Here is a 72,089-nt window from a genome sequence, read left to right as displayed (position 1 = left end):
AAAAAAGTCTTAAATCCTCTAAAAAAACCTAATTTTTATTGAGTTTCACATTTCACAATTGCTTAGCGTCAGTTATGTTAAACTATATGTGCCAGTTTTGCTTATCACTAATTGCCAGTATACTTTCCTGGGCAGTGGGTGATTTCATGGCTCTCAATTTACTTAACATTTTAATCTATATGAATAAATGTTGTCGGATTATGATGATGATGTCAGAGGGTATCATAACAATCTGATGGCAGATTGAAGAGACCAGGCACCGGCATACCATCATTTGATTGATTATGTGTGATGTGAACAGAACATGAATTTGCATGTTTTGTTAGTCATTAGCAAAAGTGGTCAGTCTATTAGGTGACACAGACATTTACCTAGGGTGCCATCATCTGATGAGCACCATTTATGAAATAGACTACAGACACCATCCCAAGGTGTCAAACTCTGATGATACTGAGTGGGCTCTATTACCCACTGGGTGTCGTTTATGAAAGTACACCAAGAGGCATGTGCTACGTAAAGTCCACGGTAAATACACAAAGCGGCGCCATTTATGCTATTCAACTGCCGCAGGCTTCAGACACCAAGGCCCCCCCACCAGAGTTCATTGCGGCTTAATACAAATTTATCTACTATAGATAATAAGGGCTGATGTCCGTCCACCCCATCTAGGGCCTACAATGGGCTTTGCCTGGTGCTGGTCATTAGTAAAAGAGATAGAGATATTAGTTAGGTAAGTTAATGTTAACATTTCAAATATCTGCACACATTAAGGAAGATTTGTATGGACCCAAAAAGCAACTGAAAATAAAACTGAACAATGTATTTTGTAGTGAGTGGGCGGCATGGTGGTGCAGTGGAGACCTGGATTTGCTTCCCGGATCCTCCCTGCATGGAATTTGCATGTTCTCCCCCTGTCTACGTGAGTTTCCTCCCACAGTCCAAAGACATGCAGGTTAGGTGCAATGGAGATCCTAAATTGTCCCTAGTGTGTGTAGTGTGTGTGCCCTGCGGTGGGCTGGCACCCTGCCCAGAGTTTGTTCCTGCCTTGCTCCCTGTGTTGGCTGGGATTGGCTCCAGCAGACCCCCGTGACCCTGTAGTTAGGATATAACGGGTTGGGAAATGACTGACTGACTGACTGGAAATCTGCAGCCACTGTAGCACTCCAAGACCCTAACCCTAACCCTAATTGGAGACCCCTGCTCCACAATGAGGCTTTTTGACAAACCTTGGATTACTTTCAATCTAAGAGCAATAGTAGATGAGAGCGTCTTTCGAACTCAGCCTTCTCCAGCTCTGCTTCATGTCACACTTCAGCCCATCTGTCACTGTCACATTGCTATTTTTATTGGATGAGTGGTTCAAGGTTATCATCAAGCTTTGTAGTTTATCTCCAGACTGCTAGAGCCCAGTGCCACACACTTATCTAATCGTATACCTTGCATTAAGAAGACTTACATCCTGTTCCTATCTTTGAGTATGCTGCTCTCAGTCAGATCTAGCTGAGTGTTGATGCACCCTCCACATTGGTATGTCAATATGTAGTAGTGGAGCCTGAAACGAGGTTTTCACATTTCAAGCCATCCATGTTTAAAACTATTTCTCTCGTTTGGAATATAAATTAGTAATGCCACATTATAGTTGCTTCGTGTAACCAGTTGGCCTTGAAGTTGAAGTGATAAAATTGTGAGACTAATAATAATAATAATAATAATAATAATAGATTTTATTTATAATGTGCTTTTCATTGACAAAATCTCAAAGTGCTACAACAAGAGCAATAACCACAAAGTTGAAAAGTTTAAAAGACTAGATTCAATTTACAACCTCAGCAGTTATATGCTTTCCTAAATAAAAAAAGTCTTCAAATTTGCTTAAAAAATGTCCAGATTTTGTGTAGTTCTCAGTTCAACAGGGAGCTGATTCCAGAGCTGTGGGGCAGCAGAGCAAAAAGCTCGACCCCCCATAGTACGGAGCTTAGTAAGGGGAGTCTAAAGCTGCATGCTGCCAAATGATCTGAGGATCCGATTGGAAGTTTGTAAGTGAATCAGATCTTGAAGGTAAGAAGGTGCCTGGCCATAGATACATTTATGGGTTAATAGAAGAATTTTGTACTCAATCCGGGAGGAAACAGGGAGCCAATGAAGTGATTTGAGGATGGGAGTAATATGTTCGAATTTCCTTACTCTTAGTAGGATTCTTGCAGCACTGTTTTGGATATATTGAAGCTTTTGTAATTCCTTGGTATGAATACCCTCAAAAAGTCCATTGCAGTAGTCCAGCCTTGAAGAGATAAAGGAATGGACAAGTTTCTCTGCATCTGGGAGGGTTAAGAGATGGCGGAGTTTGGAGATTTTTCGTAGATGGTAAAACGATGCCTTACACACATGTTTTATGTGGTCACTGAAGGTCAACTGTGGATCAAACCGAACCCCCAGATTAGTGACTGAGGAAGAAAGAGTAATGACCTGGCTGTCAAAAGTGAACTGGAGTATTGGAAAAGAACAAATCTGGTGGGGGGTGCCAACAAGGAGTCCCTCAGTTTTATTGCTATTCAGCTGTAGAAAATTGCTGTTCATCCAAGCCTTTATCTCCTCCAGGCATGTAGTAAGGTGTAATGTGGCCTCTGAAGGATTTGGGGCAGTTTTAATGTAGAGCTGCGTGTCGTTGGCATAACAATGAAAAGATAGTCCGTGTCTGGCAATGACATGCCCAAGAGGTAACATATAGATAATGAAAAGGATAGGACCAAGAACTGACCCCTGCGGGACCCCACATAAGACGGTGGACAGTCTGGAGGAGCAATCACCCAACGAGACCTGTTCAGTCCTGCCAGACAGGTAGGACTGGAACCACCGTAATGCAGTTCCAGAGAGTCCAGCTGTGTGATGAAGACGATCCAGGAGGATGGAATGATCGACTGTATCGAAGGTCGCTGACAAGTCCAGAAGAATAAGCAGGGATGGTGAGACTGCATCAGCTGCCATCAGTAGATCGTTTGTCACCCTGAGCAGTGCTGTTTCCGTGCTGTGGGCTGAACGAAAAGCTGACTGGAACTTTTCAAACAGATTATTACATGTAAGATGACTCTGGAGTTGAAAGGCAACTGTCTTTTCTATAATCTTTGACAAAAACGTCAGGTTTGAGATGGGCCTGTAGTTTGCAAGAACCTCAGGATCTAATGAGGGCTTCTTCAGCAGTGGGCGAATGACAGCTGCTTTGAGAGATGGTGGCATATGGCCTGTTTGTAGCGAGAGATTGACTAACTTTGTAATAGTTGGACTGACAATGGGGATAAATGACTTACGCAGAACTGTCGGAATAGGATCCAATGTGCAGGATGATGGTTTCATACCTTGCGCAATTCCACCAATGTAGCTGCTGGAAACCTCCGTGAAATGTGTGAAAGATGGCATATTCCCAGTTGATGGATCTGAAGCAGGCATAGGCGAAGCATATGGTCCAGGCATTAAGGAGCGAATGTTATAGATTTTTGATCTAAAAAAGTCAATAAAGCTGTTACAATGCTCCTTAGTAACTGGCGTTGAGAAAGATGGTTGCTGTGGTTCCATAAGTTGATTTATTGTAGCAAACATCTGCTTTGAGTTTCCTATATTTTTATTTATCTGATTTGAATAAAATTGGCCTTGCGCATCTTTTAGGGACTTGGATTAGGCCTTTTGATGGTCACGAAATGCAAGCTTATGGACAGTGAGTCCAGTTTTCCTATATTTGCGCTCCAAAGCACGTTTTGCCATCTTGATTTGGCGTAGTCGCTAGTGGCAATATGTATATGTGAATTTAAAAACAAGGGCCAGGTGACCATTGGGTGAAGAGATCTCATCTATTTAAAAGACTCAACAGGCAAAATGTCTTGGCCAAACCAAACATATTAGAGACGCGTTGTTTGAGAAACTGAGATGGTGGTGTGGTTAGATATTCTACATTTTATTGTTTTCACGCATGAACACATAGGGGACAGGTTAAGGGCTGCAGTGATCGTAATTCCCCAACACTCCAGGGGTTGGCGCTGTCTCCTAATGCCTTTTCTCTTCCTCCCTTTGCAGGCTGGATGACTGATGACTGTAACGTCACTGACATCCATTCATCTGGACCCGTCTCTTCCTGCCAGAAGGACTTAAGACCAGAAGATCCACATTGGTGAGGCAGTTCTGTTCTGAACTCGTGTCTGTGAAGACATCGCCACAATTTTTGCAGGTTTTCTTTTGTTTACACCTAATTTATATATTACCAGGGTGGCACTCCAACTCTTTATTGTGGTCTTGTCTTGGAGCAGTTTAAAATGTGCAGTGTTATCCTACTGGTGCATTATCTCTCATGGGGGACAATGTAGAGTGAAAAGAAAGGTGGTCCACATTGATCTGAGCTCTGCCTTCGATACAAACTCTCATGATACTCTTCTTGAGAGATTAAAATCGGTTGGCATTATTGGCACTCCACATGCCTGGTTTAAATCTGATCTCTCTGGTCGTACACAGTTTGTACAATTCAAAAAATTTCAGATCACAAGTTTGCCCAGTTGTCAGTGGTTTTCCTCAGGGCTCTGTCTTGGGTCCCCTTCTATTTATTATTTACCTCCTGTCCCTTTGTGATATCTTTAGGAAATTTCATATTCATTTTCACTGTTATGCTGATGACACCCAGCTCTGTCTGTCTTGATTCCATTCTTCCACCTTCTCTGACTCTCTATAGGAAATTAAATCATGGCTGTCCGCTACCTTTCTCCAATTAAACAGTGATAAAACAGAGGTTCTACTGGTAGGAACTAAATCTGTTTTAGATAAATGTGATAATATTTCATTGACTGCTGCCCAATAATAAAATTGAAAGTTAGGTAAAGCCATGCCACCTTCTGCCTTAGGTCTTTGTAGGGTCGCTCTTTGGATACGTGGATGTTTTGAATTCCAAATAAATGAGGTTATGGTTGAATCTAATTTCTTAAAAAATAATTTATTGATGTACATTGGAATGCTTTGAAATAAAAAAAGAAGATTTGGAACCTAGCAGACTTCTGTTGGTCAGCCCACTGTGAAACACCTTCAGAAAGTTATAAAAGGAAGAAAACTAAATGACTGCTTTTTGTAAGCAATAATCATATTTAAAACAATTACATATGTAATGTGTAAAACTTCATATCTCAAAAGCTAAATGTGATAGAGCCATTCCGACTGGGATTCAGCACCTTCAGATCTACAAAGAACATTTAAGATTTTTGACTAACGGTGAAGGAAATGTGTTTTGCAGACCCTGACAGTAACCAGCAGTCACAATGCTGGTCATGGGAGGTGGGCTTAAATGGAAGAAGGAACAAAATTACAAAAAATATTTATATGTATATCTTTCTACATAATTGTGGCCATTAATATTGTGATTTCCGCACTAAAACAAGTTACTGACAATTAGCTACCTGCAGGTCATGCAGCAGGGAAACTAGGAAATGCATATGCTTCTGGAGTAAATATGCTCTGTGCAAGATGACTTTGATTAATTTGGACCTCTGTTCTGCTGGAACAGGACCAGAAGATGAAAGGCAGCCACACCAGAAATAGATTAAACCAGGAAGACCTTTTTGACCTTTTGCAACAAAGCCTAATCACTAATCACAAATCAAAATGTCAGAAGGAAAACTACAACTACATAAACCAGAAACTCAAGAGAGAAATTTGAACTGTGTTTGTTTGAGTTCATTATCCACATTACAGATATGAATGAATTATTGTGCCGGTATTTAAGGGTCACACAGATGACGTAAGACCCGATGTTGTCTGATACCTACCGGTAATGGGAATGGTAGCCTGGTGGCACATATATGCAAAAACATAAATAGAGTTGTGGCACTATAAACAGGAAACCTTATACTACAAAGGTATCTGCAGAGAAATGTACCCAACATAAAGAAACCCATATTCCCATGTATACACTTGCTTCTAAAAGAAATGTACTCTCCAGGTTAACACCTCGTGATCTCATAACCAGAAGCACTCAAATTGTTCCCTGCAGACAGACTGTAGTGTCTGTCCAACACAGGAATACCAGTTTTTGTCATTCTAATCCAATGAAGTTTGAAGTAGTGCAGATGCCTCATTTCAACTGTCAACTGTTAAAAATCATAGGGCTTTGTTAACTCGAGTGAAACTTCAGTGTGTTTAAAGACTGAATTAGACACAAGGGTCATTAAAGATGTCAAAACTCAAAGAAAGACTTTCAGTGTGGCTTAATTATTATGTCTTCCTCTGCAAACACATTTTACCAGCTCATCGTATTTTTAGAATAATATTATGATGATTTTGATAGCACTTGAAATAGTGAAAGGGACCCATGCAACAGGCCAGGGCTATTCTGAGCTTACCTAGAAAAGGCCTCACCTCAGGTAACCTGACCTCACAACTCCACAGGCAGGCTATGGGTCTGTTCAGGCCCCAAAAATGAGCAACCCGTTTTTCAATTTGAAATAACTGTGACTGTCCCATAATAATCAGTATTAAAATGCCTCTCAATAGAAATGAAAACCATAATAATCCTTTGTTTCGAGAAACAAGTCCACAAGCAATCTTTATAAAAGTTAAATTTATTTATATAAAGAAAAGAAAAACAAAGCAATCAAAAAAGGCAAAATAAGACAACAGGAATTGCTTTTTAAAGAACAACAACATTTATTTATATAGCACATTTTCATACAAATGATAAAGCTCAAAGTGTTTTACGAGATGAAGACAGAAAAAAGAAAATATAAAAATAAGATTAGGCAATACTAATTAACAAAGAAAAAAGTAAGGTCTGATGGCCAGGGGGACAGAAAAAACGAAAAAAGTCAAAATCTATAAAAGACGAAGTAAAAGCCATGAACTGAAGAAATAATTCAAGAAACCAGAAAAGTCAATACGGTCAGCAAAGCCCACTCCAAACATTAATGGACCACTCAAGGTCCTGCTCTCAACTTCACAATATAAAGGTTGAGGGCGGTCCTTCAGCAGTCACATCAGGTGACCCCACCTCTTGGGACTTCACCCAGAAAGTATTAGTAACACAGAAGCACAGAAGGACAACACACAGATAGATAGATAGATAGATAGATAGATAGATAGATAGATAGATAGATAGATAGATAGATAGATAGATGTGAAAGACACTATGTGATAGATAGATAGATAGATAGATAGATAGATAGATAGATAGATAGATAGATAGATAGATAGATAGACAGATAGATATGAAAGGCACTATAAGATAGATAGATAGATAGATAGATAGATAGATAGATAGATAGATAGATAGATAGATAGATAGATAGATAGATAGCGTAATAAATGAAAGCACTCTGAAAACTCCAAGAAGAGTTGGAGATTGACCCCGTATGACTTAGTCCATCAGACTAAATGAAAAAATGATGGCAAAATCAATCGAAAACCAAAGCATTTGACAGCATTGTAGTCGGTACATGCAAGAGCACCTGGCTGCAGCCACTGTGGAGCTCCACAGTAAGCGGAAGCACGTGACCTCCACAGTCGGAGCGGAAACACGTGACCTCCACAGTCGGCGGAGACCGCCTTCAAGCATTCACGCATGCGTTAAACAGATTGGGCTGCACCGTAAACTGTGTGATGACGTAGCCTTTCAATACGCACGCGCACGCAGATCGGGCAGGCAACGAGAGAGGTCTGGCTGCAGCCACTGTGGAGTATGGAGGAATATTTCGGACAAAATGAAATAAATAAATAAATGCGTGAATAAATAAAAGTACTGTGAAATGTGAGCATAAATAAATAAATGTGTCATGAAATGAGAGCATAAATAAATAAGTCACGAAATATGTTTTTCGTTGCTTATTTATTTATTTCATTTTGTCCGTAACATTCCTGCAAACCGTCATGAAATACGGCTTGAAATAAAACTGTCACTTTCACTCGTCAAAGTTGAGAGGGTGGGCTCTAACACGCCCTCTAGTTACTGATTGGTGAATCGATAGCACAAGAATGAATTAGAAAAATACTACTGCCGATGAAATGAATTCTGCCGAAGATATTACGTATTTCAGAGAGAGAGCTGAAGATTTATCAGAAGAAATTACAATGTTGGCGGCCCTTTTAGACTCCGATATAGATTAAACTATTTTTGAAATTATCAAAGAACAGGTGGAACGGACTCGACTACACTCCAGTTCAGGTGACTCAGTTCCCTGCTCTGGACGTCCATCCTTTGACATTCCAGCTGAGTCAATTGAACACCTTCTGTTATGCGGTTTAAAAGTACGACAGATTGCAGATCTATATGGTGTATCGGAGAAGACGATCACAAGGCGAATGAGCCAGTTTGATATACGGTAAGCTGCAACGGCTGTATTAGTTTAGGTACTTTGACATGGAATGCCCAAAGCAGCGTCAACTAATATTTTGAACTGAGTATTTGACCCTTGTTTTACGAGTATAAAGTCAGGTGCATATTCGCAGCTACTTTTTCAAACAACTCTACAGCTCTGATCAGTGGTAAAGTTGTTCAGTTCAAAATATTAGTTGGAGCTGCTTTGGGCATTCCATGTCAAAGTATGCTACCTAAACTAATACAGCCGTTGCAGCTTACCGTATATCAAACTGGCTCATTTGCCTTGTGATCGTCTTCTCCGATACACCATATAGATCTACAATCTGTCGTACTTTTAAACCGCATAACAGAAGGTGTTCTATTAACTCAGCTGGAATGTCAAAGGATGGACGTCCAGAGCAGGGAACTGCGTCACCTGAACTGGAGTGTAGTAGAGTCCGTTCCACCTGTTCTTTGATAATTTCAAAAATAGTTTCATCTATATCGGAGTCTAAAAGGGCCGCCAACATTGTAATTTCTTCCGATAAATCTTCAATTCTCTCTCTGAAATACGTAATATCTTCGGCAGAATCCATTTCATCGGCAGTAGTAAGCATTTTTCTAATTCATTCTTGTGCTATCGATTCACCAATCAGTAACTAGAGGGCGTGTTAGAGCCCACCCTCTCAACTTTGACGAGTGAAAGTGACAGTTTTATTTCAAGTCATATTTCATGACGGTTTGCAGGAATGTTACGGACAAAATGAAAGAAATAAATAAGCAACGAAAAACATATTTCGTGACACATTTATTTATTTATGCTCACATTTCACAGTACTTTTATTTATTCACGCATTTATTTATTTATTTAATTTTGTCCGAAATATTCCTCCATATCTCAGGGTGTTTTACAAAGATGCCTTGAAATAACATTAAAAACATCACTAAGAACAAATGTATTATAAATATGAACTATAGCAGCAAGCAACTTACTGTAAAAAAAAATTGATCAAATAGATTGGTTTAAGTGATAATAGCTCATTTCCTTAATTTAAGTCTGTGGATATAAGGTTAAACTTCTTTGTAAGATTAATAGCCATTGGAATAAATGAGTATTTGAACCAGTGGCTTTATGCTCTTCATTTCTTCGGCATCTGACCTGATTGCACAACTCAGAACGAATTAAAGAATTTTAACAAGTGGACAGTCACAGCACTAAGGACAGGGACAGTCAGCGACACAGTGTTCTTTTCTTTTTGAAAAAGGATCATACATTTCTTTAAAAACTGGTTGGATACGTTAGGTTTTATAAACCTGATGCCTTAAGACAAATGGCAGTTTTATTAATAATAACTGATGTCTAAAGATATCTTTAAACAAACACAATTTGCTCATAAGAGGGAAGTTGCAACAATAGATCAAAACGGAAAGGAAACTTTATATGATTTACGTGAGTGGGAAAATAAAAACACTACATACTTATATATATATATATAGTACAGTACCTGCCAAATAATACAAAGAGTACACCGCATGTGTTTCGCCCTAATTGGGGCTTATCAGGTGTGCACACCTAAGCTTCCTCTTACGGCGGTTGAACATTGGACATCAACGTTACGCCACAAAGGCTGCTTCGCTTATTTTGCAGGATTAATATTTTCATTTTGGTCAACTAATGTGGAACTAAAATGAAAAATATACTGTAATGTCAAATTGTACATCATGCACAGTTCCGATCGGGCCGTAAAGTGGATATTTTTGTTTTTAATATTTTTTTCATTAAGCGCATGCGGTGTGTGTCACTACGTGATTCCGCTGCCGCCCGATCTGCGTGCGCGCGTATTGAAAGGCTACGCCATCACACACTTAACGGTGCTGCCCAATCTGTTTAACGCATGCGTGAATGCTTGAAGGCGGTTTCCGCCGACTGTGGAGGTCACGAGTTTCCGCTTACTGTGGAGCTCCACAGTGGCTGCAGCCAGACCCCTCTCGGTACATGAGGTTTATATACACAAAATGGTGGCAGGAAATGATTTAACACAGGATATGACATCAAAGCAGACAGACGAAAGTGATGTCATCAGGGCAGAACCAGATTGAGGTCATCCATAGTAGCCAGAAGTGACATCATCTTTAGGGGTCGGAAGTGATGTCATCTTGTCGGAGCCAGAAGTGACGTCATCAACTGTATTTGGAGACAGGATTGTTGTGTACTAGCCATTTTGGGAAAACGGAAATATTGTAAGTATGTTATGATTATTTTTTTTCTTTGATTCTATTGAAGGAGAGAGAGAAGAATTAATACACACAATCAACCCTTTATCTTAGGGCTCGTTGGCTGCCTCTTATGTGGACGTGTTTGACAATAGATAGATAGATAGATAGATAGATAGATAGATAGATAGATAGATAGATAGATAGATAGATAGATAGATAGATATGTATATTATCATAGGTGTGGTGGACCCCAGTAGCGTTTCTTGACACACTTCATGTGGCCAGCAGAGGATGTACAGTATTTTTCCTGGTAATGTGTTCTTTTCAGAAATGCAGCTCCCTCTTGAAGCTGCATTTACTTTTCTTTTAGTAACCATAGTGGAAATATTGAGTTAAGAGAAATGTGGTACAAAGAAAGGATTTATTTGACTTGTTTTAAAATGCAGCTTTTGCTCCTTATATACATTGAAGGTTAATCATTTATAAATACAAATAAAGCCATAAGGGAGCCACTGGAACTGTGCAATCATCATTCAGTTCTTCAGTGAGGATTGTTGATGGCTGCAGTTCCGGTTTTGGTAAAGCGCGGAGGCACAGTTATTGGCACTAGTTGACGTCACATCTGCGGCAATGGGGCTTCTGGCTTCAAGTCACCTTGAGAAGCCTTAATTTTGCTGAATTTCCACTAACCAGCAGCATACAAGGTAACTGCCAAATTTGCAAATTACCCCTTTGAATGTGATATGTATGAGTTGGGCTCTCTAAGAACCCAGTATAGCACATCCTTTTACTATCTGCAAATTGTGCATCTGCTCTAATCAGTAAAGGTCCTTGTTTCAGTTAAAAAAAATAAAAAAAGTTGTCTGCTTGCTAAGCATAATTAGTTTTACAAATCAAAGTAACATATAGTTATTTTTCAATTCTGGTTACACTTCTGCTAAATGACTGGTTTGCTGGTTGCAAGTCCTCAGTGCTGGTGTGCCAGAGAAGCAGAACACAAAATTATACAAAGAATAAAATGACTTGATACTTTGACCTAATAGCCAAGTGATATCTTCTGGAAAGAATTCTTTGTTAGTACAAAAATAATCAGGCCTTGTGGTACTGTTGAATAATTGTGACAATACAATGGCAGGTAGGAGGCTCAGCTAAGTGCACAAGTGGATGAGAGACACAAAACAGAGAGACTGAAACCGGAAGAAAGAAACACAATACCTGATCTCATCCAAAACAGAATGACAGTCTGTTTCAGCACTCATTCATCTACAAAGACTCTCTGATATCAATCTACTGGGTTTGATTTACTGGTGCCAGCTTATTATGGCCTGAAGAAATGCCCAACATGCTCCATGTGGGAGAATATGAAGATGAACTCTGCATTGATGAAGTGCTATGTGTAGGCAGAACGAGGGCCAGGGGTGTCCAGCATCATTAGTCATAAAACAGACAAGCTCACCTCACCACCCTCCACAATGTGGTGTCCAAAGGACCCTCTTTGAGCAATCAATAGTTTATACACTGCACATAATAACACACACCATCTCAAGGCTCTTCAGAAACCAAACAATAATTCAGCAGATGGCAACAAATGATAAAGAGGCAGTGTGAAGCACAAGGCTGATAAGGCGAGAAAGCTGCACGCTAGGTTGAAGATATGATATACTGATTATTACTTGATTTTTATCCTCCTGACTTATAAATTTAGAATATCAGTTAATATTAACCTCTTTTTTATTTTTTCAATGTACTGTGTAATAAACAACACACAGATTCACAGTCATCAAGCTATCAAAAATGTCATTAAAATTTGTCTCTGACAGTGTAAGAAAGTCCTGTCTTTCAAATATCTATCTATCTATCTATCTATCTATCTATCTATCTATCTATCTATCTATCTATCTATCTATCTATCTATCTACTGTATCTATTGTAAGAAGAAGAGACATGAGGCATGGCAAGGTTTGGGGCAGCCACCCGTTTAATTCGGTTTCCTGGCTGCAAAAGTAATCGGTTCATAAGAGTCAAGTTTACTCAACAGAGTCCAATATAGAACTGCCTGCCAGAGCAAAGGCAGGAGGCTTTATAGGCCGGAGGGCGGAAGTGATGTCCTCCTCGGGGCGGGGACTGGAACTGATGTGTCATGCTTCGAGGTGTCAGCTCCTGGTGGGATTTCCCGGGAAAGACCTGTAGAGAACTCAGAAAGAGCGGGCAGATGTATAATCAGTCCTCTCTAAGCCCTTCAGCTGCCTCCCATGCACACGTGTGTGACACTATCTATCTATCATATAGTGCCATTCACATCTATCTATCTATCTATCTATCTATCTATCTATCTATCTATCTATCTATCTATCTATCTATCTATCTATCTATCTATCTATCTATCTATCTATCTATCATATAGTGCCATTCACATCTATCTATCTATGTGTTGCACTTCTGTGTTCTCCTTTGCTATTAATGCTTTTTGGGTGGGAGTCCCAAGAGCTGAGGTCACCCCTGATGAATATGTGAATGTATTGTGGCCTGTACGGGGTGCTCCAGTGAAAAACTACTACTAAAAACATGATAATTTTTCACATGTGTAATGCGAGAGAGATTATAAAATAGATGTTTACACATACTGCGGTGGGCTTGTGCCCTGCCCGGGGTGTGTTTCTTGCCTTGCTCCCTGTGTTTCCTGGGATTGACACCAGCAGACCCCCGTGACCCTGTAGTTAGGATATAGCGGGTTAGATAATGGATAGATGGATGTTTACACATATTATAAACATTACATAGTTTTGCATGTTTCAGTCAATCGTAAAGCTACCAACTTGCGTCTTTTGTATTGCCCCGCGTCTCAATACATGTACAAGTAGAACTGTATGTTCTTCTTTAAATGACTTAATGTCTTTTTTCCCAAAAATGTCTGCACATAAATCAAGAAGGAACACTAACTACTTCAGCATATAGCTCTGTTGTCAGAGCTGCTATTCATTTTGTATTATTATTTATTTGCATTTTTGGACTTGTGACAATCATTATGACTAGCAATTAGTATTTTTTTCTTATTCTCTTTTCTGGGTCTTCCAGTGGTTGTTGGAACAATTAATGTTTTGACAAAATTTCCCAGAGAAATCAAGATTGAGACCAAAGCACTAGGAATGGCAGAGCCAGGGTCAGTCCAGCAGGTAACTCTACTATGATAATGAAAACCAGTCAGTGCCATGTTAAAGGTGGGAGCAAAGTTGTCCATCTGCCCAAGGCTCTACACTTTGGGGGATTGGATGGTAGAACCACCTCCGCACTCTACAACCCAAAATGCCTCTTCACACGTGCATAGAAATATAATTTTTTAATTATGTGGTGATGTTATTTTTATTCACAATGAACTCAGTGTGAGAGCCCACAACCCCCCACTCATGCCGATCAGGGCCCCCTCACCCCTTGAGATGGTCCTGACACCTGATTGCACTTTAGCTCATTGAACGACACCCAGGGCAGAGCTGGAAGCCCCGCTGGCCAAGATCAGACACACTTTGCTTTTTCCATTGAATCTTGCATTCCTGCAATTTATTAATCACTCATACAGCCCTTTTATAATCAGTGGAGTTCTTATAAGTCTTCAAACACTTATTCATTTCTCTATGCACAGATGTGTGTATATAAATTTTATTTTGTATGTTAGATGGTGTTTTGTATTTGATTAAAAACCTTGTATTGGGATAAAAAGGTTTGAAGAACTGATCTGATTTTGCTTTTTTCCCATTTGCGTTTTGTGTAGCCCTAGTTTAAATATTTGAGTTCTTCTGTTTTCATCTGAATTTAAATGTTTAGCTTTTTGAAATGTAATTATTATTTATTGACAGTTGTCTTTTTATATAATAGTCTTTTACTGACTTGTGGTAATTATTGCTTACTGTGCCTGCCTTTTTGTCTTCTACTTGTATTTATGGATCCCCACCTGAGGGCCTCTTATTTAAAAAAAGCTTTGGTTGTTTCAGCAGTGAGGCTTTGAATTTCCTTCATTGTCCTTAATTAAATCAAGTTTCTGCGGTGGGCTGACGCCCTGCCTGGGATCTGTTCCCGCCTTGCGCCCTGTGCTGGCTGGGATTGGCTCCAGTAGACCCCCGTGACCCTGTGTTAGGATATAGCGGGTTGGATAATGACTGACTGACTAAATCAAGTCTCAAATGAGCTAAAGGAAGGCTAAAGGCTCTCTATGCGGTAGCCCATCATCTTCGTGGTGCATTGCATGTTCAGAGATGCCTTTCTGCATAATACTTTATTAAAGTGTATACTTTATACATGACTTTTTGTGGCCTCTCTGTTAGCTTCTGTTGGCCATTCTCTTCTCACCTGTCCCATTAATGGCTTGGCTTTGTCTACAGGACTGTGGCTCACAAGTGATTTTGTGTATCACACCAGCAACATCTGCTACAAAACATTCATACCATGGTCAAAGTCAGTTAGATCATGCGTCCCAGATTCTTTTTTAATTGTTTAATTGAAAAAGAATTTAATCTCTTCATCATGTCTGCAGCTGTATGATTGACTGTTTCATGGAAGACACTGCATGATGTTTTTTTTTACTTATTACTTTTTTGTGTGTGTGTGTTTTGAGCATTGCTCCAACATCAGACCGGTCCACTTGGAAACAATAAAATATTTTACATAAGAACCCATATAAATGGAAAATCAGTAAGTTAGAAAAAGTGCACATTGGCCTGACATTTAGGCGCAGTTAAGGACTGTGCAGGCACTGTAGCCTTCAATGGACTGAGGTCAGCAGGAAATTTCTAGAACCTTCTCAATCCATGTCATTGTTGCAGGGGGTGGGGGCTAAGCCACAAAAGGTTCAAAACAGGCCTGGACAAGACTCTAGTCCATCATAGGAACCGCTCTCACTCACACAAACACACCAAATTCACATATAATGTCAATTTGCAATTGCCAATAAACATAACCTAAATTTAAAAAAAAAGAAAAAACTTTTGTAATTAGTTCCTTCTTTGCTTGTGCATGTCTGGCTCTTGTAATTTTCATGAAATTGGACTTGCAAAGCTTTTCAATTATGGCATATATTAGGGAATAATATGAGTGAAAGGCAAACTTTATTACAGTGACTGACCATTACAAATATCAGGTGAATGTGTCACTCTAATGGTAAATAACAGCGCCTGTAAATAGTGAATTATTGTAATCTGAATATAATAGAGATGTGAGGTTGCTGATTTACTCTGTGTATAACGGTTTTGTTTCCCTTGCGTGTACTTTATATTTTAACAGCTAGGAAGATCAGTTAATTTACTGGTTGACTTAAAGCATTAAGACGAAATGAGATGCTGATGCATTTGGTTCTCTTTCATTTGCGCTCAAGCAGCTGGGAGGGTTTCATAAAGCAGAAACAATTTGCTGATGCAGAGGTTTCTGCACATGCCCAGCTGGACTTGCCGAGAGGGGATTGCCTGTCTGCCTTGTGACAGAGAGTTCCTAACCATGCATGCAGTTTGCCAGTGTTTCTTTAACTTATATTGGGGATCTGTTTGCCATCAATAGTGGCTATTGGAGGAGAGAAAGAGGAAAATATAGAAAACTAGGGGGCTTCGCTCGCCAACCCCCTATTTGCGGTTCTGCTGCTCGCATATGGGGATGCAGATGTACAAATTAAACAGATTTTTATTTTCATGGGAATTGTTACATATACATAATACGTAGAATGAACTATTTTACATTACAGTGAGAAATTTACCATAGTAAAACGTAATAATTTGAAAGTAAACTATGTTTCATGTTGTGTTAGAGTTATTCGTTGCGTAATACGATTTTGTTCTGTTTGACTTTGAAATTAACTGGCAAATTAGATAAAACAACTTTTTCGAATGTTTGGCTCTGATATTTTTTAATTGTCTTTGCAAAAGCTATTCTAACGGGAAACTGTTAATGTTTTAATATGAATGGCATGTCAAGATCTCCGTTGTTGTGTAATGTTATCCCCTGATGATGTACTACATTACCTTTCTTGGATAGATCTTTCTTTCTACAGTAATTTGGCCGGTAGAAGCGGTGTTAATGGCTGTAGATATTTTTGGGATATTGATCACCACCAACTGTTTCAGCATAGTCTATTGATATGCATTTAACCAATTTGCTGTGCAACCAATCAACATTTTTGGCATAAATTAGTTTTACATAATATGTCTTCTTTATTTGGGAACTTAAAGTGAGGAAAACATTAATATTTATAAGATCTGAGAGAACAGGGACTGTGTCTCTCAAAAGCATTCACACAAATGAAAGGTGAGAGTACCGTGTGTGTGTGGTTGAATATGGTTGAAAGGAGGGCGTAACTTGAAAAAATCTCAATCTCAAGTCTCGTCTCGTGGGACTTGAAAAAATGCCTTGAAAAAAGTCTTGTCTTGTCTCAGGATTTTTTATATAATAGATACAATACAATACAATACAGTTTATTTTTGTATAGCCCAAAATCACACAGGAAGTGCCGCAATGGGCTTTAACAGGCCCTGCCTTTTGACAGCCCACCAGCCTTGACTCTCTGAGAAGACAAGGAAAAACTCCCAATAAAACCTTATAGGGAAAAATGGAAGAAACCTCGGGAAAGGCAGTTCAAAGAGAGACCCCTTTCCAGGTAGGTTGGGCATGCAGTGGGTGTCAAAAGTAGGGGGTCAATACAATACAATATACAGAACAGAACAATTCCTTAAGACAGCATAATAATAAAAATTTTAGAAGTACGGTTTAACAGTAGATGATATGACATAATTAGGTTTGGATATTTTAGAGTCCTGGAGACCTCATCCATCTAGCTGCCTCCCCATTTGGCCATGCCACGGCTGAAACGTTGCTCCGATGAAAGGACCCTCTTTCCCATGATTCCTGTGATCCTCCATCAGGGATGACTTTACCATAGGCAGGCAAACAACTTGGCAGGTGGCCGTGGCACCAATTGCCACATTTGGATACCGAGAAAAGAAACAGAATAGGTGAGGGTTAGTATTCAAATATAATTATCATGTTACTTATGTTATAGTGCTAATGACTAACAACAGAGATGCAGTCTGTACAGTTAATCAGCAGCTCTAGTCAGGATATGCTAAACTGAAGTAGTGAGTCTTCAGCCGGGATTTAAAGGCTGAGACTGAAGGGCATCTCTTATAGAAGCAGGAAGACCATTCCACAGTTTAGGGGCCCTGTAACTAAAAGCTCGACCTCCCACTGTTATTTTATTAATCCTTGGAATCCTAAGCAGACCGGCATCTTGAGATCTTAATGTGCTCAGGTTTGTAAGTCATGATAAGTTCAGACAAGTAAGCGGACCTTGGCCATTTAATGCTTTATATGTTAAAAGGAGGATTTTGAAATCTGCCCTGAACTTAACTGGGAGCCAGTGTAAAGATTTAAGAACTGGGGTTATGTGTTCATATTTTCTTGTTCTTGTAATAATTCTTGCAGCGCATTTTGGATTAACTGGAGGCTGTATAGAGAACAGTTTGAACAGCCAGTGAACACCGCATTGCAGTAGTCAATCCTACTAGAGATAAATGCATGAATTAATTTCTCACAATCCTGTTTATTTAGAAAGCGCCTTAATTTCCTAACATTTTTAAGATGGAAAAAACATGTTTTGGACGACTTTGTAATATGCGCTTTAAATGACATGCTAGAGTCAAAGATAACTCCTAGATTGCGGGCTGATTCAGTAAAATTAATTGGGATTCCAACTGAGTTAAATGACGACAAAATATTGCTGTGATCAGCGTCATTCCCTCCAACAATTAACATCTCTGTTTTATCTGTATTTAAAGACAAGTAGTTCTCATTCATCCATTCCTTTAATTCACTAACACAACTAATTAAAGACAACATCGGAGAAACTTCATTTGATTTAAATGAAAGGTATAACTGGGTGTCATCTGCATACGAGTGAAAATTAACATTATGTTTCATAATGAGAGATCCCAGTGGAAGCATGTAAAGTGAAAACAGTAAAGGTCCAGTACTGAGCCCTGCGGACACCATATTGAACTTCTGTGTATAATGATGGAGTACTGTCTGCACATTTCTGTACATACTGGAATCGATTTGATAAATAAGAATTGAACCAAGCGAGCACGGCGCCTGTAAGCCCAACATCGTTTTCTAGCCTGTGCAGTAAAATAGAATGGTCAATGGTGTCAAACGCTGCACTTAAGTCCAACAACATAATTACAGTGGAATTTCCTTCATCAGAGGATATCAGAATGTCATTTACAACCCGTGTTAGTGCCGTTTCTGTACTATGACCAGTGCGAAAGCCAGACTGGAATTTCTCAAATAGATTGTATATAAGTTGTATATAATATATATATAAGTTGGTATATAAGTTAGTGTAACATTTATCAAGGTAAAATTTATACTTAGAGTCACTAGATTTGTCAATGCTTTTTAAGGTATCTTAATGGAAAGTGAACTGTCTCGACAAATCTTTTTAAAAAAGTGAGTGTTCCAAATTTCAACAAAATTGGTCCAAGGGGGTCTGAGTTGTTTTATGACAGACAGGCACATAAAAGGATGGACAGACAGACAGACATGGCTATTGCAGTAGGTGCTTCTTACATTGTATGCATACACATCTGGAAAGCAAGCAGAGAGTGTAAGCAAAAATCAATCCTATCTGGGAACATAATCTAAAAAACAGAAGTCAGGATCGAAAGCAAGAGAACTGAAAGCAGGATGACAAAAAAAGTTTTGTTTGTCAAAACCAACATAGCAATCCAAAATTCAAAGTTAAAAAGGCAATAGCAACAATTCGCTATATGGGAAGAGTCAAAAACAACAGTCTTTTAATCGAGTGACTCAATGCTTATCCATAAAACTCGGATAAATTATGGCCATTGTCACAGGAGGCTGGAGGTCAGACCTAGCTAGGACGCGTAGAAGAATTTGGAGGTGGTCTATACGTCCCCAGGGCCACAAGGGGGCATCTGCCCTGAATGTTGAGGGGACCCACGGGGAAGGAGCAAGGAGGCTCAAGCCCAATGGAGCTCGTGGCCACCGCCCGGGAGATCAACACTATCGCCACACCTAGGAAGGTGGAGGAAGATCCTTCCAGAGCAAGGGCAGCACTTCCGCCACACCAGGAAGTGCTGCCGGAAGCATGTCATCAGGCACATGGACCACATTTGGGTGGGAATAAAAGGGGCTGCCTCACTCTAATCATTGAGCTAGAGTCAAGAACGGGAGCAGGACGAAGCTCCCGTGAGTAGAGGAAAGGAGGCCCATGGACATTTGGATGAGAAACCCGTGAGGAGAGGGTGATTGGTGTTGGGGGCACTGTGTGCTGTGTGGGACTTATTTATACTTTAATAAACGTGTGTTTGGCTGGTGCTGGTGATAGCCTGATGGTGTTTGGACCCGGGCTCACACCAATCTAGTTAAACGTTAAACCTCTGAGCTAACGAGGTCCGGGTGATGACCACTGTGAACACAGCCCCAGTGACAGGAAGATGTATCATGGCAATGGAGTCCACAAAATGGTGACATCTGAAAGAAAAGAAAAAATGGTGTTACAGTAAACTGTAAATAAATTTTAAATTTTGTTAAGGTGCTACAAACACAAAAGCAACCTCTAAAACTAGAGTCACTGTGTGTCCAAACACTGGAATGAATATACGGTATCATTAACAGCGGACTGCATGATAATGTGCAGTGAATACACTTGACTTAAGCATTCCTAGTTTTCATCCTCTTTCTCTGTATGTTTATCATTCGTTTACTCTGAGGTTGATGCGCTTGTTGCTTCCTGAGCAGCTCATCTTTTCTCCAGCCTAGCGGCCCCCTGCTTCTCTTCTTTCGTCGGCATCTTGTCGCGTTAAAACTGATTAAGTCAGTGTTTGTGTTGCAGTTACTTAGTACGTTTTCTTTCATTTTTCACTTAAGCTGGCACCTAAGTCTTCAGTCTGCCTCAAGAATGATTCAAGATATGAAGAGGTAGGGGAAGTGATGGCGAAGGTGGTAGGGAATGAGAACGGCGCCTGTACGCATGTGCCACACTGCCTCCCTGTTGGCCCCTGCCGAGAGTTAATTCTACAATAAAATAGAATAAAAATATAAAGATGAATAACCTTGGAGGTCAATCATCACCCTGAAAGCATCTAGTAGACGTCACGTAGTATATGTGTATCAAATTTCAAGTCAATAGTTCATAGTTTGTGAGCTACAGATGATTTAAAATCCTAGACAGACAAACAGACAGCCATAGAAGCGTATTATATATAAAGATAAATAGCCAGTTAATCTGGTAGAATTTGTACGATACATTTTTTGAAGTGCAGGTATGTTTGGTGGTTCAAGATGTCAGCTGGATCTAAGGAAAGAACAACATTTTAGTTAATGACCCTGTACTTAGGTTATAGCGGGTTGGATAATGGAAGGATGGATGGGTATTTACAGTCACGTGTCCCAAGCCAACCTGGTCATCAGTAAAATGTAATTTACACAGAAAAGCTGAAGTCATTCTGGATGGTTCCTGTTATTAAAAAAATGTAATCTCTCACATCATACAAACATGATATAAAACACATTAGAAATATACTTGACCCACCATATCCGCAGGATCCACATCCACAGATTCAACCAACCACGGATTCAAAAATCCAGAAAGTTCCAAAGAGCAAAACTTGAGTTTGTCATGCATCAAGAACTTCTCTAAATCCACATGAATGAAGTGATGTATTGGCATACCCTGCTGTAGCCTTCCGCCATGTCATAGACCCTCAATCTCTCCAGCACTTGTCGTATGAGCATTGCATGCCTTACGTCTCATTTGTTCTCTTCTTGTGTTGTGTGTAAGTGAGACAGAGAGAGAGAATTAATTATTTCTGTTATTTATGTTTTCTGTATGTACGTGTATTTTAAATGTGATCCTGCCCATGTATGAATAGGCAAACAATAGGCAACAAAACAAAATTAGTAACTAAGTGTAAAAGATGACAAGACAAAAGACAAAGAGTTTGGGTGACACCAAGACCCTGTATATTATTAAGGCAAATATGTTAAGGCTTTTCAGCAAGAACAGAATGTCCCTAAGGACACAAGTCTCAGTTTAGACTGGCTAAGATGGCGACACTTCCTGTTAAGTACAGACCAGACTGGAATTGCCTGGAGTTTGCCAAAAGGCACCTGAAGGACTCTCAGACCATGAAAAACAAAATTCTCTGGTCTGATGAGACAAAGATTGAACTCTTTGGTGTAAATGCCAGGCGTCACGTTTGGAGGAAACCAGGCACCGCTCATCACCAGGCCAATACCATCCCTACAGTGAAGCATGGTGGTGGTAGCATCATGCTGGGGGGATGTTTTTCAGTGGCAGGAACTGGGAGACTAGTCGGGATAAAGGGAAAGATAACAGCAGCAATGTACAGAGACATCCTGGATGAAAACCTGCTCCAGAGCGCTCTTAACCTCAGACTGGAGCGACGGTTCATCTTTCAGCAGGACAACGACCCTAAGCACACAGCCAAGATATTAAAGGAGTGGCTTCAGGACAACTCTGTGAATGTCCTTGAGTGGCCCAGACTTGAATCCGATTGAAAATCTCTGGAGAGATCTTAAAATGGCTGTGCACCGACGCTTTCTATCCAACCTGATGGAGCCTGAGAGGTGCTGCAAAGAGGAATGGGCGAAACTGGCCAAGGATAGGTGTGCCAAGCTTGTGGCATCATATTCAAAAAGACTTGAGGCTGTAATTGCTGCCAAAGGTGCATCGACAAAGTATTGAGCAAAGGCTGTGAATACTTATGTACATGTGACTTCTCAGTTTTTTTATTTTTAATAAATTTGTAAAAATGTCAAGTAAACTTTTTTCACGTTGTCATAACGGGGTGTTGTGTGTAGAATTCGGAGAAAAAAAATTAATTTAATCCATTTTGGAATAAGGCTGTAACATAACAAAATGTGGAAAAAGTGATGCGCTGTGAATACTTTACGGATGCACTGTATTAAACATGGGAGCACGGTGGTGCAGGGGTAAAGCTGCTGCTTCATGGTAAGAGGGTCACGTCCCTGGTGTTCCCTGCCTGGAGTTTTTATATTTTCCTGGTGGGTTTCCTCCATGTGCTTCGGTTTCTTTCCAAAGGCATGCAGGTTAGGCATTGATGATGCTAAATTGACGCTACTTGTGCATATATGTGCTCGTATGCATCCTGGAATGAGCTATACATATTGTTATATGTGTTTAAGGATTCCCTCCATCCATCCAGGGTCGTGACCATCCCAGCAAGCACTGTGCATGAGTCAGGAACAATCTCTGAATGGCATGCCAGCACCATAGAGGAAATCCACCAGGAAAACATACCAAGCAGGGAAAACCCGAGATGTTACTCCCTTACTGCGAGGCAGCAGTGCTTCCTGCACAACACTGTGCCCCAACATGTTTAATTATTAACAGTATACAGTATGTTATTTAAAGGAAGTTATAGGGTGTTAGCCATTTTGAATGCGGTGAAAAGTTAAGCAAAATGACACCTTTTATTGTCTAACTAGGAAGTTAACAATTTATCTATAAAATGCACTGTAATATACATACATTAATGCATTTCATCATAAAAATGACATCAAGTGTACATCCTAGTATTCTAAGAGCACACGGCGCCAAGAGGACAGCTCTTGGAAATTGAAAACGACTTAGAAGCCAGTCATCATCATCGTCTCTAAATACGCACTCTCTTCGAATTCTTCCATTTATGATGTCTTCTAATAACGCTAAAGCAACAATGGTAGATAGAATAGTTTGGCCATTCCGTGCACCATTAATGATTACAATCAAGTGCCTTAAATTTGTAAACGACATTCAATTAATTTCAGTGTATTTGATAAAGCCTGTGTCATGGATGCAAATCTTTAAAAGAAAGGGAGACCACACAGAAGCAGTAGTACAGTTGGCACATGTTTGCAGCACTCTGGAGGTGATTCATTTGTTCCTACAGCCATCTTCTTGACAAGTTCCTCCATCTCTCTCCTCACCTGGTAAACAGAGACAGGCAAACTGGGACATGGCAGTGGGGTGGAGACCACAGGTGTAGTGTCACTGGAAAGGAAGTCCTGGGTTATAAAAGTCATGATGGGTCGAGGTGGCAATAGGGAGCCCAACACCTCCACGGTTTGCACACAGCAGGCTTGTGGTGTTGGGAAAGGTCTGGACTGACAAGTGTGAAACAAACTTGTTAAAGAGATGGTTCAAATCCTCCACCCTGTCCAGATTTACAGCCTGCTCATAGCTAGTGATAGTCCTCATCGCGTTCCACACTTCCTTTATGCCGTTCTGTTGTAGCTTACTCTCCAGTGAACTTTCCTCTCGGTTCTGACCTTCTCCTTATCACCACACTTGAAGGTCTTCTCCTTCTTATTCAATAGAACTGCACGTCCTTTGTGATCTATGGTTTGTGGTTGGGGAAACAGCACACTGTCTTTGTGGCAACTGTGCTCTCCACCATAACAGAGTGACTGACTCCCTGAATGTCCTCACCGTGTGTCACACAAAGCATATCACAGTTTACACTCTCAAGGCCACCCTGCAGATACCTTGTGTTTGTTTTAGAGTACCTTGAGATGATATTGGTTATGGAAGGTGCTATGGAAAATAAACATCCACTGAACATTTCCCCGACATTCTCCATTTTTATAAGATAAGACTTAATTAGCTGGCTGATACAGAAGTAATCATGTAGGCATTGGAGCATAAACGGACTTGTCCCAACCTGAAAGTGGCATACAGGTGACACACAGAGCACGCACGTAAACTAACATTACAATTAATGTAACATTATCCATCTCCATCTGCGGCTCTTTTGTACCAGATGAGAGTTGAATTGCCTATTGTATGAGACAAGTTGTAACACCTTCTCGAGGGGGAATTGAGAAGCCTGAACGTGTAACTCCAACCTCTGCAGCAAACAGCAGCAGGAGCTTTGTGAGCGCCTCACCCCGGAGACCTGCGGGGAACTGGAGTTTAGTCACGTACTGTGGCTCATCTCCAGCCATTTAATGAGAGCCTAGTGTTTGCCATTCCATGTGACCTTTTCAACAGCTTGAAGCCGGCAATGTGGCCAAGATTTTAGAATTGTCACAGACTTTCAGGCTTATGGTTTTCAGAGACAAAAATGTTGTCATCCAAAACAATGATACTTCTATTAAGGGTATATTTTCCCAAAAGCAGTTACTAGTGACCGACTGAAGCCAGGATTAAGGCTTTATACATCCATATGGACACCGCATGATTTAGCGGTGACTGCAGCTGATCACCCCCCACATGACTAGAAAGGCCAGAGTTATGTGGAATGTTACATTTTACAAAACAGCAGCAACCGGCCGTTCACAATAATGTTATTCTTCGCCTCACAAATGTAATAAACTTTTCAAAAAAAAAAAACGTAAAGCTTTTGCTGTATGCGGCTCAAGCATTAAGCCCGACTACAGAAGAAATGAAGCATTTGCCAGGTTTATGTCAAAAAACCCTTTTGACAGGGAAAGTCACGGTTCAGATTACCTCCATAATTACAACCTGAAGATTAGAAAGCCAGGCCACATTGTGTGTGGAAACCGCCATGAAAAGGTCAGTTAAAAAGGGATCTGCTCAGCGTGTCCCGTTACTGCAATAAAAAAGGAAAGCACGCAGGGTCGAGCATTGCGAACATAAAAAGGTTTCAAGCCCTGAGATGTGAATTTCCGTGCGTTGCTTAATACAGTTTTTATCAGTTTGCCTTAATGCAACATGTCAGACATTTTGGATTTCAAACTATACCATTCTCAGTTCAAGTAGAATTTTTTTTTGTTGGCACCTTTGCTACGTCAGAGTCTCTCAAAGTCCTTTTTAGTCTATAATCGAATGTGTCTAATCCTCAAGCATTTTATAATCAATTATTTGTTATTTTATACAGCAACTTTTTAGCTATTGGCTGAGGATCTGCACTGGTATCCAGATGGTTGCCGGTTCGAATCCCCATCACTGCCAAAAGAAATCCTACTCTGCTGGGCCCTTGAGCAAGACCCTTAACCTGCAATTGCTCCAAGGACGCAATACAATGGCTGACCCTGCGCTCTGAGGGGTATGTGAAAGCTAACTAATACAAGAAATTGTATAAGGCGAAATAAAGAACAAACAAATCTTTGCTTTATATCGTGTCTTTCATAACGTGCCTGCTCTCCAGTCTTTAAACCTTATTTAACACCTCAGTTATTGAAATCCATTTTCAAGGTATCCATCTAATCAGTCCGTCTCTGTTTTATATACTGTGGCATCTCACATACTGTGCCCTAGCTATTTACAGCCAGCCTATACCCTATATAGTGCCTTTCAAAATAAGCCCTCTCTTCAAGGACTTTACATTCAGTCACATCATGCTTTATATAGTTCAATTTTTAGTGGAAATCGCTTTACAATCAGGCATTCATTACTTACATTGCAGCGCATTTAATGGCGACATCCCCAATGCCCTCTATAGTCAATTATTCATTTGTTTATGCAGTGCCATATGCAGAAATGCTGAGGCGCCTAGGGGTGAAGGTTAAGGGTTTGCATGTGACACAAAGTTAATAAGCAACGGTACAGTTTAGAGACATTTCTACTTGTTCACCAATAAAAATAGAAATTGGCGTAGACGTTGTGTTCGACTCCCCACACGTTTACAGTCTTTGTGGAGTCGGCACATCCTCCATATGCAGGGATGGACTGGGATCTACAATCGGCCCTGGTCTTTTCATTCAGATGAAATCAGCCAGACACAGAGCATTCTTGTGCATGTGCTCATGACATTCCCTAATGATCTGTAACTAAAGTAGTATTGTCTGCTTACTGACATAAAAGCACAGGCTGTGCAGATGCTCCACTGACCCCCTGACTCTCTCGGATACTCCTGCCACTCACCCCCTGAGTTCTGCTACTCTCCAGATGTCACACTTTGCTGAACTTTGTTAAAAAATCTTAAAATGTGTGACAATCTGAAACATGGACAAGGTTAAGTTGTAGTCCAAACTGAATTTCTATCACCCTCCATATCTTATTTGTTTCAGATGCATCTTTAGAATTGTGATCACCCAAATTGTCACCATAACTGATAAAGTAGGGATCATCCTACCAGAGCACATAGGGAGAATGCCCAGACGTTACAACAGATCTTTATTCAAATGATAAATGAGAGACAGATGCATGTGGCATTAATGCATTGCTTCACTCTTTTTTTATTTTTGTGGATGCTGTTCTTCTGAAATTATTTAGCTCATCAGTAGCTGCAATCAAATTACACCCTGTTTGGGTTTAGCTGTCACGACAACAACAGCATTTATTTATATAGCATGTTGTCATACAAATGATGTAGCTCAAAGTGCTTTACAAGATGAAGAAAGAAAAATATAAAAGTAACATTAAGTCAGTCAGTCATTGTCCAACCTCCTACATCCAAACACAGGGTCACAGGGGTCTGCTGGAGCCAATCCCAGCCAGCATAGGGCACAAGGCAGGAACAAATCCTGGGCAGGGTGCCAGCCCACCACAGGGCACACACACACACTAGGGACAATTTAGGATCACCAATGCACCAAACCTGCATGTCTTTGGACTGTAGGAGGAAACCCATGCAAACACGAGAACATGCAAACTCAACACAGGGAGGACCCAGGAAGCGAACCCAGGTCTCCTAACTGCGAGACAGCAGCGCTACCCACTGTGCCACCGTGCCACCTGGTTTGCTCTTTCACACCTCAAATTTATTAAATTCTAGTATGTTCTAAACTTCTCTAAAGAAAAGAAATAAACAGATCACCTGACTCATTTCCTGTCTCTCTCTAGATCTCCTTACTGCGCCCACTGCCCCACCGTGCTGCCCAGTAAAATTAAGTAACAAAGAATAAAGTAAGTTCTGATAGTCAGGAGGACTGAAAAAAAATAAAACAAAATCTGCAGGGGTACCGAGGCCACGAGACCACCCAGCCCCTATTCTACCTAACGTAAATGATCTCAATCAGTCCTCATGGTTTACAGACTTCAAGTGGAAGAATTAGATGGTGATGGTCATGTGGACCTCTGGCCTTCAATCCATCAATGTAGGGACATCACGGTGCTTTGACCAGGTGGCGCAGATCTCCACCACAGAAAACCAGAAAGAGAACAGAAGAGATGGAGCCACCAGGAATGATATTGATACTTACAGTAAATGCATATACAGAGTATCAGGATTAAACTAAAATGAACCTATGAGAAAGCCATGTTAAAGTAATGTGTTGTTAAAAGTTTTTTAAAGTGCTCCGTATCAGCCTGGCGAATTTCTATCAGTAAGCTATTTGAGATTTTAGGTGCATAAAAGCAGAAGGCCGCTTCGCTACTTCTTTTACGCTTAGCTCTCGGAATTCTAAGCAGACATTCATTTGAAAATCTAAGGTTACGATTTGGAATGTAAGGTGAGAGACATTCTGAAATATAAGATGGAGCGAGATGATTTAAGGCTTTGTAAACCATAAGCAGTATTTTAAAGTCAATTCTAAATGACACAGGTAACCAGTGTAGTGGCATCAGAACTGGAGAGATGTGCTCGGATTTTCTTTTCCCACTTAAGATTCTAGCTGCTGCATTCTGCACTTGTTGCAATCGACTGATGTTTTTTTGGGGTGGTCCTGAGAGGAGGGCATTATGGTAATCTAGACATGACATTGCTGACATGACCCTGAACAGAATAATCAAGTTAAAAAATAGATGAAATGAAATTCTGACAAGGTATCAGCACAAAGATGGAAGAGGCCAGTGAGACTTTCTGTCTTTGTTGTGCCATTGAATATGTGCGGGACCAAGAATGTCTTTCCATTGAAAACGACTATGTTGTTGGTGTTTTTGTTTTTTTATTTATTGATTTTATTTTATTTTATAGCTGGCAGATCTAAGACTGAAAGCGCTGAATTTGGAATCAAGCACCACATCCATGAATTCCAGCAGGAGTGCAGCTCTTGAGGTTGGCAGATTCACGGACAGCAATTTCAGGTGTCCTGACAGGAGTGCAGCTCGTGACTAAATGAGACCAAATGAAGCTTCTCTGATGATGTCCTTAATTAATTGTGTCAGTGAGTTAAAAGAGTGGATGGATGATAACTGTTTGTATCTGAATACAGAAAAAAGTAGAAATGTTATTTATTGAAGGGAATGACGCTGAGCGCAACTACAGTACATTCTGCCACTGTTTAACTCATGTCACGCACGAGCGCTTGGGGAACAGCTAATCGACCCGGTTTGCTTTGGAATGGTCCCGGGGCTTGTACAACGACAGTGTACTAACGTGTCTTTCTTTCCTTCCTTAGAAGGGCCGAGGCGACAAAGCCGTAAACGCCCGGACTGTTGTGAGAAGAGCACACTTCCGGGTCTACATATTCCCTCTGATGACCCAAGATGACATCACAAACCCCAGAATCCATCACACCTATCCCAGCATACCTCACTTCAATATCCGGTCCGCCCACATAAAATGTCCGTCTTCCCTCCCTTCAGTGTCTTTTGAGTTTTGTAAAGAACGACTGACTGAATTCTTTTGTTGCAGTATACGGGGCTAAAAACCCCAAACCTTGAACTGTTTCTTGTCTTTATTACACTCATTTAGAATCACCATTATTTTTACTGATTTAGCACACAATTTAGGTGTTATTCTTGACAGTAGCGTTTCATTTAAAACACACATAACAAAACTATCTAAACCATGTTTTTCCATTTGAAAATGTTGGAAGATTAGGACATTTTCTAAATACGCAAGACTAGCTGTGTGTGGACGCCCTGGCAGTTTTACGATATTCGTAAACTTGGAGAGGTGTCAGCTAACTCTTAAGAATTACAGCGGGCAGGGGACGTCGACTCACCTGTGCTTGCTGCCCCACTGGCATTCATAAGAAGACAGTGACGATGCTGTGGCGCTGGTAAATGAGTCCTCTATGTATCAAGAAAATACCTCCAGATAGACAATGTTTTTAGTGAAAACTTCAAGCCTTCCCCTCCATTGCTGAGTTGTTTCACTTGCACGTTGTTGAGCCGCGGTGTTTATTATAACATGATTAATCACTTCCTTCTTCACGCAGTTTATGTTCCGAAAGTCCTGTTCAGTTTTCCGGCTATGTCAGCAGCTGCCATGGAGCTCGGGGATGATGGGATGTGCATAATTACAGGCGGACGAGTTATCTCAGGATGAACTGTAAATTAATTCTTTCAGCTAGTCTAGTAGCAAAACACTGAGCAAATATTTTGCCATGCATCTTGTCTGATTTCAGGGCCACAGTAGCCCACGGAACCCAGGGTTCAAGCCTAGATTACCTTAAGCCAAAGACCAGCCATGCTAAGATGATTTTAATTGGCCCATTTCCATCCATATCCACATTAACATGGCCATTCAATTCAATTCAACTCAATTTATTTATTGTATAGTGCTCTTCACCAAGTGTTGGATCAGAGTTCGTTAACAAAATCATAAATGCATATTATGTGCTAACACAAATACAATTAAAGATGATAAAGCTATAGAAAAATTAAACCAGAGAGACATCCATCCATCCATTTTCTAACCCGCTGAATCCGAACACTGGGGTCTGCTGGAGCCAATCCCAGCCAACACAGGGCACAAGGCAGGAACCAATCCTGGGCAGGGTGCCAACCTACCGCAGGACACACACAAACACACCCACACACCAAGCACACACTAGGGCCGATTAGAATCGCCAATCCACCTAACCTGCATATCTTTGGATTGTGGGAGGAAACTGGAGTGCCCGGAGGAAACCCACACAGACACGGGGAGAACATGCAAACTCCACGCAGGGAGGACCTGGGAAGCGAACCCGGGTCTCCTAACTGCGAGGCAGCAGCGCTACCTCTGCGCCACCGTGCTGCCTTCCAGAGAGACATTCATGACCGATATATGTAACTAAAACAGTGGGATATGATGAAACAAAAATCAACATCTGCCAGAGCAAAGACCCGTCACGGCCGGGTCTGTACAGCAAGTTGAAACGGTGCCCAGTGGTCAGGGCACCGATAAGAGACACCAAAGGGGAGACCGGAGGGACACAGGGGGCCGGATACTTGTTGACGTGTTATTACTGGTATTAAGCTGTAACCTCTAAACCTTAATTTGTGTTAATAAACCTTCTGTTTTTGATAAACCATTTTTCAGGCTTTCTTTGCCAGCTAAGAGAAATGCAACTTGGATCTGTCAATTTTATATCACAATTTTCTTTATACAGTAATTGTGGTGAGGATAATGCGCTAATTTGTTTCAGTACTTAAACCTGAACTCTTTGCCATCAAATCAAAGGATTTAAATGATTTAAATGTAAAGAACCATGGAGCACTTATTTTGATTGATTTTCCTTTTCACCATTTTAATTCCTTGGCACAACTGTGCACAATGCCTTCTTTTTTTAATCTTGTATCTTATAGTTTACAATCACATGCAGCCTGAAGCTATTAAAACCTTTGGAAGACATATTAAGTGTTTCATCTCGCAGCAGCAGCAGGGATCTCCTTTGGCAGAACTTCCTTTGCAGATGTGTGGCACACAGATAGGAAGCGTGGGCAGAACTTCTCAAGATTTTAGTTTCCGATTCAATGTTGTTTTTCTCCCCCACCAAAAACTGATAAGCTTTTGGATATTAAGCTTATATGAGTTGTCATTTCTATGCATGTCTACGCATATGCCCACTTTCTATGAATGGAATTGTAAGGAACAAAGCAGGCACTAATGGTGGGTTATTTAGTTGTTTTACATTGCTCCTTCAAAATTGAATGTTGCTCCATGTACACAGATGTAGACTCATACGTGTAATGAAAATGTTCACACTCATCCTGAGAAGAGGTCACCTTCTTCTTCTTTTTCTTCTTCTTTCATCTGCTCCTGTTAGCGAATCATTTTCTTTAATATCTCTCTGTTCTCTCCATCTTGTTCTGTTACACCAATCACCTGCATGTCCTCTCTCACCACATCCATAAACCTCCTCTTAGGCCTTCCTCTTTTTCTCTGGTCTGGCAGCTCTATCCTTAACATCCTTCTCCCAATATACTCAGCATCTCTCCTCTGCACATGTCCAAAGCAACGCAATCTTGCCTCTCTGACTTTGCCTCCCAACCATCCAACATGAGCTGATCCTCTAATGTACTCATTTCTAATCTTATCCATCTTATCCATCCTCGTCACACCCAATGCAAATCTTAACATCTTTAACTCTGCCACCTTCAACTCTGTCTCCTGCTTTCTGGTCAGTGCCACCGTCTCCAACCCATATAACATAGCTGGTCTCACTACCGTCCTGTAGACCTTCCCTTTCACTCTTGCTGATATTCGTCTGTCACAAATCACTCCTGACACTCTTCTCCACCCATTCCACCCTGCCTGCAATCTCTTTTTTACCTCTCTTCCACAATTCACATTACTCTGTACTGTTGATCCCAAGTATTTAAACTCATCCACCTTCACCAACTTCAACCTGCATCCTCATCATTCCACTGACCTCCCTCTCATTTACACACATGTATTCTGTCTTGTTCCTACTGACCTTCATTCCTCTCCTCTCTAGAGCATATCTTGTTCTTTCCAGGGTCTCCACAACCTGCTCCCTACCCTCTCTACAGATCACTACAGATCACAGATTATATTCCTGTCTAATCTCATCTGTCAACCTGTCGATCACCATTTCAAATAAGAAAGGACTCAGAGCCAATCCTTGATGTAATCCCACCTCCAACTTAAATGTATCCATCACTCCTACCGCAGACCTCACCACTATCACACTTCCCTCGTACATATCCTGTACAGCTCTTACGTACTTCTCTGCCACTCCCGACTTCCTCATACAATACCACAACTCCTCTTGAGGCACCCAGTCATATGCTTTCTCCAGGTCCACAAAGATGCAATGCAACTCCTCCTGGCCTTCTCTATACTACTCCATGAACACCCTCAGAGCAAACATCACATCTGTGGTGTTTTTTCTTTGGCATGAAACCATACTGCTGCTCACTAATCATCATCTCACTTCTTAATCGAGCTTCCACTACTCTTTCCCATAACCTCATTCTGTGGCTCATCAGTTTTATCCCCCTGTAGTTACTACAGTCCTGCACATCCCCCTTATTCTTAAACATCCTGAGAACAAGTCACCAACCTCTATATATTTCTGTCTGTGTAAACTTTGCAGCACACAAAGACTCAAAAATGTAGCAAGAAAGGATAGCCATGTACCTGTACAGATAGGCCGTGGATGCTGGTAGTTTGTTGTCTTCTGCCAGGATCTCATGTGCCCTTTTTGCCACTCTCCTATAAAGCAGTAGCTGGAAAATCACCTGAGTAACAACCTCTGCCCAGTCTTTCCAAACTGAGACAGTTGTAAAACAAATAACAGGAACAAAATTAAATGTTGGGGCACCATATAGGCATACCCTATATAATTTCTGGAAAAATAGCAAATTGTCAGCCAATTTCAAATCTTCTATTCATATCCAAAAATTCTTGAAAAGATAGTTTCCTCTGAACTTCAGTCCCATCTTTCAAAAAATAACTTTTTTGAACAGTTTCAATCTGGCTTTCGTCTTAAACACAGCACAGAAATGGCCCTAGTCAAGATTCCAAGTGATGTCTGACATGGGACTCTTATCAGTTCTTGTACTTCTTGATCTCAGTTGTGCTTCAGATATTTTTGACACGTCAAGCTAGTTTTGGAGTCTGTGGCCTTGTCCATGAATGGTTTTCTTCCTACCTCACTGACAGGAGGCAGTTTGTTCAAGCAAAGGACTTTAAGTCAGAGAATGCAGTCTTACACCGCAGGGCTCTGTTAAGGGGCCACTTCTTTTTCTCATCTACATTTTCCCAATATGTAATATCTTTCGACATCATGGTATTAAATTCCATTGGTATGCTGACGACACACAGCTTTATCTATCCACTGAATCAACTTTTGTTTATAAACAGACATAAAGTCGTGGATGACTCCCAATTTTCTTCATTTAAATAGCAATAAAACTGAGGTGCTCTTCATTGGTTCTAAATCTATACTTGCTAAGGTTAACAGTTCTTCCATTGTAATTAGCAACACTATCACAAACATCTCTTCCCAGGTTAGGACCCTGGGAGCCATCTAGACAGTACCCTCTCTTTTTCATCCCATACAAATAATGTTGCTCGGACTGCCTTCCTCCACCTGTGAAACCTCTGTAGACTTTGTCCTGTTCATACTCAACACAGTACTGAAGTATTGATTAAATCCTTAGGCACTTCACTGCAATGCCAATTTATCTGACATCTCTAAAATACTTAGCCATCTCCTACAACTTCTACAAAACTCTGCTGCTAGGATAATTACATGTTCGAAGTCCACTGAACATATCTCATCTATTCTTTCCCTACTTCACTGGCTCCCTTTCTACCACTGAATATGTTCCAAAATACTGCTCTTAACATTTGAAGTTCTCCACAGTCTTGCTCATCTCTACATAACTGATCTCCTACATACTTACACTCCCTCTCATTCCCTCAGGACCTCATCTGTAGCTTTACTTTCTATACCACACATCAAACTCTGTTCTGTGAAAGCTGGATCATTCTTTCATAGTGCCCTTTAACTCTGAAATTCTCATCCCTCTCACATCCATCAGCTGGACTCCATAACATAATTCATAACTGCTGTCAAAATGTGTCTTTTCAAACTGGTATACCAACTATGATATTATCACTCTTACAACCGGTTACCTTTGATGTTTGTTACTACTTCTGTACCCTTATTGCTATTTGATTTTATTGTTCTATTTGTTTTTATCTTTACTATGTGGATTCACCCCCTGCTCGCGTTGCCTGCCAACCCTCTAGGCCTGCGCTACGTGCCACCAACTTCACGTCTCTACCAATCACATTGCTGAACGCACCCCAAGGAGATGTGGTCGCTCCTCCGACACCCCTCTTAAATGGCGATACAATGGAAAACAAATGCAGTTTTTTTTTTACCTCCTCTTTGCTCAATCAGCTGCTGGCTTGTTGCTGCTGCCGTGCTGCGTGATCTGCATCTTGCGCGGCACACTTCTGTCATATCATCCATCCATCATCCAACCCTCTATATCCTAACTTCAGGGTCATGGGGGTCTGCCGGAGCCAATCCCAGCCAACACAGGAAACAAACCCCGGGCAGGGCACCAGCCCACCGCAGGGTGCACACACACACCAAGCTCACACTAGGGGCAATCTAGAATCGCCAATGCACCTAACCTGCATGTCTTTGGACTGTGGGAGGAAACCCACGCAGACACGGGGAGAACATGTAGACTCCATGCAAGGAGGACCTGAGAAGTGAACCGAGGTCTCCTAACTGCAAGGCAGCAGTGTTACCCACTGCGCCACCGTGCCACCCACTGTCATATCACCTATGTCCATATGTTTGATCTCTTTTCGCTTTTACCTTTTCATCAATATGGCATTGAATTTTAATTCTGTGTTTGGAATTACATTGTGACAACGCAACATGTAACTCTGTGAGTGAATATCGTTTCTTTCTCTCTACAAGAAACGTGTCTGACGATAGCATTCACACAAATGAGAAATGATTTCTCTCGTGGGATTTTACTTTCTTTTTTTTTTAATACTTTATTAATTTTATTGCAATCCATACAGAGCAATCAAGTTTTTACAAAAAGAAAAATTAAGTTAAGAACAGATCGATCCCCACCCCTGAGAGAGAGAGCAAGCCAAACGGCGTGAAATTCAAGGCTTGTAAACATACCTAAATTAATAAATTCTCTGAGAGCTTATTTTAGAATATTACTGATTAGATCCTGCCATGTTTTGACAAAAGTCTGTACGGATCCTCTAACTGAGTACATCGGTTTCCCACTGACTTAAAAGAGGAGAGTTTGGGTTCTTCCAGTTTATCAGAATGAGTCTGCGTGACAAGAGTGTAGTGAATGCAATCACAATTTGTTTGTCCTTCTCCACTTTAAGCCCCTCTGGAAGAACCCCAAACACAGCTGTTAATGGGTTAGGAGGGATTGTGAGTCCAAGGCTGTCTGAGAGGTAATTAAAGATTTTAGTCCAGAATAATGTTAATTTGGTGCAGGCCCAGAACATGTGACCTAGTGAGGCTGGGACTTGGTTGCAACGTTCGCAGGTTGGGTCATGTCCTGGAAACATTTTGGAGAGTTTTAGGGATTTTACTTTCACCAAACAACAAATCTTTTATTTCTCATGGATACGCCTCTTCATTGGGAAGAAACAATACTTTTGAATTCCCTGATGGCAACACAAATTAGACGATCTACAAGTCTCTGACTTAAAGTTTAAATCCAAAAAATATATTCAATCTCTTTAAGCTGTTCTGTTATTTCACAGAGTAATAATTTCAGTTTGTTTGCGCTAATGCGATCTTTACTATCCTTTTTTTGAGACTTTCGAATTTTCGTACTTCCATTATCTCTATCCTGCTCTGCATGTGTACCGTGCCAGCGTTTTTAATTCTTTATGACGTTCTACTTTGTCATCTACTCTTTGTTTTATTTCCAGCCCGAGTGTGGTTAAATCTCCTGGCACAAAGTCTTGTCTCTCTGAGAAAATCACATCTCATCTCCTTCCAACCTTCCAAGAAAATAGAGAGATTACTGTTGTTTAATTCATTGTAAGGTGACCATGAGTGCTAAGAAAGGTGATTATTAAATAACATTTATTATTATTATTATTATTATTAAATTGGCAAGAGGTCTTTTCAGACAGCAGTCAAGAGACAGATAGACTCAAAATGGTGGTGGAACCCTTTTAGAAGAAGCTAGACAATGAAGGGATGGGGCCCTAGCACACACCAAGCCCAATTTAGAATCGCCAATGCACCTAACCTGCATGTCTTTGGACTGTGGGAGGGAACCGGAGTACCAGGAGGAAACCCACGCAGACACGGGGAGAACATGCAAACTCCACACAGGGAGGACCCGGGAATTGAACCTGAGTCTCTTAACTGTAAGGCAGCAGCGCTACTACTGCGCCACCATGTCTCTCTCTCTCTCTCTCTCTCTCTCTCTCTCTCTCTCTCTCTCTCTCTCTCTCTCTCTCTCTCTCTCTCTCTCTCTCTCTCTCTCTCTCTCTCTCTCTCTCTCATTATACACAATTAAATACATTATAAAATATGGAATTGCAATTATTATATATACAGTGTAGTCTTTGTGACTTGGTTAGTTTTTCTATCATATCTCCACAGGCATGTTGGTTATGTTATTTGGTGATTCTAAATTGACCAGACAATGGATTGGCTTCCCGTTAAGGGTTGCTTAACAATTTACTGAGCTCTCAAATTGACTAAGTGGATTTGAGTGTGTACAGTGTATCCGGAAAGTATTCACAGCGCATCACTTTTTCCACATTTTGTTATGTTACAGCCTTATTCCAAAATGGATTCAATTCATTTTTTTCCTCAGAATTCTACACACAACACCCCATAATGACAACGTGAAAAAAGTTTACTTGAGATTTTTGCAAATTTATTTTTTTGAGTCCCCTAGTTATTTTAATATTGTGAAAATCAGATTCAAAGCTTAACTCCATGGCAAATGTTTGACCCCATCACCAAACTTCCATTTAGACTGTGGCAGCATATATATCTAGCAAAGGAAAAAACAAGTAATAATACAATTTAAAATGACAAATCAAAACTATAAATGAGCATTTATTATTCTCGGTTTTTTGTCAATTAATGTTTCACCTTATTTCCTTAAAGAGAGGTCAAATCATAAACAATCAATTTTAGTACTAAGTTTTCATTTTCAGATTTTCCATATGAGAGAGACCGCTCCGCATCTGTAGCCTTGTAGAAAAACAATACCAACTAAGGAGCTGTCAAGCTATGATGGCATCATGGGAGGTGAACACAGTGGGCTTTGTAAAGTGCTGGCCAATAAATGCTAAACCCTAGAAAATTAGATAGAGATGTTTCTAATATAATCACAATTTACAGACAAACATTCAACACAACATTTTCGTTTTCCTTTTTATTTAGGGTCCACCTTCAGAAAGTTACTCCTTAAAATTTTGTAAGGCTCCATTCTGGCTCCGTTATTCTCAAGTGTCCCTATCTAACCCGGGGGTTCTTTATAGAGCCGTATAATAAGCACATTCATTTCAGGAACTGGACTGTACTTATTTCTTTTCTATTAATTAGTCACGCAAATTAGAAGCTGTCAAAAGACTCGGCATAATCAGAAATACTGCTCTGGGAACTGCGATGAGGACTCCTTGTTAATGTAAGTCGCTAGAATACACTTACATGATGATGGACTGTACAATGAATTGTTTATTGTCTTTTCCCTTTTAGTGTTGCCAAGGTGGCCTCCTCTCCCATAAGCTATGTCTACTTTGAGCTGAACAAATACAACTGCCTATAAAAAGTAGTCAACCTTTGGAAGTCTTAGTATTTCATCATATCCAACATTAAATCGCAAAGGATTTCATTTGGCTTTTATGATATTCATCAACACAAGAGTTCTCTTTAAGTGAAAACTGATCTCTGCAAAGTTGACCTAAATTAATTACAAATAGAAAGCACAAAATAATTAATCACATCTTTAATCCGACACCCCTAAATCCATTCTGGTGCAGTCAACTGGTTTTACAAGTCCCAGCATTAGTTCAATGGAGATCACCTGCCAGGGGATTCACTTGATTGTAGTAGAAATGGACCTCATCTGGGTGGTCCGGCTTGTGATGCGTCAGTGTGGTGGACTAATCTGCACAATGAAGACACAAGAAAACTACAAGGAACTCAAGGAAAAGGTGATTGAAAAGCACAAATCAGAGGATGGACACAAGAAGATCTCCAAGTCATTGAATATCCCTTGTGGCAGACGACCAGGGACCTTGCCCCACCGGGATACCTGGAACAAGGAAGGACCGGGAGAGGAGCAATATATTTCCCTGGATTCAATAGAGAAACCCCGCTAGATTCCTTCAGGGCCATGGATACAGAGCTGGGAAGCTCATCCCTGTGGGGGTCTGTGGCTGCCACCAGGGGGCACCTGAATGGTTCCCGAGCCTTGGACTGCAACACTTCTGCCACACCTGGAAGTGCTGCCTGAACAGGAACCAGATACGCCTGGAGTGCTTCCGAGTGTGCCATAAAAGGGGCCACCACACTCCATTCGGGGAGCCAGAAGAGGAAGGGTGGAAGAGGAAGGAGCTTGCGACCGGAGGAGTAGAAAAGGAAAAGAAAATCAAAAGGACGGTGAGCAATATTGGGGGTTTTGTGCACTGTGTGTGTCGTGTGAAATAAACGGGTGTGCATTTAGACATCTGGAGTCCGTGTCTGTCTGTGTCGAGGCTGGTCTTTCACACCCTCAAAGTCCAGCCTCAGCAGTTTATCTACCACCATTGTGGGATTTCATTCTTAAAAATCAAGATAAGTCACCATTTCTTGCTGTATCATCCATCTTTTTCACTCTGAATAACAAAAAAACAAATCAGATGTTAAAAAGGACTGGTATGTATGTCATGCAATTGTATACAAACATCAACAAAAGAAAGCCTATGGATATTTACAAAAGCAAATGAAGAAATAACACTCCATCCCACCACCTATTATTTACAGCATTATCACCAGCAGGATTTAGAATCCATTAGCGAAACACAAGCTATAGCTCAACGACTTTTATCCTGCCCCAGCCCCGAGGTATATTCTCCCCTTTGTGTCTGCTACAGTGATCTCTCAAAGGCTCTTCTCCAAATGAAAATAATCCGCCTCTGAAATGGTTTTTTTTTCTTCCTCAATTAGAACTGGTATAGCTATGGAGGTGTCTCAAAGACATTCATGGAGTGGACTATCCTTTTTTTTGTTTTGCCTGTTTCATCATTCTTCTGTTTAACAGTAAAAGGAATACTATGGAACCCCTGCGGAGACATGGAGTACTTTTTTTTCTGGGAAACAATTCAGTGCCCACCACATACTATCTCGTTCATACCACTTGCTACCTCCTGCGCAGCAGGTACTTTAAGGTCACACCAGCTATTAGTGGGCAGGCAGTGCATACATTCAGATGAGCACCAAATACCGTTACGTGCAACTGCACATCATTTTCTGTGAATTCTATGAACAGGACATATTGCTTATCAGTCTGATGTTACACTCCACAGGAATATTGGCAGGTTTCTATTCTTATATATACTGTACAATGGTGCTTGAAATTTTGCGAACCCTTTAGAATTTTCTAGATTTCTACATAAATATGACCTAAAACATCATCAGATTTTCACTCAAGTCCTAAAAGTAGATAAAGAGAAACCAGTTAAACAAATGAGACGAAAATATTATACTTGGTCATTTATTTATTAAGGAAAATGATTGAATATTACATATTGGTGAGTGGCAAAAGTATGTGACCCTTTGCTTTCAGTATCTGGTGTGACCACCCTTTGCAGCAATAACTGCAACTAAACGTTTCTGGTAACTTTTGCTCATTCCTGCACACCAGCTTGGAGGACTTTTAGCCCATTCCTACGTACAGATCAGCTTCAATTCTGGGATGTTGGTGGGTTTCCTCACATTATCTGCTCGCTTCAGGTCCTTCCACAACATTTTGATTGGATTAAGGTCAGGACTTTGACTTGGCCATTCCAAAACATTAACTTTATTCTTTTTTTAACCATTTTTTGGTAGAGTGACTTGTGTGCTCAGGGTCGTTGTCTTGCTGCATGACCCACCTTCTCTTGAGATTCAGTTCATGGACAGATGTCCTGACATTTTCCTTTAGAATTCTCTGATATAATTCAGAATTCATTGTTCCATCAATGAAGGCAAGCCGTCCTGGCCCAGATGCAGCAAAACAGGCCCAAACCAGGCTACTACCACCACCATGTTTCACAGATGGGATAAGGTTCTTATGCTGGAATGCAGTGTTTTCCTTTCTCCAAACATAACGCTTTTCATTTAAACCAAAAAGTTCTATTTTGGTCTCATCTGTCCACAAAACATTCTTCCAATAGCCTTCTGGTTTGTCCACGTGATCTTTAGCAAACTGCAGACGAGCAGCAATGTTTGTTTTGGAGAGCAGTGGCTTTCTCCTTGCAACCCTGCCATGCACACCATTGTTGTTCAGTGTTCTCCTGATGGTGGACACGTGAACATGAACATTAGTCAATGTGAGAGAGGCCGTCACCTGCTTAGAAGTTACCCTGGGGTCCTTTGTGACCTCACCGACTATTACACGCCTTGCTCTTGGAGTGATCTTTGTTGGTCGACCACTCCTGGGGAGGGTAACAATGGTCTTGAATTTCCTCCATTTGTACACAATCTGTCTGACTGTGGATTGGTGGAGTCCAAACTCTTTAGAGATGGTTTTGTAATCTTTTCCGGCCTGATGAGCATCAGCAACTCTTTTTGTGAGGTCCTCAGAAATCTCTTTTGTTTGTGCCATGGTACACTTCCCTAAACATGTGTTGTGAAGAGCAGACTTTGATAGATCCTTGTTCTTGAAATAACACAGGGTGCCCACTCACACCTGATTGCCATCCCATTGATTGAAAACACCCGACTCGAATTTCACCTTCAAACTAACTGATCATCCTAGAGGTTCACATACTTTTGCCACTCACAAATATTCGATCATTTTCCTCAATAAATAAATGACCAAGTATAATATTTTTGTCTCATTTGTTTAACTGGTTTCTCTTTATCTACTTTTAGGACTTGAGTGAAAATCCGATGATGTTTTAGGTCATATTGATACAGAAATATAGAAAATTCTAAAGGGTTCACAAACTTTCAAGCACAACTGTATATATTTTTATTGATGAATTAATTAGAAACAGATAACACTTTATTCAGTCAAATCAAATTAAATAAATAAAAACAGAACAAGGTTTCTAAAAGTAGTCTATACATTCAAACCCAGGAGCAGCACTTAACACTGCACTACTGTGTAGTAAAAGGAAATGATATGAGTTAGCTAACTACTTGCATCTACTTTCTAGCTTACAGCCAGCTTCTTATTCACACAAGTTACAAAAGCAATTCATTTTCCACATTATGATGGCATGTGAAGTTTGCCCAGTCCAGTGCAGGTCCACTCATTTAATTCTCTGCCTAGACTTAGCAGAGTCGCTTATCAACACTACTGGACTGTGGTATTTAACCTGCAGTTAAATAGTTAAAGCTAATTGGGTCACTTTAATTGTCACCGTTTTATGACAAGAGATATATACACCCTTGTAAAAATTAGACGATTTTTGCCTGGCTAAACTTGAAGATCCTAGTTAAATTTGCTGGCACACTGGGATATTGGTTGCACTGTGCAAAACAAACTGCAATATTTAAAGGGCACAACAAAGAGTTTGATTGTATTGTGGCCATTTTTATTACAAAGTTTTGACAAAATGGGCTTTTAAGTAAAATCACAGGTGATAATCGCTTAGTCTAAATCAGGGATTCTCAAACTCGGTCCTGTGACCCACTGTGGCTGCACGTTTTTGTTCCAACCAGATTCATAATCAGTGACAACACCTGATAGCACTGATCACATTAAGATTCGCTGGTTTTATTTATCTATTATTCTACATTCAGAAAAGCACAGCGCCATGATTTTTACATTTATAAGAAACTTAGAAACATTTTTGTTTTTGCTATGGATTTAAATGCTTAACTCTCTTTTTATTATAATTCACCCTTTCTCTGTGCAGTTTGCTCCCTTCATTGAATCTTAATAATGACAATTAAAAACAAGCAGAGCAGAAACCCAAGCAAACAACACTCAATCGTGAAAGGCTGCAACTACTTTAGCGTCAGTAAATAATGGATTAATTAAACAATTAGAACACCTAGAAAAGTAGAATGACAATCAAGATGAAAATCCATCCATCCATCCATTTTCCAACCCGTTGAATCCGAACACAGCGTCACGGGGGTCAGCTGGAGCCAATCCCAGCCAACACAGGGCGCAAGGCAGGAACCAATCCTGGGCAGGATGCCAACCCACCGCAGAAGATGAAAATACTGTTAAAAAGAAAAAAAATACATATAACTGCTTAATAGTACATTTTAATACTTTTTCTTTTTACCAAACGTAGTTTTCTAATTTGTATATTGTTCCCAAAGCAGGGAATCTGGGAAACAACAGTTCATTTAATTAGCCCAGGAATCCAATTAAAAACAGAGGCTGGTTGGAACAAAAACCTGAAGCCACAGGGGTCCCCAGGACCGAGTTTGAGAACCCCTGGTCTAAATGTAGGTACAGTAGGAAAATTCATCGGTTAACTTACTATGTTACTGTGTTTATGGTGATGCGAAAAAGTAAAAGCCACCTTCTTTCAGTTTAATATGCGCTCTAAAGAGTTAAATCGATTTGGATCTCTTTCATTTTCTATGACGGACGAAAGAGATATTCCTTTGTTGACTGCCTAAGAATTACCCTGATAATTAGTTTTAAGTAGAAAGTACTATTAACTTTGCTATACTGTGTTGCTTGGCTATGCGTGGTTACCTTGATAATCCATAACGCACTTATGATCTTAAAGGCTGTTACTAAGTTATACAAACATTCTTTGCTATTGGCTCCCATTTATGACTTCAGAAGCGTGCCGATTTAAATTTGTTAATTTCCATGTCGTAGTTATTTCTTCACAAACATGGATATGCATTTGCCACATGAACTTGTGATCTGAACATAAACGTTTTCTATAAATTTTAAAAATGACATGGCCAGTCCTGGTGTTTTACAATGAACCCTATGGGGCACGGGACTCCAACAGAAAATAACAGCATAACAACTTACTGACTATGTTCTCTGATTAAAGAAAACATGCCTTCTAAGTTTCCAATGCATGTTTGTGACAACAAAAGGAATCTACAAATAATTGTTGCATATGTGCATATACAGTATATCATGTGTGTAAAGAAATATCTTTGTTGTGAAAAAAAAAACAAATTATCTTATAAGTAGTGTGAAAATATCAGACTCAACACACTTAAAAAGGTTTGGAGCAGCCACCCGTATATTATCCCTGGCTGCAATGGGTTGATTTTTCAGACAAGTGTCTTGGTTGGAGTCCAGACATGAACTGCTAAAGGTTTGGCAAGATGGCGGTTTTAAGTGATCAAAGCGGAAGTGACGTAGGGGAACTGGACGTGACCTTCTTCTGACATTAGTCTAGGTGCTGGAACCGGAAGTGACATCATCCTGGGCTCCAGAAACCAGAAGTGGCATCATCCTGGGTGCCTGAACCAGAAGTGACATCATCCTGGGCTCCAGAAACCAGAAGTGGCATCATCCTGGGCATCTGAACCAGAAGTGACATCATCCTGTGCTCCGAAAACCAGAAGTGGCATCATCCTGGGTGCCTGAACCAGAAGTGACATCATCCTGGGCTCCAGAAACCAGAAGTGGCATCATCCTGGGCGCCTGAACCAGAAGTGACATCATCATGGGCTCCGGAAACCAGAAGTGACGTCTTCAGTGTTGAGTCAGACAGGTTTTCCCTCAGGTGGTCTGTAGAGATAACAGGAGAAAGTTTACTGCACCCTGCCATCTCCCTGGCCTGGCGTGGAATTACCTTCACTTGGTCCATACAACATCCTCCTACTCACATGTGCATGTCAGTAGTTTCATGTACTTCGGACAGGATTGCCAGACATCCTGATTTGAGGGAGACTGTCCTGAGTTCAAGAGACAAATCCAGAGTCCCGCATTGCCTGATCGAACAATGCTTGTATGTTGAAAAAAAAAATCTTAATTCAATTTTGATATTAAAGAGGCTCACTAAATTTTTGTAGACTGCAAGGCGTACCATTGTTCCATCCATCTATTATCTAACCCACTATATCCTAACTACTGGGTCACAGGGGTCTGCTGGAGCCAATGTACCATTCTTTTATGAGTAAAATTTGTAAATGTCAGCTGAAGTGTTTAAATAGTGTGTGTTGGTGTACAGTCATGTGCTTGTGTTGTCGTACATTTCTCATAGTTTATACATGTTTTTCTATCATTATTATTTTATTTAAATTATCTGTTTTTGTCTTCTTTTTTTGCTCAAAATGGTGGCTGTCTCAATCTGTGACTTTGGAAATCTGGAAACCCAGACTTCGGATGATGGCACAAGAGCACTTTTTCCATCCTCTGACTTCACATAGCTTTTTGACTCTGATATCAGAGTGACCTCCGAAAGAAAATTGCAAATAAATCAAAGTTGTCCTTGAGACAGGATAACCACTTCATACTTAGCTTAACTTTATAAAATCTAGGAGCTCTGGGGCGACGAACTAAACTCCACAAACCAGATTCTCACACTCGTTTTCAGGCTAATTGAGGCGTTGATACAAATACAGCTTAGGCCTAAATTCACAACATCTTCCTCAGACCAATTGCCTCTAAATGCAGACTGATCCAGAAGTGTTTTGTTCCGTTCTTGAGGTAAGTTAAAATAAGGCACTGAAAGGAGGTGGAAGTCTTAAAGCAGGCAGGAACCCTGCACAGAACATGACTGAAAAAGACGAGAACATGGAATACAGCCCAGTTGCAGATCAAACTGGAGTCCAGGCATTGACTGAAAATAACTGAATTTGAATTCGTGTACTTTTAGGGCATCCAGCCAGTTTCATGGAGAGTCTTGCTAATGAAATGAAACATAAATTGTTTAGACGCACACTGTACTTCAGACACAGCTGCATCTGTTTGCCTGTTCTGGGAGGGCAGAGTTCCAGGCATGTTCAGCGGCAGCATGCTCACGTTTCTGTTACTGTAACACTATGAATTAGGCTGTAACGTCATTAATTAGGATAACAGACCGAGTCCCACCACTAAATGATTATTTTAATGTTTAACTACAATAACATCTTGGAATGTTAACTTGAAACTAAGCCAGCCAGACAAATGAGACTCATTACAATTAAATGGAATACAAATGTGAAGATTGTGAATGGCCCTAGTCACTAGAAAAGCTATAGGCTCTGTTTGATGTTATGTAAGACATGCCAGAGCCTATTATACAGGCCACAAAGGTTCCCTCCAATACACAACCACGTCACTTCTTCCTTCTAGCTGGGGTCCCACAGAAAGGGGCTTGTTTGCTGTTGGTTTACATTTCTGCATAAAAAGTCCATGTTACAGATTTCATGAATGAGTAAGCAGCAGTAGAAAAGTGTCCAGGTTAGTCTAATTGCAACTGACAGCTCCATTCAATAAGGATAATACGGCCAAAATATGGCTAACAAACAACAAGCAGTGTAAAACTGGCACAAGGTGGGATTGTAGAAATTTGCAGTTTCCCATCAGCAAGGCAACTAGAAAGTTTAAAAGGCGAAAGATAAATTAAAATACTGTATTTTATTTCATATAATTAGAAATACAGGATCCACTGATTGAAGGAATAACTGGGCCTAATATTTTTTTTTGAATTCTTTATAATAATTACACTGGACAGTGAAGGCTTCCTGAACACTTTTGGGCGTATCGTAACGATTTTGGCCAGCTGATCACAAAAATCTTCTTTTAATTTTTCTATCATGTAGTGTTTTATTGCAATTACCTATTTTTGTGATTTCCTCTCGTATTACGAACTACAACTTGAACATATCTGGTGATCTAAAAGTAATGTAAAGCTCAGCTCAGATATACCAAGGGCTGTTGGGACAGGATTGGCTACTCCGTAACTATTGGGTTCCACAGCAGAGATGTGTGGCATGTAAACCACTCATCAACCCATCAAAGATATTTACGCTTCCTCTTTATATTCAACTTGGACTGATGAAATATTCTGTGAAAGCAATAAACAAGGAAGGTGACAGATTATAATATTTGATCCAGATGTTTCCACGAATAACTGATGCCAGCATTACGGAAGTCATTTTTGCTGGGCGATAAATCAGACATGTCCTCAATGACAGGAGATTTGAAGATTGTCATGGCATAGGTCACTGTTGTGTCTGCTACGGAAAAAAACACACGAGAGCAGATGCTTCTCCAAACTCCAAACTCTTTACTAACTATCGTTTTCTTACAGTGGGCATCCTCTAATTGTCACAGGAGCAAACCAACAACCAATCGCCTCTGTGTATTTTAATGACCCTCCCAATATCACATTTTCTCCCATCCCAAAAGAGGAAAAAAAATTGTCTATGTACTAAAGGTAGTGACATAGTCTTGCAAATAGGATGGTCATTGTCGGGCCCTAGGAATCCGAGCGACTGTAGTATAAATCTCATCTGTAAATTACCGAATCTGCACTGCCCAGCTAAACCGGGAAGGTTTGTGACATACTGCAAGACTGATTCACCAGGAAACAGTGCATGTTGACGAAAGATGAGTCAGCACAGAAGGATGCTGTGCAAGTCCGAAAAATGAGCATCTAAAGCGGCAACCGATTCCGTGTAGGTGGTGTTTGAACCGAATGTTGAGAAGATGTGTTGATCTTCTACACCCAACCAGTGGAGCAGCATAGCGCGTTTGCAAGCATCAGGGGATCTCCCTGAGGTTCATCACCTCCAAATATGTTTCAAAACTTTATTTCCAAGCCCTCTACGGAAAACGGGGGTCACCAGGCAGGGCAAGAAAAGGTGCCGAGGGTGGTAGTGAAAAGTCTGCCATCCTCGTTCGTCAAATTGTTGTGTCAGCTACGGAAAAACCACACGAGACCAGTTGTTTCTCCAAACTAACTATCGTTTTCTTACAGTGCGTATCCTCCAATTGTCACAGGAGCAAATCAGCAACCAATCCCCTCTGTGTAACTTTCCATTCCCTGCTATCCTACCTCCAACTGGTTCCGCTAATATTTCCCAGTTCATTGGGCGAAGCGTCTTTCCCATACATCTCATATGCTTGACAGGGCCTAATCCCACAGTACTGGTCCAGTGGTTGCCACCAATATTTACAACCTCAAGTTCATATCTCTTATCTGGAGTAGTGGAATCCGCTCTCCTCCATCCTTCAGTGTACACTTGACCTATATTGGTGGCTTCTGGCTTATTCAGATACATAAAATATAACAGGCCTAAGCCTTTCCAGTTTAATTCTGACAGTGCTCATGCTTAATAAAATATAATACTTATTTCTTCTATCTGCTCATGATTTATTTTGAATACATATTAATCAACAGTAAGATGAATATATCTATACTAATAAAAGGCAAAGCCCTCACTCACTCACTCACTCACTCACTCACTCACTGACTCATCACTAATTCTCCAACTTCCCGTGTGGGTGGAAGGCTGAAATTTGGCAGGTTCATTCCTTACAGCTTCCTTACAAAAGTTGGACAGGTTTTATATCGAAATTCTACGGGTAATGGTCATAACTGGAAGCAGTTTTTCTCCATTTACTGTAATGGAGATGAGCGTCAACGCCGTGGGGCGGAGTTTAGTGTGACATCATCACGCCTCTCACGTAATCACGCAGTACATAGAAAACCAGGAAGACCTCAAAAAAGCGCTGAAGAAAACATGCATTATATAATTGAGAAGGCAGCGAAACAATAAGAAGCGAGCGAGTGACATATACAACCATATTCATGAGTTCTGCTACTTGAAACAAAGCACGATGTAAACCTACACTTTAAATTAAGTTCATAGACAGGCTGCGCTGGCGTTTGTAATTTAGTGCCTGCCCATATAAGGCCGTCCGTCAGCGGCAATCCAATAGCAAACTGCCACTAAATATTCACGGGTGAAGGACTGTGCTTATGCAGAGGAAGATGAGATGGTCAGGGTGGTGTTTGACACAAACTCAGCGAAACTGCGAGAGAAAGTTTTAAGTGCCAGGACTAAGGTAACATTAAATACAGCCATGGACATAGCACGAGATGGCGCCAGCACAGCTGGGAACCTTCGATGCATGTACACCGAGGCTCACGTGAACTGACGAGTGCACAGATAAAAGCAACAGTTCCAAAGAGCGCTGAACAAAATACGAATTACACAATTGAAAAGGCAGCAAAAATATGAAGCGTCTGATACATACAAGCATATTCATAAATCCAACTACTGCGGAAACAAAGCACACGTTGGAAAAAGTCAATGTCCGCTAAAGGAAGACAGTGTAAAAAACCCGTGCATGCAGTGTGTCAGGTCTCAGATAAAGAAGAAGACGAGCTGTTTATTGATGCAGTAAGAAACGAATCGATGAATGAAACCTGTCATCTTTACAACGATTGACAAACACGGAATGTAACTTGAACACAACACATCCTACAAATACGAACCTGATTGAAAGAAATAATGATAATCAAATCCTTGATGACAGCAACACTCAGTAACACTCACAAAACAAATACTGTATATTGACAGTCATGTTACGTTATTTTTAAAATGTTCCCTTTTCTTTTCTAGCTTTTTAACACACTACTTCTCGCTGCGATACGCGGGTATATACATATGTATATATATATATCCCGATCTACATACTCGAATAATGGATACTTTATTCGCCATCAATGATTGTTTTGGTAAAGCCATACTCAGTGTATTCATTAGATGAACGGTAAAAAGTAAGAGCGAGGGAGGATGACTTATTGAGGCATGCAGGCTGTAGTGCGTCAACTCTATCTGAATTGCGCGATCACATTTGAAAAATATATCTTTTCAAGTTCTATTTAGTCCATATGTGTCAAACTCAAGGGCGGGCCACATCCGCCCGGCGTGTAATTATATCCGCCCCGAGATCATTTTATATACTGTATTATTGTTATTAATGGCCCGGTATATGAAGCGCTGGTAACACAATAAACTACAGATCCCATAATGCAGCGCTTCAGCTGCCTTGCCAACACTTACCGTTAATCAAGTCTACTTATGATGCTGCAAGTTATTGCGAAGCTAGCTCACACGATGCTGAAGAGAAAAGTTGATTCTGAAAATAGAGCCTTTAAAACCGATGGGAGGCTGAGTATATGTTTACTGAACCCGTGTGTCTCATTTGTGGAGCTAATGTGGCTGTAATTACAGAATTTAATCTAAGACGGCACTATGAGACAAAACATAAGGGTAACCTGAATGCAATGCAGAAGATACAGAAAGCAGAAGAATTAAATAAGAATCTGACACTTCAGCGGACGTTTTACCGTGCACAATCACAAAGTGATTTCAAGTGAAGCTGCTTTTATGGGAGACACAAATGCACCAGTGCACCTTGCCCCACTTTCCCTGTTGCCAAGTAATGTTAAACCAAGTCGTCACTACGGTGTTCCCAAACACGCACTTTGCTGATAAACTGAGCGCACTGAGTTTGCACGGCGCTTTGGTGACTTTGAAGAACAAAAAGTCCGTCTACATGCGGCTCGAACCTTGTGCATGTTTGGTAGCACATATCTGTGTGAGAAGCTCTTCTCAGTGATAAAGACTAACAAAACAGCACACAGGAGTCGCCTCACTGATGAGCACCTGCAATCCATCCTGAGAATCTCCACAACACAGAACCTCACACCAAACAGAAACAACCTGTGCCAAAAAAGATGCCAGGCGTCCAGCTCTAAAATGACATATGAGCAAAGACAACTGAATGATTTGATTTGTTATTGCTGAAAGGAACACATTTTATTTATATTTCCAGGTTTTGTTATGCAGCATGTTCATATTTGAATTTGTATAATTTTGACAGGATATATTTTTATGGAGAGCAAAATCTTTTGGGATATTTAAAATCTAAGTTTATTTTTATATAAAATTACATAAGAGTAAAGAAATTTGAATGTTTGTTCTTTTAACGTTTACTTTATTTCTAACTTGTATAATTTAGACAGGATATATTTTTATGGAGAGCAAAATATTATAAGTTGTTTAAGGTTTGAGTTGATTTATTCAGGAATAATATTCCTGTCTGTTTTACCATTCCTACCAAAGATATTTCTGTCGACTAAATAAAAATTCCTTCTATTTAAAATTTAAATAGAACTTGAACAAATACGATAGTTCATAATATCCACGCAGACTTGCACGTAAGAGCGGAGTTATCCGTTTTAACAAACAGCATATTGCACTGATACGAAATAGCTGTGTGTGTATATATGTAGATATGTATTTATATGTATATATATGTTTATATATGTGTGTGTGTATGTATGTATATATATATGTATTTGTGTGTATATATGTGTGTGTATGTATGTATGTGTGTGTGTATATGTATGTGTATATATGTAGATATATATATATGTATGTATATATGTGTATATGTATAGATATGTATATATATATATATATGTTTATGTGTGTGTGTGTAAATATATATATATATATATGACAGTAACACTCATCACTCACAACAGTGACAAAACAATTACATTGACAATCATGTTACGTTATTTTCAAAATGTTTCCTTTTCTTTTTCATTGCTTCTTTAACACACTACTTCTCTGCTGCGAAGCGCGGGTATTTTGCTAGTCCCTCTATAAGATCTAATAGTAGGGCCAGAGGAAATCACATGGACGGCATTCCGGATTGTTGTTGAGAAGTTTCATGGCAGCTACAGAGCGCCAAACTGGCGCATATAAATCCACATCAACAGCAACTTGTCGCTGCAGATTCCGGATCCTAGACTTCTTCCAAGCTAACCTTGGTGGAGTCGGTGAGAAACATGGTGAAAGATTTCACCAGGACATTGAAACGATGGAAAAGTGAGATCAGGGCAAATGGAATCCATCAGTGTTGGCTGACTGTTGTTGGAGAGGCAAATGAGAAGCATCAGAATACAAATGAAAATCAGCTGCAAAATGTTTTAAACTCAATTGAAGTAATACAATGTGTCAGAATCATTAAGTGATTAAACACACTACATTCAATGGATGTTAATTTAAGGTTTCTAACTTTCCTACATGATGTTGTGAAACTGAAATCATATTTGTTTTCAGTTTGATGTTCTGTTTCATAATTACTAACAAGTTTTCAGGGAGTAAAACATTTTAAGAAATTTATTATCTAGTGTACTTCAGTTTATTTTTTATAGCATATTTTAACAAATTGAAAGCATTGTGCAGATTTGCAAAAAATAAAAAAAACACAAAACATACTGAGTAGCAGTTTCTCTCTTCATAGTTTCATTTACTCAAGGATTAGCCCAAAATAAACAAATAATAATTTCTGTCATTCCCGTCTAGCATTTTGCCTGTGTGCATTTTTATATTTGGAAGCATTTTGGTGTGCTTTTATGATTACTTTACCTGCGACGTTTATGAATTTCAGACCCAAAATGTGTTTCCAGCTCTAGTTTGAGTATGTTAAGTATTGTTGTTTTTCTTTTTTTTTTTTAATTTCTCCATTCTGGTTTTCATCCTCCATTTACTTTCATTGTAATTTTTCCTCCATCTCTTTCCTCACTTGCTTATAATCAAAGCTTCCAGGTGCAGCCTAAAAGAGTACGTAAGCCTCCAGTTTTGTCCTTATTTGGATTCTCTTAGTGATTTTCATAAGTTTTACACTTTCACTTCCTCTGGTTTGTTGGATCTGTCACTCTTGTTTAAGGTTTTCCACTCTTTTTTTTTTCTTGAGCAGGGATTTTTTTTACAGAACTCCTAATATTTACAACTTGACATGTCAGGCTTTCTGAGGGTGCAGGCTGCAAGCCTGAATCTCAGTTTTTGGGTAAGGCCATCTTTTAGAGCTAAAGCTTTTATTGAATTTTTGTGTCCAGAATTCTGTGGATTATGTAGCTCATATTACTTTAAATTCAGAGAGAAGGGGAAAACAAGCAACTCTCCATCACACAAGGCTTCTACAAAAATATTTAGAAATTCCAATTATACTAACTGTGTCGCTTGAGAAATAATATGAATTCTCTTACCCGTTTCCCAAGTTTAATCCTTAGCACCATCCCTGAGAGTCGTGGTCTGTCCCCATGGGTCTGGGCACAAAGAAATAAAGAACAGGTCCGTCAAAGGGCATCCACACTCATAATGGACTAATTTGAACCGAGATGATTTAACAAAAATGCACTTCTTTCACATGTGGAAACAAACGGGGTGTCCAGGGAAAATCCTAAGAAGACACAATGAGAATGTACAAACTCCACACAGTAACCCAGCCCTGGAATGAAATCATGATGTCAGTAGTGGTGAACAGCAATGCAAACCACTGAGCAATAGTCAAGATAATATTGTACTAGAAAAATACCCACGCTTCGCAGCAGCGAAGTACTGCCTTAAAATTTTTATTAAGAAGAAAAGTAAACCTTTTTAAACTGAGGGAAAATATACCAATAATTATTTGTTAAGGATCTCTTTGTATACCACATTGCCAGTTCGGCTTTCCGGTTGTAATATGACCAAGCTGTGCGCTGAGCTTACTCTTGAGCATGCAGCGTACATTTGGACATGTGAAAAGTAATCTTGTCTCAAATCTCACAGCTTGGATTGCTGCTGTCATAATCCGTTTGAGTTTCATGGTTTGTTTCAATTACGACAGTATTTGCAGGACTTGTGTTGAAGAGACATTCGGCATCTGTCAAGTGTTGTAAGCATACAATCGGTTTCATCAATAACTTCGCATTCAGCTTTTGAGAGTTTAAACATTCATAAACATCAAAGTGTCCACTACTGAAATCGTCACCTGTGAATCTAAGATGTTTAAGAGGCATTGGTGGTTGTCCAAAGGTGTAAAATATTTGGCCATTTCGGTACACTTGAAAGCGACAACCGAACAATTCAGCGGCAGCCATCAACTCACATGCAGATCCATAGGTGAAGGGCTTAAGCATTTCACTCTTCTAGTGCTCCTGTGTAGTATAATTATCTCCTGTACCGTCATCAGTCCACACCTTGAACCTGTCTCAGTCATTCAATACATAAGACACAATGGATATCAAGAGTGAGCCTGATATGGCCGTGCAATATGTAACAAAGAGAATGGAAAAGGCAGGTGCCATCTCCAGGCATGGAAACCACTCAGTAAGTGACAGTTCTTTGATCGATAGTGATCACCTCGATAGACATGTTAATGAGGGTACGGTTGGAATGATAAAGGAAATGGGTACCTGAGCAATGTAAAGTAAGTCTAAAATACCTACACAATAACTATAATCGTAATAAACGAACAATAAAACAGTGGAGAAGCCGTGAATTAAATAAAAAGGCTGCACAGTTATCAGCAGGGAGACGTGAATCCCGTGGCGAAGCAAGGAAGGGAATGTAGAGACTGGAGCGATGGACGGCCTTATATAGGCAGGCAGCCAACAACGTGGGAGGCGTTGGGATGGGGGACCCAACGCCGCCTCACACGGTGACCGAGCTGCAGGCTATGGACATATATATGTACGTAAGTATGATTCAGTTAGCGTTGGGAACCCACGTACCAAATTTCTTGAAGATGGACCCATAAGTAACAAAGAGTGTTGGAAAGTTCAATACGGCAGCCGACAGTGGCGTCATATCACCAAAATAAGTACGTACATCGGTTTCGGTTAGCGCAGGGAAGCCACCTACCAAATTTCGTGAAGATGGGGCCATAAATAAGAAAGTTCAACATGGCGGACGTTGTTGACTATTATGACCGTTACACGTAGAATTTCAAAATGAAACCTGCTTAACCTTTGTAAGTAAGCTGTAAGGAATGAGCCTGCCAAATTTCAGCCTTCTACCTACACGGGAAGTTGGAGAATTAGTGACGTTGGAAAGTTCAATATGACGGCCGACAGTGGCGTCATACCACCGAAATAAGTACATACATTGGTTTCAGTTAGCGCATGCAAGCCGCCTACCGAATTTCATGAAGATGGGGCCATAAATAAGAAAGATCAACATGGCAGCCGTTGTCGACCGTTATGACCGTTACGCGTAGAACTTTGAAATGAAACCTGCCCAACTTTTGTAAGTAATCTGTAAGGAATGAGCCTGCCAAATTTCAGCCTTCTACCTACACGGTAAATTGGAGAATTAGTGAGTGAGTCAGTCAGTCAGCCAGTGAGGGCTTTGCCTTTTATTAGTATAGATTAATTTTTGACTTTTATTTAGTACTAGCTGTGTAAGCCCTTACTGTAAAAAGCCTGGGGTCTTAGAAACTATTGAAATCATCAGGACAAAAATTGAAATGTAGAGATATCAGGTAATTGAAAGGAACTACTCTGAGCGTCTCTCTCCTAGGAGGTTTTGTTTTGCTCACGTGCTTGCCTCGCTTGTGTTATTAGTGGCTAAGCGAGTTTTCTGTTTCATCCAAGGTGGCGCCCTAACCCCGACTCCACCTGTCACTTCCGGGCCGGACAGACACACACACTAAACTATTGAAATCATTACAAAAAAATTTGAAATGTAGAGATGTCGGAAAATTGAAAGGAACTACTCTGGGCATCTCTCTCCTAGGAGGATTCGTTTTACCGATATGCTGGCCTTGCTTGTGCATTAGCAGCGGGAGGAAAAGTAAAAGGGATATACCGTTTTGCCGATGTTAGCGGCTAAGCGACTTTGTCTTTTTTCTGAGGTTTCGTTTTGCAGTGGTGCTCGCCTCGCTTGTGTTATTAGTGGCTAAGCGAGTTTTCTGTTCCCTCGGAGGTGGTGCCCTTACCCCGACTCCACCTTTCACACACACTTCCACACATAGATGTTTATATATAAGATGCCTATTTAATAATTAAAGCAGCATGTTATTAACTATGTTTATGGCATACTTTTATACTTTTATTATACTTTTTATTAATTATGGCACTTATTGTGTATGTCTTGTGATGAAGGCGCTATATGGCGCTCGACCAGGCACAGACTGACGCAAAACAAATCACACAGGCTTTTATTTTCTCTTCAGCCATGGGGCACATCTTTCCCGTGTCCCACTGGCCCAACACAGTCCCAAAGCACTTTAAATAATAGCAACAACTCTTCACCTTGCACCACCACTCCTCCCAGGCAACCTCGTCATCTTCCTCCCTATTCTGGCCTTTGAGTGGTGGAGGTTGGCCCGTTTTATAGCCCACCCGGAAGTGTTCCAGTTGCTTGACCACCTGGTCCCAATTGCACCTTCGAGTGGGGCTGATGACTCGTCCAGCCGGGTTTTTCGAGACTCAGCACCATTTGTGACAATCCAGGTCGACTCCATGCTCCCTGATTGCGTTCAGAAGCCTCTTTCTCACCTTCTTAACCTCCATTCCTGCATTTCACTTGTCTCTCTTTCTTTTCTTGAACTCCTGGTTGATCCTTCTCATTTTTTAACTCCTGGATTCTCTATACAGGCTTCCTCTCCCATCTGGGTGCAGGTGCTGTCCTCCATCTGCTCCGAGGTGTGAATGAAGCATTTGCATTTACTCATGAACACATAATCACCCAAGCACCCCAATCGACCTTCGAGTGGCGTGTGCACACTAACAGATACACCTGCACCTGCTTGAAGCCTGCACGTTCCAGGACTCTTGATTATTTATTTAAACTTGCACTTCACCACAGGCCTATCACAAGTATTTTTTGTGTGCAGGGAAGCATCCGATATCCTCAGATTTCACATTTTTGCAGGAGGTCTCGGAATGTAAACCCTCATAAAGTGTTAGAAATTACTGTATAGTGGTGCAGAATTGCACAAAGTATGAAAAGAAAATGTTTGGATAGATGTAGGAATTATCCAGATAGGTTCTTAAAGCCTTTAATTGTCCACACAGACCCCAGGAAATATATACCTCTTTGATGAACAGTCTTAAGAAGAGGCAAATTCAAGGTCTCTCATTGACCTTGACCAACTGGCTGACCAGCCTCTCCATGAGCATTCAACCTGATTTTGGTAGAAGGCTTTGAGGTGTGTCACAAGTAAACCTAATGTCCCCCTCATTTACTCTGAGGAAGTGGGTAGCTGGATTAAAGTGAAAAGAATGGTGAGTGGAACACAGAGAAGAACAAGAAGAAGACTTAATAATGGTAGATCTCAATGATAGCATTAATTCTTTAAAAGCCACGTGAGCAGCCTCACCATCAGCTCTAATAGGAGTGCGTTATGCTGAAACAAGGAGTCTCGAGGCCAGTATAGTGTCTATCATATCGACTGGCAAATCATTCAAGTTTAGGGTCCTACAGCTTAAATGCTCCACCTCTCAATGTGCTTCCATTATGTGCCTTAGCACATCATTTATCAAGTTCAGTCCTCGGCCCCCTGTGGCTGCAGGCTTTTATTCCATCCAATTTCTCAGTTTAATTGGACTCCTCCATTAATTAAGCAAGCTGTCATTTTCCAGTTTATGCGTTTTCTTGTGTTAGAAATCACAAACTGATTGTGCTAAATAATTACTGGATGAAGCCGGCCTTTATGTATAGTAGACGGGAATGGATTCATTCATTTTATTTTTCTGCTTAATATGTTGTTCATTGTTAATGTTCAGGTTACTTAAGCCATTAGTTGCTAATAAGCACAGTGGATAACACTGAAGTAGCTGTTGCTCTTAAATGTTTTATGCTGTTTGTACCTGTGTCCATGTTGCAGATCATTTAAGAGAGATAACTCCACAGAAAATGACAAGGTGGCATTAAGCATTTAAAGCTTAAAAAAATCCCAATTTCTTATCTCTCTCTATTATATAAAAAAATCTTGGGACGAGACAAAACTTTTTCAGAGAGACAAGATGAGACATTTTTCAGAGAGATAATTTCAAGTACCGCAAGACGAGACTTTGTGCCAAGAGATGAATTGAAAACCTAACAGGTCCAAGCGGGGGCAGAAATAAAAGACAAACAGTAGAAGAAGAAAAGACAAAGAGTAAAAGACAAAGAAGAATGTCGTAAAGAGGTTCAAAAACGTTGGCGTGATACACGGGCAGAACAGGTTAGAGATTATGAAAGTACTAAAATTTGAAAATAAAGATTGCATTAGCGCTAACAAACAGAAATTATTACTCGGTGAAATAACAGAACAGTGAAAAGAGATCAAATATATGGATATAGGTGATATGACAGAAGTATGTAGATATTGGTTGGCTTTAAAGTTTAAGTTGGAGACTTGTAGATCGTCTAATTCGTGTTGCCATCAGAGAAAGTAGTGTTTCTTCTCAATGAAGAGGCGTATCTGTGAGAATTAAAAGGTTTGCTATTCGGTGAAAGTGAAATCCACAAATACTACAGGCAAAATATCCAAATCTACAATAATCTGTTCGCGTTCGCATCATTCAATGCTCAAAATGTAGATTTACACAATTCTGGACCATACACTATGAGAATCTGTGGTCCCGCAGCAATTAAAGCTACTACAAGTTTAATTTCAAAGAAACCACAATTCGGTCAGGTTTATATTTATGATCACGGAGAAGCGATGCAGCATAGAATCGAAAGAGTTAAATGATCGAACGTATTAGAACTTCTACAGCCAATAATGGATAGAAAATCCATTAGTCCAAAAGTATCACACTTTACATAAAATTTATCTGAAAAACACGGTGTCACACACGTGCGAGTAGGGGAACGTTGTGTGGACCAAGTTAAGGTAATTCCACGCCAGGCCGGGGGGGGGCCAGAGTGCACTAAACCTTCTCCTGTTATCTCTTCAGACCAGCCGCGGGAAAACCTATCTGAACCAAGAACGTCACTTCCGGTTCCGGCGCTCATTACAATGTCACTTCCGGTTCCGGCACCCAGAAGAACATCACTTCCGGTTCCGGCGCCCAGAAGAATGTCTCTTCCGGTTCCAGCACCCAGAAGAAAGTCTCTCCCGATTCCAGCGCCAAGACTAATGCCAGGAGAACATCACCTCCGGTGACCCTACATCACTTCCTGTATGACCACTTAAAACCACCATCTTTTACAACCATGATGAGTTCTGTTTTGGACTCCGTACTATCATAATCTCAATTCGAACTTAAAGAATCCTTTGCAACAAGGAATATTATACGGGTGGCTGCCCCAAACCTTTTTCTATGTGTGTCGAGTCTCTTCAGATAGGTTTTCCCGCTGCTGGTCTGAAGAGATAATAGGAGAAGGTTTAGTGCACTCTATCAAAGGCCTGGCGTGAAATTACCTTTACTTGGTCCACAAAACGTACCACTACTCGCAAATGTGTGACAACGGACAAAGAAGTTTTCGTCAGTTCCTATATGAATCCAAAAGATCACGCTCGCATATATAATAAACAAACACAACCCGAATTGTCAGCGATAATAGTTTTGAAAGATGAAGATATCAAAGACAGAGTTGATATTCATGTTTATCCAAAAGCACAGCACGATTCGACACAAACGGCAGATCTGGGAAATGACTAACGCATAGAGGGTTGGCGAGCGAAGCAAGCAGGGGGCAGAGCCCCCTAGTAAATATAATGTAAATCTGGTTCTACTGCCACTTTCTGAATGCAAAATAAACAATTGGTATGAAATGTAAAAATTACACTTTAGTGATACCGCTGGAAATCAATCCAAGGGAAGATTTACTTATACAATACAGCAGATTGTAGTGGACAATATAATACAGAATCAAGTACATTAATTGAATATGATATTTATTTTGTGCACAAATAAATGAGACTAAATGAACAGGAAACTGAATCAAATGAACAGATTCAATAATATTTAATTTAATTAAACACATTGAGTCAAAAGAAGTAAACACGCTGCATAGATTGACAGGTCGGTACAGGGATGGCTTAATGCCATTGCCTCCTTGCATGTCCGGCTTTAGAGATCTCTTAAGGCCACAGGGACTCTCTTTTCACATTTACTGGGGGCATGCATTTCATAGATGTACATCCGTAACAGCCCACGTTAAGTGCAATGTCTATATAATCAAACCTACTGCATTCTTTTTCTCTGATTCTCAAGCTTCATTGCAATAAACAGTACTCTGGTGGGCTGAATCTTGATTTGTACAGTTTTTGCCTGCAGTATTATTTGGATCAACGGTATCTGAGTTGGGCTGATGTAAATTAGCCTCTCAACTGACTCATCCATCTTTTTTTTTTTGTTTGTTTTTTTTCTTGACTAAGTATTTTTCATCACACTCTTTGCAATAAGCTCTCATTAAATGTCACCACCTATGAATGTGGCAGTCACAAGACACTGCATGCATAATTGCTAATGCAGTTGTAGAGCAATTCTCGTTACATCTTAATGTATCTCAATTTTTGACTTACATGTATACTTTTTCTGCTAAATGAGACTACTCTCTGCTTTTAGTAAAAAAAACATAATTCATCTTCAAAAATAATATGACAAATTTAATTATATATATATATATATATATATATATATATACTGCTCAAAAGAATTTAAAGAACACTTTTTAATCAGAGTATAGCATAAAGTCAATGAAACTTATGGGATATTAATCTGGTCAGTTAAGTAGCAGAGGGGTTGTTAATCAGTTTCAGCTGCTGTGGTGTTAATGAAATTAACAACAGATGCACTAGAGGGGCAACAATGAGATGACCCCCAAAACAGGAATGGTTTAATAGGTGGAGGCCACTGACATTTTTCCCTCCTCATCTTTTCTGACTGTTTCTTCACTAGTTTTGCATTTGGCTACAGTCAGTGTCACTATTGGTAGCATGAGGCGTTACCTGGACCCTACAGATGTTGCACAGTTAGTCCAACTTCATCAGGATGGCACATCAATACGTGTCATTGCCAGAAGGTTTGCTGTGTCTCCCTGCACAGTCTCAAGGGCATGGAGGAGATTCTAGGAGACAAGCAGTTACTCTAGGAGAGCTGGAGAGGGCCATAGAAGGTCCATAACCCATCAGCAGGACCAGTATCTGCTCCATTGGGCAAGGAGGAACAGGATGAGCACTGCCAGAGCCCTACAAAATGACCTCCAGCAGGCCACTGGTGTGAATGTCTCTGACCAAACAATCAGAAAGACTTCATGAGGGTGACCCAAGGGCCCCATGTCCTCTAATGGGCCCTGAGCTCACTGCCCAGCAGCATGCAGCTCGATTGGCATTCGCCATAGAATACCAGAATTGGCAGATGCACCACTGGTGCCTTGTGCTTTTTACAGATGAGAGCAGGTTCACCCTGAGCACGTGACAGAAGTGAAAGGGTCTGGAGAAGCCATGGAGAACATTATGCTGCCTGTAACATCATTCAGCATGAGCAGTTTGGTGGTGGGTTAATGATTGTCTGGGGAGGCATATCCATGGAGGGTCACACAGACCGCTACAAGCTTGACAAAGGCACCTTGGCTGCCATTAGGTATCAGGATGAAATCCTTGGACCCATTGTCAGACCCTATGCTGGTACAGTGGCTCCTGGTGCACGACAATTCCTGGCCTCATGTGGTGAGAGTATGCAGGCAGTTCCTGGAGGATGAAGGAATTGATACCATTGACTGGCCTCCACACTTTCCTGACCTAAATCCAATAGAACACCTCTTATGTTTTGGTCCATCCAATGCCACCAGGTTGCACCTCAGACTGTCCAGGAGCTCAGTGATGCCCTGGTCCAGATCTGGGAGGAGATCCCCCACAACACCATCTGTCATCTCATTAGAAGCATGCACCGATGTTGTCAGGCATGTATACAAGAACACAGGGGCCATACAAAGTGCTGCGGACAATTTTGAGTTGCTGCAATTAAATTTTGGCAAAATGGACTAGCCTGCCACATAATTTTTTCACTCTGATTTTTGGGGTGTCTTTGAATTCAGGGCTCTGTAGGTTGATCATTTTCATTTCCATCAAACGATGTGGCATCCTTTCGTTCCTAACACATTACCCAGTCTATATCAGTATAGATATCCAGGAGGATTTCTTTTTCCCATTAAGATCTGATGTGTTTTCAAAGTGTTCCTTTAATTTTTTTGAGAAGTTTATATATATATATATATATATATTGTGGACTGGGACCCGGACACAGGCAGACGGACAACATATTTCCACCACACACCGTTTATTTACAAGAACTATTTACAAGTTTTTGTGCACTCACACACCCCAGTGCCTCCAGCACCGATTCCCCCAATGTCCAGGCCACACTCTTCCAGTGCCTTTCTCTTGGCCGCCTCCCGTCCTCTCTCCAGCTCTGTCCTCTTCCACCCGACATCCACTAATGACTGGAGGGAGGCGGCCCCTTAAGTAGGAACCCGGATGGGCTCCAGCTGCCTCCCGGCACTCCCCCTTGGACACACCCCTGTATGGCGAAAGTGCCGGCTGTGCACCCGGAAGCCGTCCGGGTGTCTCCTGTCTTCTTCCCCCCAGCACTTACTGGTGTGGCGGAAGTGCTGGGCTCCAGGGTTCCTCAGGCACCGGGGCACCGCCTGGCAGTGGCCACGGGTCCCTACAGGGCTGGGCTTCCAAGCCCTGTACCCGAGGCCCCCAACATAACCAGGGCGGACGCCCCCTAGCGGTCTGGAGGAGGCACAAGCCCTCCTCCGGTCCTCCTGGGCATCCCGGCTGGGCTCCAGCCCCGGCCGAGTACCACACGGGATATTCCGTCACCGGGGGCCGCCTGGCGGTGGCCACGGGTCCCTACAGGGCTGGGCTTCCAAGCCCTGTACCCGAGGCCCCCAACATAACCAGGACGGATGCCCCCTCACGGACTGTTAAAAAAATGAAAGGAACACTTTTTAATCAGAGTATAGTCATTGAAACTTTTGGGCTATTAATCTGGTCAGTTAAGTATCAGAGGGGCTTGTTAATCAGTTTCTGCTGCTTTGGTGTTCATGAAATTACCAACAGGGGCACTAGAGGGGCAACAATGAGACGACCCCCAAAACAGGAATGAATGCTTTAACAGGTGGAGGCCACTGACATTTTTCCCTCCTCATCTTTTTTTTCACTCATTTTGCATTTGACTACGGTCAGGGTCACTACTGGTAGCATGAGGTGATACCTGGACCTCCCAGCACAGTCTCAAGGGCATGGAGGAGATTCCAGGAGATAGGCAGTTACTCTAGGAGAGCTGGACAGGACCGTAGAAGGTCAATAACCCATCAGCAGGACTGACCGGTATCTGCTCCTTTGGGCAAGAAAGAACAGGATAAGCACTACCAGACCCTACAAAATGACCTCCAGCAGGCAGGCCACTGGTGTGAATGGGGTGTGAATGTCTCTGTCCAAACAATCAGAAACAGACTTCATGAGGGTGGCCTGAGGATCTGACATCCTCTAGTGGGCCCTGTGCTCACTGCCTGTCACCGTGGAGCTCGATTGGCATTTGCCATAGAATACCAGAATTGGCAGGTCCACCACTGGCGCCCTGTGCTTTTCAAAGATCAGAGCAGGTTCACCCTGAGCACATGTGACAGATGTGAAAGGGTCTGGAAAAGCCGTGGAGAATGTTATGCTGCCTGTAACATCGTTCAGCATGACCAGTTTGGTGGTGGGTCAGTGATGGTCTGGAGAGGCATATCCATGGAGGGATGCACAGACCTCTGCAGCCTAAACAATAGCATCTTGACTGCCATTAGGTATTGGGATGAAATCCTTGGACCTACTGTTAGACCCTATGTTGGTGCAGTGGGTCCTGGGTTCCTCCTGGTGCACGACAATGCCCGGCCTCATGTGGCGAGAGTATGTAGGCAGTTCCTGGAGGGACATTATGTTTTGGTCCATCTGCCGCCGCCAAGTTGCACCTCAGACTATCCAGAAGCTCAGTGATGTCCTGGTCCAGATGTGGGAGGAGATCCCCTAGGACACCATCCGTCATCTCATTAGGAGCATGCCCCCCTCCTCCCCGACATTGTCAGGCATGCATACAAGCATGTGAGGGCAATACAAACTACTGAGCATGATTATGAATTGTTAAAATAAAATTTCAGCTAAATGGACTAGCCTGCCGCATGATTTTTTCACTTTGATTTTCAGGGTGTCTTTGAATTTAGCCCTCTGTAGGTTGATCATTTTCATTTCCATCATATGATGTGACATCCTTTCATTCCTAACACATTACCCAGTCCATATCAGTAGAGATATCAAGCAGGATTTTTCCCCCCCTCATTCAGATCTGATGTTTTTTAAAATGGTTCCTTTACTTTCTTTGATCAGTTTATACGCATAGGTGTGGTCACAGTCTGACATTTGTGTGGTTACCTACCACTTGTGGTTGGTCAGCAAGTTGGCAGACATCCACCACATCCTGTCAGTTGCAAGAATCTGATCACAGGTACCTGCCAAAAAATGCAAAGAGTACACGACACGCGTTGTGTGTCAGTCCATCAGTGCCTGAGGCAAAACAAGTGCTGTGTACTCTTTATATTATTTGGCAGGTACTATGATCTGCTTCTTGCAATTGAGAGGACATGGTGGATGGTTGCCGACCTGCCGACCAACCACAAATGTTGCCTGGTAGGTAACCATCCAAATAACTGCAATTCAGACTTATGAATATATATACATATTGTGAATGGTGCCACCTGGGACAATTACCTGGCTAGGACACCCACAAAGTGGAAGGACTGGGGGAACAATTTGCAAAGGGCTTTATCTCCCCCAGTTCACTAGATGACACCCCCAGTGTGTTGCAGCATCAACGAGGATTCCCACAGGGAATCATGGGAATTGGATTTGGTCTGGTCAGCCCTGTTGGGTTCCATGGGTGCCTCCTGGGGATGCTGGGAGGACTGGTGAGCCCTACTTTATTGGGTTCCATCCTTACCCAGAAGTGCTTCCAAGCCACAGCTTCAGGACACTGGAAGTACTTCTGGGGGGTTACATAATAGGAGCTGCCTGCTACTACTCAGACAGCCAAAGTTGGGAGGAGCGAGGGAGGCAGTGATGAAGAGAGAGATAGAGAGAAAGAGAGAGAAGAACAGGAAAACAAAGAGTTACTATCTGCGTTTTGCTGCACTTGCGTTGGTGGTGTGGGAAGTTCTTCCTGAGAAAAGTTTAACACAATAAAAGTCTTTGTTTGCTGCAACTTGTGTCCAAGCCTGTCTTTGTTGGTTATTTGGGGAGCTGGAGTGTCCCATGGTGGCCGCAATATATAATCTCCCTCATAATCTGAAATGCTGTTTCTATGTGTTTTTACACATACACTACTGTATTTGTTGTTCTTGTATAATGCCTGTTCAAGTTTAGTCAGTTCTTTCATGCTTTCCCGTTCTTTCCTCAGAAGGCTATATTTCAGTCAGAGTTCCTCCCCTGATGAACAAAGAAAAAAGAAATGGCATAGAAATGTGAAAAGTAATCATTCAAAAATCAGCACCCTAAATTTCCTCTAGTCAGAATGAAATCCTTTGACCTTTGCTATATCTATATATATAAATATATATATATATATATATATATATATATATATATATATATATATATATATATATATATATATATATATATACCAATTAATAAACAGGAGTCATCCTAGAAGTATGCAGCTTCTCCAAACTTTTTACCTTTGTCACACAAGTGCGCTTAGGAGGCAGCCGACAAGCCCAGAGGTGAGCGATTTATTAACAGATGGGGGGTTGTTTTATGGTACTGATGCCTCTCTTTCTGATATTGTAGAAACAAAGAAGATCAATAGTCCAAACTTTCCTACCATAACCCACATCCCAGAAAATGGCTCCACTTCCTCATTCCAGACGTCACTCCCGGCTTTCAGATGATGACGTCACTTTCCAGTCCAGCATTGATGATGTCACTTCCGGCATCTCCGATGATGATGTCACTTCCGGTCCACCCACAATGACATAATTTCCTCTGTAATCATGTCTGGCAGCCATTTTCTTGGATAAATAGCCATCTCTCATCATCAGCCATTGTCTTCTGTATGATTTGTTTCATCAAATTGACCAATTTTGCTGCAAGCAATATACGGGGCAATTCCCCAACACTTTATGAGCGTTTTGTGTATGTTATTTCGTCACACCTTGTCTTTAAGGTCCATTTTTGACCCACTATTAACTTTAGTTTAGCATATTTCATTTGTTCAAAGCCCATAAAGACATTCTAAATGTCATCTTTTCAACTACGAAATGTGCCCTGACCTTAAAAAACAAAAAAGTTTCCAAATGTGACATTTCTGTACAGCTGCTACACACTTTGAGCACTGCCATGACCTTCAGGTCAGTGTTCACCTGCTATTGACTTTACAACTGACCTAAGAGGAAGAAGACCGAGCAATGACTTGCACTTTAAAAGAACTCCTCGGCTGGATCAACAAGATAAAGGCTGCATGATCTGATACGAAGCTTGCGGTTTGGACTTTGATTTGAACAGTTCAGCTCGCGTGTTGCTCTGAGATGGTCTGGTGCCACGTCCGGGGCCTTTTTTTTGGATTGTGCCCTGTGCTGGCTGAGATGGGCTCCAGCACCCTCTGACATGTTTTCTTCTGCTTTCAGTGCTAGTGTTTGACTTGCCTGGATCCTCAACAAATAAGTGTGTTTAGATTGAAATAAAGCTTTGGTATTATCTCAGTGAAACTACCTTGTGATTTACTGTAACACTAGAAACCAAGGGTCGGAATTTCTACAGGATGAGCGAAATGAAACACTTATCCAAGTTTTTTAGGATCCTGGCCCAGGCCATAAGAAGTCCGGTAATATAAAAGGGTGATCCGCATCCTTTCAGTGTAGTCAGGCCCAGGCAGGTACACATCAATGGTGGAAACCTAGAGCAAGATCGGCATTAGCCATTGTTAAAGCTTTTAGAGGTTAGCCGTAAGTATTGTGGGGGGCTGCACTAATAAAACAAGGTTAATATACTGAGAGACAGTATTTAGGCATTTCTGTAATTAATCTCATCCACCACTTTCACAAAAAAAAAAAAAACATTTAGGATTATCACTCTGTCAAACATTCTTAAATAAGTCTGGGATAAAAATGTTGATGTCTTAAAAGGGGTGCCGTAATCAGATCAAAAAAGACCTGAAAGGCACAGCATTAGTCTGGCGGGTGCAGACATGACTCTCCAAACAACTACACTTCTGGGGACAACTTGTTAAGAAGCTTGTAATGAATAACAGCGGAATCCACAACAGCAAAGGCTACACCCGCAGGGCTTCTTCCTAAAACACCTGCCTCACAGTTTCTCCTGTCTGGGCACTTTAAGCCAGCGGGGTTTCGAGAAGAGAAAACAAGAAACTGAAAGATTTGACACTGAGGGGAAATGAAAAGGTTAAAATTATTGTTATCAATTCAGGAGATCTTTAGCCCGAGGTAACTGAAGTTGAAGGATTAATTTGTTCATTGTAGTGATGTGACAAACAACACACACACACTGCTACTTGGCACCACGCATTTTACTACTGCGGTATCTTTCTGTCATTTTGACTATTGCATCACTATATATTATAACGACAGTAAATCGAGTTTTAATTAAGCAATGCCGCTTGTGCATATTGTCACACTCTTGTGTTTGAAGGGCAGCTTAAGGGCTCTGTTGATGGCAGTCACCCGCCGCTGTGTTCTAATGCCTTCTCTCTTTCTCTTTCTTGCACCGTTGATGTCACTTCTGATGTCCACCCGCCTGGACCTATCACTTCCCGTCCGGATCCCATATGACAGTGAGTTCAGCCATATTTTCTCAGTTCTCTTTTGGACTAGCATCTGAAAAGATGTTTCTATCATCTGTGTAAAAAGATCAATGGATTATTTTGTTTCAGGTCACAGACAGGCCCCAAACCTTTTGCTGTGCCTCTTCTCATCTATTACACTACATTACATGTAAAACACTGCAGCTATATTTGAGCATGGCTCGTTTGCATTGCCAAGTACTGTATATATACTCGCGAATAAGTTGGGGCTTGATTTTATTGTATTTAATAATGTCGGTTGTATAAGTCGAATGCGGAAAACTCACGCTACTGGTCCAAGAGATTATGATATGCTAACTCCCTCCTGAGAGAGCAACCATGGAGCGCACTGCCTTTTATTTCTATGTGGGTGCGGCAGTGAACTGTATCAGCGTGTGCTCCTAACCCTAACCTCTCCCTCTTTATTGTGCCTACGTGATCACACGTTCCGAAGCGACGTTTGCACTGATTTGTGTTTTTTGTATCTCATACCGTCATACACCTTTATCATAAGAGCATCCCTTATCTATGATGGAGCGTTCGATCAGAAGAAAATATGAAGCTGCTTTTAAATTAAAAGTCGTTGAAGTGGCGAAAGAAATTGGTAACTGCGCTGCTGCAGCAAAATTCAATGTGTCTGAGAAACTGGTGCGAGATCGGAGGAAGCACGAATATATGAAAAAATAAAAATAATTAAGTGTCGTATTTTTGAACGGGCGCATAAGTCGGAGTCTGATTTTATGTTTGATTTTTCAGGTTTCAAGACCCGACTTATACGCGAGTATATACGGTAGACACTAATGTTAACTTACCTCAATTATTTGTTTAGATGTGTTATCAGGCCGTGCAGCTTTAAGTGGGGTCTTCAGCCAGATTTGTTGATTTGGCTGGAGTGAAAGTATTGAAATCTGTGTGTCCCGTGGCTCTTTTAACGGCAGTCCTTTTGACAGGATGTGACACACCGTTTACTTCAAATACATATTTTGCAGTTCATGTTTTCATTAATAAAGCTGCCAATTCTTTCAGCCTTACATTGAATTCTTTACTAACATCGCACCTTGGCAACCGAGTCCACAAACAGTACTTGCGAGAAAGTCCATTGATGTCTTGGAATATACAGAAGGACTTGTTGTTACAGAAAGGTTATGGTTGTTTTTAACCTCGCACACGGCACAAATGTATTGTTTCATGTGGAAGACTTTTCAGATGAGGTAGCTATTCATAATTAGAATGCTTGCTTTCTGTTGGACCAGGTTAACGAGAGCACCATTGTTCTATGCAGTTCAAAATCGCCACCCTGACACTTGAGCTCCACCTTCATAAGGTGTTGGATTGGCTTAGAAATATGACAGTGAGTAAGCCGTCTGATTGTTCCAGCAAAATTCACTCCTGGCTGTCTGCAGATTGTATTTATTTTCCTGTACGTCATGCTCTGCGAGACTAGGTCAGCATCTGAAGACACTACAAGTGTTAAGCTTGTTTTGAAAGAAGGTGCATTGTAAACTGTAAGTGTGGTGGAAACTGACCCATGACTTGGGACTGTTAAACTGCAGCACTTTCATGGCACCATTTCCACAAAATCTCAGATAAGACAGGAGTTCAAATCACAAGAAAAGAGACGAGTGATTCATCTACAGATATGAAATACAGCAGCACGATCAATGTCAATTTATTTATAGAGCACATTTAAAACAAAACCAGCAATAAGGTTTAAGGTTTCTTTATTAAGTCACGTTTACACAAGAAAACATGACATTTTCCTTCTTAGTTGCATCTAATAACAGACGGAATGAAATAAAACAGACAAGTAGAAACAAGAAAGGTTAAGGTAAGGCAGTTAGATAATACATACTCACACAAAAAAAAGGTTACAGGATATATATCAAAACCTTAATCATTATCTCTGATATTTCTTATTGAAAAGTCGTATGGCACTAGGAAGAAAGGAGTTTGTGGAGCGATTTGTGTGGGTTTTCAAAGCGACTATCCTTCCTGATTTACTGAACTTTAGTTCTACACTAGCAGACCTCGTGTGCTTCGCTGCAGTCGCTGTAGTTGGAATATTTATGTATCTACATGTGACTTTTAGAGCTTCTTTATATACAACATTTTTGGTTTGTCCTCCTGGAGCCAAAATATATAAATTTTCTCTATGACTAATTCGTGAACATGCTACATAATAAAATAGAAACGGGAAAAACGGCAAACACTAAGTAGAAACACTAAAGGAAAAAATACTATTCAGTACGTAGTGCGTCTAGTAAACAGTAAATCAGTAAAGGAGAGAGGACTGAACACTAAGGCAAAAGAACAGCAGGACCGCGTCAGCTGTGGAGCTCAGCTCGGAGCGAAATGAAGTGAATGAAATGACGTGAATGGGAGGGGAGATGATCACGTGACTCTCCCACCTGCCTTAACTCTCAATAACAACAACAACATTTATTTATATAGCACATATTCATACAAAAAATGTAGCTCAAGGTGCTTTACAAAATGAAGAATAGAAAAATAGAAGACACGATAAAAAATAAACATAAGTCAACATTAATTAACATAGAATAAGTAAGGTCTGATGGCCAGGGTGGACAGAAAAAACAAAAAAAAACTCCAGAGGCTGGAGAACAAATAAAATCAGTAGGGATTCCAGACCACGAGACCTCCCAGTCCCCTCTGGGCATTCTACCTAACATAAGTCAAACAGTCCTCTTTGTATTTAGGGTTTTCATGGAAGGACCTGATGATGATGGTCACGTAGACTTCTGGCTTTCAGTCCATCAATGTTGGTGCATCATGATGCTTTGAGTAGGTGGTGGTGGCGCAGGCCGCCACCACAAAGAAACCGGAAAAAGAAACAGAAGAGAGAGTAGGGGTCAGTATGGATTTTGGAGCCACTGTGAAAAATTATTATGAAGAATTGAACATACAGAGTATCAGTATTAAGTTAAAGTGAAGTTATAAAAAGGCCATGTTAAAGTAATGTGTTTTCTGCAGTGTTTTAAAGTGCTCTACTGTATTTGCCTGGTAAATTCCTATTGGCAGGCTATTCCAGATTTTAGGTGCATAGCAGCAGAAGGCCGCCTCACCACTTCTTTTAAGTTTAGCTTTTGGAATTATAAGGAGACACTCATTTGAAGATCTAAGGTTACGATTTGGAATATAACGCGTCAGGCATTCCGATATATAAGATGGAGCGAGATTATTTAAGGCTTTATAAACCATAAGCAGTATTTTAAAGTCAATCCTAAATGACACAGGCAACCAGTGTAGTGACATCAAAACTGGAGAAATGTGTTCGGATTTTCTTTTCCCAGTTAGGATTCTAGCAGCTGCATTTTGCACTCGTTGATTTATGTCTTTTTTGGGTAGTCCTGAGAGGAGTGCGTTACAGTAATCTAGTCGACTGAACTAATTTCTCAGCATCTTTCAATGATATATAAGTGGTCTAACTTTAGCTATGTTTCTTAAGTGAAAAAATGCTGTCCTAATGATCTGATTAATATGCGATTTAAAATTCAGATTACAGTCAACAGTTACCCCTAAGCTTTTTACTTCCGTCTTAACTTTCAATCCCTCCACAAACACACAAACACAGTCTCTCGGATCCCAACTCTCCTTTATATAAATCAAAAGTTCAGATAAAGGACTGGGGAACGTGTGGGGATTGTGTGTGTCTGGGTGTCTAATTTATATGTGTATATAGTTGTAATATAGGTTAAGTACATGTGAATATATTTGAGCTGTTTATAAATAAGATATTCTGTCCGTTTCTTTACCTTGCTTTCTTTCTTTCCTGCTTTCTTGTCGGCAGCGTTTCTATGAAGTTGTGGACTTGCCTGCGAGTATTTTAGTGACAGCGTGTCTATTAACTTGTGGATTTTTCTGCGAGTATTTAGCGACAGCGTGACCCGCAAGACCGCGTCAGCTGCGGAGCTCAGCTCGGAGCGAAATGAAGTGAATGAAATGAGGTGAATGGGAGGGGAGATGATCACGTGACTCCCCCATCCGTCTTAACTCACCATCACTCCACAAACACACAATTACAGTCTCTTGGATCCCAACTCTCCTTTATATATATACATATATAGATAGATAGATAGATGTAATGGATGATTGTCATCAGTTGAGATGATTGCCAGTTTCTTTAACATCGCCCTCTGCCACACACTAGTCAAATCATCCCCAATACTAAAATTACAAAGAACATACATAAAATAAACAGAAATAAATAGACATAAAGTACAATAAAATGAAATACAGCCAGCAGCAAGTTAAAGAAAGGAAAGAAGATGACTAAGAGTAAGGCAATATCAGTGAAGATCATTGAAAGCTAGAGAATAGAAGTGGGTCTTCAATTTCGTTTTGAACAATTCAATTTAATGTGATGAGGTGAAGAGTTCCTCAGACGAGGTGCAGCAGCCATTCCCCTTACTTTTACACTTAGTGCGAGGGACCACAAAAGACAACTGTCCAGTCGATTTACCGTATATACTCGCGTTTAAGTTCTCCCGCGGGTACGTTGGGGCTTGATTTTACCGTATTTTATAACGTCAGTCGTATAAGTTGAATGCGGAAAACTCGCGCTTTGGTCCAAGAGATTATGATACGCTGATGCCCATCTGAGAGAGTAACAACGGAGCACACGGCCTTTTTTTTCTATGCATTGCATGGCCTCACGATAATACCCAAACTGTTTTTTGTATCTCACACCCTCATACACCTTTATCTATGATGGATCATTCAATAAGAAGAAAATATGAGAAGGTGGTTTTAAATTAAACGTCATTGAAGTAGCAAAAGAAATTGGTAACTGCGCTGCTGCAACAAAATTCAACACGTCTGAGAAACTGATGTGAGATTGGAGGAGGCAAGAAGATATATAAAAAAAGAAATAAATACGTGTATTTTTTAACAGACATATAAGTCGGGATCTGATTTTATAATCGACTTACTGTATATGTGAGTATACCTGTATATGGTAAGCTCTCTTCAGATCAATAGGCAGGAGCAGACCCATGAAATGATTTAAAAGCTAGCAATAAAATTTTCAAGTCAATTCTGAAACTAACAGGCAGCCAGTGTAAAGAAGCGAACATTGGAGAAACAGAATCAAACTTTCTTGCGCCAACCAAAAAACAGGCAGCAACATTTAAAACCTGCGTATCAGGGACTTGCTGATCCCAGAAGACAACAAGTTGCAGTAATCAAGCCGAGAAAAAGTATGAGTAAATATCTCAAGA

This window comes from Polypterus senegalus, chromosome 10 (assembly GCF_016835505.1).
Source record: "Polypterus senegalus isolate Bchr_013 chromosome 10, ASM1683550v1, whole genome shotgun sequence".
Taxonomy (NCBI): Eukaryota; Metazoa; Chordata; class Cladistia; order Polypteriformes; family Polypteridae; genus Polypterus; species Polypterus senegalus.
The sequence above is the reverse complement of the archived record's forward strand: the minus strand, read 5'-3'. Positions refer to the sequence as shown.